At 43.0% G+C, this 67606-nt stretch overlaps 3 protein-coding genes across 4 annotated transcripts; 1 reads left to right on the top strand and 2 right to left on the bottom strand.

Moving 5' to 3' along the window:
* Positions 1 to 11735: 11735 nt before the first annotated feature.
* On the top strand, positions 11736 to 19550 carry LOC133024035 (reticulon-4-interacting protein 1 homolog, mitochondrial-like). The gene is made up of 9 exons (XM_061090984.1): positions 11736 to 12333; positions 12427 to 12578; positions 13647 to 13715; positions 14116 to 14240; positions 14582 to 14630; positions 14733 to 14869; positions 15814 to 15997; positions 17390 to 17485; positions 18668 to 19550. Exons 1-9 carry the CDS (start codon positions 12057 to 12059, stop codon positions 18869 to 18871), a joined length of 1293 nt encoding a protein of 430 aa, XP_060946967.1. The 5' UTR covers positions 11736 to 12056; the 3' UTR covers positions 18872 to 19550.
* LOC133024034 (beta/gamma crystallin domain-containing protein 1-like) lies at positions 19224 to 48129 on the bottom strand. 2 transcript variants are annotated; one of them, XM_061090983.1, is made up of 23 exons: positions 47678 to 48129; positions 43837 to 44145; positions 42764 to 43683; positions 38312 to 42368; positions 37874 to 38047; positions 36810 to 36848; positions 36033 to 36151; positions 35080 to 35236; positions 34694 to 34833; positions 32079 to 32205; positions 30942 to 30977; positions 30063 to 30223; positions 29743 to 29866; positions 28099 to 28244; positions 26762 to 26888; positions 25753 to 25782; positions 25477 to 25589; positions 24983 to 25115; positions 23961 to 24100; positions 21997 to 22120; positions 21304 to 21462; positions 20530 to 20692; positions 19224 to 19944 (listed from the first exon to the last, which is right to left on the bottom strand). In XM_061090983.1, exons 1-23 carry the CDS (start codon positions 47678 to 47680, stop codon positions 19856 to 19858), a joined length of 7590 nt encoding a protein of 2529 aa, XP_060946966.1. In that variant the 5' UTR covers positions 47681 to 48129; the 3' UTR covers positions 19224 to 19855. The 2 variants fall into 2 exon arrangements, with proteins under 2 accessions (XP_060946966.1, XP_060946965.1); XM_061090982.1 differs by having other exon boundaries at positions 42764 to 44145.
* A 6267-nt stretch (positions 48130 to 54396) lies between these two features.
* LOC133024948 (melanocortin-2 receptor accessory protein 2A-like) lies at positions 54397 to 56106 on the bottom strand. Its single transcript, XM_061092118.1, has 3 exons — positions 55989 to 56106; positions 55468 to 55567; positions 54397 to 54823 (listed from the first exon to the last, which is right to left on the bottom strand). The coding sequence occupies exons 1-3, from the start codon at positions 56104 to 56106 to the stop codon at positions 54397 to 54399; spliced, it is 645 nt and encodes a 214-aa protein (XP_060948101.1).
* Positions 56107 to 67606: the final 11500 nt, after the last annotated feature.

The following is a 67606-nucleotide window of genomic DNA, read 5'->3' as shown; positions in this document are numbered from 1 at the left end:
GACTAAATAGAATATATTGAGTTTTGCAACAAGGATCTTGCAATCCACACCCTAATTTTCACTTTTTCTGTCCTTTTTCGCAGTTGCTAGTATAAATCTAGTAAGCAGATGAGTAACAGTTGATAAGGAGCATTCGACAAAGGCAAATCCAAAGCTGAGTGAGTGTTGGTACAGCAGGCTGAGTAGCGTGCAACTGGGAAATGCCTCAGCACCAGAAAACCCTGCCTCATGACTCATTAGCCCGGCCTATTGTCTCTCAATCCTCTCTGCACTATTAACCTCCCTCCACACAGCTCCATCTCCCCACCACCTCCCCTCCCTTTTAGCATTCCCCTTTTCCGGATGCATCCATTTACTGTCCTCACCCAGTCTGGTCTGCAGATGTGGACTCTGCAGACCACTAGAAAACTAAAGGAGGATCAACAGCCAGAGTGCACCACCGAAAACTTTCCACAGTTAAATCTAATTAATCCAATGTATATTCCACCGTTAATCCTTCCACATTAAAAAAGACAATCAAGCTTTTTAGTGGACGTACAAATCGTCCCGCGGTACGTACATGACAGCGCCTCAGGTTGCATTTATTTCAGGTGCTGTTTCTAGAGCAATGAGTCTAAAAGCAGCCTTTCCTGCATCAACCTGAGGAATCTGGAGCAGCAGCCATTCCTGAGAGAGAGAGCCCATCAACGTCAGCAACATAAACCACAATTCAAATGTTCTTATAAGATATGGACACCTGTACAATATTTTCATTTGCAATACAATCTAGCAAATATAAAATGTGTTAGTATCCAAATCAAGTTATAGGACAGTTTTTATGATGCAGATTTTATTATTTCCCTGTAATAAAACGTCATCTGTTAAACAACACACAATGTTTACACAGTATAGGAAATGACAAAGGTTTTTTCTTCTTCCACTAACTTCTAATGTTTTGCTGAGGTCACATGTGGACTAATCGGTGAATTAATAACTTGATGTGTTTTATTGATTCACAGAAAAGAGGCCCAATAAACCTCGTGTTTTCCCGTCATCTCGTCTCAGTCCGGTACTCGGCTGAGTCATCTCCGTGCTGATTGGTTTCAAGTTTCTGTAGTTTTCCTCTTATCGCTGCTGCTTCCCTCCCTCCGATTGAGTCTCCGAGCTGAAGTGTGAAGCAAAACATGACACGTAATGCTTTTAGTTTCTGAGGGGATCATTTCAGGGGAGACCTCGATTTCATAGAGTTCATCCTCCAAATTCTTGGTTCGTCAGCTTTGACCACCAGTTGCTGAAACAGTCCCACGAAGCAGCACTCAGAGTTGGTGTATTTCTTTTTTCCACTTGACAAAATTCTGTTGAGCTTGTCTTTGTCTCTTCAGCCAGTTCACTCCAGTCCCACCTGACTATTCTCAATAAGTCACATCACTTCCCCTGTATCATATTTGTTTTCCCTGAAGAAAACCCTCCATTAGACAAACTCTATTACGGTAATTGTGCAAGTGATATTACTAAGTATTACAGAAACTGGCCAGAAAGTCAATAAAGGCGTTTTTCAAAGTGGAATGGTTGGGAAATGTCAGGAGAAATTCACTTATGAAGAACGCAGCAGGAGATCGTCCGGGGTCAGACGTGATCACAACAACAGGAACATGTCTTGAATATTCAGGCAAGGGGCGGAGCCTGGGGACTTCAGTGCATGTCTGACAACAGAGTTAAGTAAATAATCGTATATTTTCAACCCCATATTCTGTGATCAATAGTGTAAAGTGTGAGTCTATTCCTCAGTTTTACTTCCTCTCTCCTCTGCTATATATTACCTGGAAGTTTACCTGACCATACTGTCTTCATACAGCTGCATGACGTACACTCACCTCTCCTCTGATGTGAGGTGTGACACCCAACAGACCTTTAATCATTGATTGGTTTGATAAATTATTCAGATGGCCGCCAGTGTTGCAGGGACAATGTCACACACACACACACACACACACACACATACACACACACACACACACACACACACCCTTCTCTTCTCTTTGTTGTGTAAAAACAAGTGTTGCGATCACATGGTCATAATTACTTTGTTGTGTTGTCAAACAGAAAAGAGGTGTTTGCATGTATTCTCCATCGCTCTATGGAATTCAAGTAAAACGTATATATCTTCCTGTTTGTTTTTGTAATAACTGATACAGTAGTCAAGTGTCACTACAGGCTAAGCCCCGTCTGACTCGTCTCAAGTTTCAGGGATTACTGTATGTTGATATTGAAACAACGAAGAAGCCATTAAGATAATTAATCTGTATGTTTTGAAGATATCTAAATCTGAAATCAAATTTCCCCCTGCACTTATCTGCTCAGCTTTTTTACAGCTACACTTCAGCTGTTCGAGAGAGTTTACTTTCCAGCCTCATCGGGAGTTTGTTTTGGGCTCATGAATAATCCATCTCGCACCTCACTCACATGTGCGGCTCGGTGTCACACCTGTAGAGTCCCCAGCTTGTTGCCTGGTGCACGAAACTCACAGGAAACTGGTTGATTCACGGCGGCTCGAGGTCTCAGGGACAAACAGGCCTCGTTGGTTTCCAAAGACCAACAAAGACCCCGTAGTTTGCTTAGTAGAGACAACAAAGACGACAGGCAGCAGCTGTAGTAAGATGAGTGCATGTTGAGTGAATCAATAGAAGAGTATTATACTGTATATGTCGTCATTGAAGGTTATGTCAATAGTCTATATGCCATCTTTTGTGTGTTTCACAGGTAACTTAATAGGTAAATACATGAAACCAATGAATGCAGAAGCTACGTAAGAGTGTTGCAGCATCGAAAGCAATATCTCAAGAGCTTAGTATTACCAATAAGCTTCAAGTCTGCAGTTATATGTGTTAGTAAGGTGTCAACAATTGCTATTGATATTTTGTTCCATAGAATAAATTCTCTATTTAAAGTGTTTTCTAGAATTGAAAATACAAGTGTCTTCCCAGTGGATAAACACCTGCTAAAAAAGGTATTCTCACTGACTATAAATAACCAAATTATCATTCATAAAAACATTTAAGGGCGTAATAACTCTGCCAGTTACAGCCTCCGGTGTCAGCAGCATAAAAGTTATGGCGGATATAAACTGTAAACGCTGTAAACCTGCTGCCCATGTGACTTTATACACCTGCAACACAATGTGACTTACTTTCAAAATCCATTAGAGCAAGAATGGAACAACAAGAAGGATCCAAGGAGGAGATCTTACCGCAGATGTGACTGAGCAATAATTAAATAAATCTTATTTTGTGATATTTTCTAACTATTAGGTCAACATGTTTAATCATTAACATTTCCCTTCAATAAATTACACTATAATAAAGACATCCGACAAATCAGCAGCATATTAGTAGTTGGACCATTTGAGGATTTAACAGCAGCAGCAGCTCTCATCACTACAGGACACAGAGCTCATGCCGAAGCATAAATGAGTCTCCGGATCTTTTAGTGTTGATTTTATAGGCGTATAAAGCAGCAGAACAAGGCCCCTGGTTGGACTAAACGTCCAGAGTTGGACCAGGCGGAACACAGACTGCTGCTTCCTTCCCCTCGTCTCCAATTTAACTTTTATTGATCGAGCTGTCAAAGGCGACTCCAGCAGAGGGAGACGAACCAGTTTCAGTAGAACTGTATCAAAACAACACAAACACACAACGAAATGATTTGTTTTTAACGTGCAAGTGATAGTGCTACAAAATGTGACTACAGATTACAACAAATCTCAAATCCGCATCGTTTTTTATTTTATGTTGACCCATTCATTCATGCCCAAAAAAATACAAGGAAACACTGAGTACATATCATTTCAACACTTCCCCAAAAGTACGTCTGTGCACACTCTTTCCCCCTCCTTCTGCAACATTTGATCAACTGTAAATGGAATTTTAAAAAAGCCACAGGGACATTTTAGCAGCAGTTTGACTTGAAACAGAGGAAGGAAAAGGGAAATGGTGGACAAAAGCCTGTAAATCAGCTGAAAGGTCCTTTCCTGCCAGATGGTCTGCTCTGCCGTACTTATTCTGCCGTTACAGGAGTCTCTCGCTGCTCGTTCGACGCAACGACCCCCCCCACCCTTTGCTGTATCAACACACAGCTAAAGTGGATCCATTAGCATCGACGGAGGCAGACGTCTCTCTCGAGCCGTTTGTGTTTCTGTCTTTCTCTCTAATCACGTGGAGCTCATCAGTGTCCTGATTCCTGCCCAGTGTCTGTGGTCGCCATGGAAACCCAAACAATGGCAGAGACGTTTGGCACCGATGCTTCATGGGAAAATCTGCCCCAGAGCCTCTGCACATGTAGCGTCCAACCAAACAGGTGTTTTCTGGTTTGACCTCCTCTCAGGACTGTGTGGGCGTGGGCCAATTGTTTGACTGACAGCTCTGTCACTCTTCTGAGTGATTGACAGCTGAGACTGACCCGTGATTGGTCGAGCATGTGTACTGATGAGACCTCAAACCTTGGCTCCATCCCCCAATCGCTACTGCACAGACTCTAGCTCCAAATGCTGAGGATGGCAGTGTTTGTATCGAGGAGTTTGGGGCTTGATTTCTGGACAGTGGGAGGAATCGGAGATGCGTAGTCCATCTTTATTTATTTACAGTCTTTGGTCGTCTCTGTGGAGGAAAAGCAGAAGGAACCTTATATTCAGGTGACTGTACTGTAGTGAAAACATAATTATGAACAATATGTACCATATTCTTTTGATAGATCCCTTCACTGGTCCTTCAACACTTTCCTTCCTGAGTCATACCCTGATAAAGAATATGTGTGGCTATTTCCTCTTTAGCTTGGACACACTGTGGCTTCTATGATATCAGACTTGTGGAGCTTTATCTGATTTGGCAGGCAAATAACATACATTAATATTTGCTCTGCTACCACATAAAGCCTCGTCCCTTTGTATAACAGCGGGAGCCCACAGAGCTAACCTGATTTCATTTGCACATCGGGGCCTCTGTCCCTGCTGTCGGAGGCCAAGCCAAACTCAGAGTGTCCTCGGAGAGCAGCTCCCATCTAACTAACTGCATATCTGGGACAAACCTTCCATTTCTGCTCCCCCTGTCCAACCTTCTGGAAGGACACCTGATGCCACATGATGGCACCTGTTTGCTGGGAGTAGCCTCCCCTCACTGTGGCTACATGAGAAGCCAGAAATGTACAACTGCAATGTACACGAATAAATCCCCAAACACTGGACTGTTGAATACATGGATGCATGAGAGAGGGGGTCTGTGTGTCTCCGCACCATCTGGTCTACGAGGCAGCAGAAAATCAACAGGGCGGGCCTCATTCACCTCAAGAAATATCTTAAACTTGTTCTTGAAAAGTTTCCTAAGAAGTTGTCCGATTTATGACGCATTCTTCAAACTGCAGAATTGTTTGCATCTGTGTTTTTTTATTAATAAATACCACGTGTTTGCAAGTTCAGAGCACGTGGCAGTTTTAGCATCCAGGTAAACGCCTCAGCCCATGCCCATATAAAGACAAGAGACTGCAGTGCTGTGTGCACACTCAGAAACAACAGGAACTGAAAAGAACATTGAAGAAGCCAGGAGTGATTGAACGGAAATCTAAAGACGTGACGGTTATATTAGACCAAATATGTGTTCTCCCCTTCAACCTTTCCATGCAATTACAAAAAGTATAATATGTACTAGAACTTAAAATGATAAAATATTATGGTAATTTCAATATTATTGTACAACTGTAAAATAAAAAAAAATATTACACAAGCATTTCAGTTGTCAAGAGTCTGTTCTAACATAAGAACAAATCCCAGTTGAGAAAACATTGGTTAATGTCAGTGAATCTTAAAACTGCGTAAGTGGGCTTTAAGAAAAAATGTCTTCTTGGCTGGTGAATGAGGCCCAATGCTGTTTTCTTTAAGGTGCACTCGCCTGTCAGAAACATCTGACAAGCTGAAGGCTGAGCACAGACAGTTCAAACACAGCCTCTTGCAAAGCGACTTCCTTCAGTGAAACGCAGACACTTTACTGTTCAGTAATCATAAACAGTAACATACATCTGAGTGTATAGGGAAGAAATCACATCAGATACTGGTTTAGTCGGTTTGAAGTCGATTTTGACCTCTTCAGATGTTTCAAAACCAAATCCCTGTATTTCCTGCAGATATTTAGTATTTAAAAAATGGAATGGACTGTGTTTACATAGTGCTTTATTGTTATTGACCTTTCAAAAAACTTTAGAATAGATCCTATCCACCCATTCATTCACTGGTTAGAGGAGAACCTGCACCACCTACTCAGCCACGAAGGAAATTGGAACATTTTGTTTCAAAGGCTCTGAGTTCAGAACTTTTTATTTCTGTCAAAGTGACAAAATATCAGATACAAAATACAAAGCCAATTAAAAATGTCATGTCCACCAAAACTTTATCGGAAGTCACACCAGTGGATGACTTTTTTGTGTCAAAAAGGATTGTCTCACCTTATACTGTGTTCTTTCTGTCATGTTAAATTGCCTCCAGCTCAGATTCAGCTCAGTAGAAGAGGCACCAGCACTGATCATCTTTAACTTCATTATTCGCCTGGAATGTCCAAAGCAGAGGACACATGGAAACTGTCTCCAACAGAACGGCTGCTTCTGGATGAAGGGATGATTAAAATGTTCTGCATATTGTTTTAGTAAGAAATTGTACAGCTGGATAATCAAGGTTTTTTTCAGCCATTTGTCAGTCAGAGTTCAAATTTTGAAATTATTTCAGGTTTGAGGTTTATCAAGATCCCAAAGGAGAATTCAACAAGACCGTTAACATTTAAATAAGCTTTGAAAAACTGTTTCATGGATTTAAAGGAATAGTTTAAAATCCAAGTTCATTCTTGTGTATTAAATACAAAACTGGAGTCATCTAGTTTAGCCTAGCATATAAGATAGAAATAGCCACTTTAAATAAGCTCTGTATATTGGGCAAAGTTACAGTTTGATGTACGACTTGTGCTTTTAGCAAATGTTTTCAAATCTATTCACCTCTACCTTTTGAGTCACACTTATATATTATATATTATCTCTCAAGTAAGACAAGTGGTGTGAAAACTGTATGGATCTTTGAGATAAGGCCTCAGTTTCTGTTTACAATTGCACATCGCTGCTGCCTGGTAAACAGCTCCTGTGATGAGAGAAGCTGAAAAGCAAACAGAGTGTCAGCAGCAGGGAAAGGAAAATATTGAAACATCGTGGGTGGGTTGTTTGTGTGGAGTTTTCTTCTTTAAATACCCGATCGAGGCGGATGAATATGAAAACCTGGTGAAGACATGTGACGGTTGAGATGAACATATTTAAAACATACAAGATAACACTGTTTAATTCCAGTGCCTCATTATATCACACAGACGACGACCATATTACAAATGTTGCCTCTTAAATGGGCTGAGGAGGCTTTTTTTCCCTTGATGATATCTCATTAGCGGCCTGTCAGCTCTGGACTCACCGCCCCCCCACCACACCTCCTCCCAGCCGTCTCCTCTTCCCACACTCTACCAGAAGGCTCTGACATTTGTATAATGAATGCGGCTCATTTTCAGACGGCTGCCCAATTAGGTGCTGTGGACCAGGGAGAAAGTTTAGTTGTGTTTGTGTAAATGCGATGTTCTCCGGAGAAGGAGCCTTGAGGATTATACTTGATCTCAGCGGGTGTAAAGTAGGAACCGGAGGGATAATTAATTAATTTGTGAACTACACTGAATAAATGTGTCAGGCTTGTTCTCCGCAGTAGGAAGCGTATTAAGGTGAATGCACGGTGGTGTAAGCAGGAGCAGTTTCAGACTCTATAATTAAACACAGTCGACAGTTTTACAGCGCTCACAGTGAAGAGCATTTGCAGAGTGCGAGAGTTCATAAAACTGTTTTAGATACTTCATCTCATTTAAATCTCAACTTCTTGGTTCATGAAGCTGCCGAAAAAGAGGAGCCAAATCCTCTCAGTCGCCACCTGGTGGCTGGCTGCAGTATAGGTCCTACACCAATCTTTACATACAGTCTGTGGTTTTTAAACAAAAAATACTGATTCTGTTTTTATTCTATATATACTATGTCTTATATGTTTACATTTACAGTGTTTCATGTGAGGATTTCCATGGAATGTTAATGATATGTACGTTTTAAAAAGTGATCATTTGTATACATTGAAAGGTTTAGTATAGTATTTCATTTTTAGATTTGCTTAAGGGCAAAGCTAATTGGGCCCCAAACAAATAAAGAAATAAACACACAAACCACTCCCTCACATCTGTTGCTGTGAGTGTTGCAGATTAGATAACAAAAGTTGTTTTTCTTAACAACAACAAACGATTGGGCTACTTAGGCCTGAAATTAGCATTCTTTGGGTGAGGTTTATAAAGAATCAGTCTTTTGTAAATAAATAATTTCTTGATATTTGTGAATGAAAAGACGCTGCTGTTGTTTGCTCTGAGTCGCTTGAGTTATGTAATGTCTTATGCCGGGGAGGAGAGTTTAAACCAAGAGGCCATTATTGGCATTTAAATCGATTGGACAAGTCACATTTTGTTAGCTTAGTTGGAGCAAATACAATCATCTGCACGGCCCTGACATTCTCAAACAGCTTTTTAAGCATTGAGCCTTTTGTCTTTAGGTTTAGGGATCGAATTAAGAATCAAGTTTGTTAAGAGTAGGGCAGAGGTTGTGGTTTAGATTTAATGGGTCTTGACAAGAAATGGTTAATGTCTTAGTTCATGTCTTAACATAAGTTGTGCCAAAGAGTGTGTGTATTCATTAGAAAGACCAGATCCACACTGTCAAACAATAAGATGTCACACTTGAGCAACTTGTTTCTGTGTAAATACTTGATTTGGAGATCCTTCCAGTTACAGTCTGTTTATTCTGCCATGTGGCAAATGAACAGAGAGAGATGAACAAACTGACAAAACAAAAGTTGTGTGGAGGTGGATAAAAACAAACCGACAGGAAGCCCTGTACTGCTGTCACTTTTTCAGATTGTGTGTGTGTTTGCGTGTGTGTGTGTGTGATGTCAGCATGTGGAGTATAGTTAATCTCCAGGATAAACAGAGACAGCTCATGATATGGTTCATTATATTTCCACTGCTGCACTTGCAGTGTGGAGGAAGCCTGTAGATAAGATGCTATCTGTGAGATGAACAGCAGAGAACAATGTGTTTCCTGTGGACTGACCTTGCTGTCTGTGTCTGTGTGTGTGTGTGTGTGTGTGTGTGTATAGACAACCTAGGAATTAACATAGGATATGGGGTCAAGTTAATCCGTTTTTTTATTATGTGTATTCATGACACATAAATGGTGTAAATTTTGTTAAACCTATGGAATTTCATATATTGCATAGTGAATATATGTACATATACAGCATAAATTGTCTAATTAGCAACTTTGTGTAAGTAGAGTATAAAGTGTTATAATGAGTCTGTCATTTCTGTCGTTTAACTCCTGCTGTTCACTGTACAGGCACATTATATTCTCCTGCTGACAGAAAATGAAAATAAAAGGAATCCAACCGCAGTCAAACACATGTAAAACCAGGAGGGATGATTTATTTCTAAATGCACCTATAGCTCGCTCTCCATGACAGCCAGTCTCTGACCTGTTCAAGAAAAAATAGGGCAGTTACCAAGGAGAGAGCCCAATCGTTCATTCTAAAAATATCACCTGAGCCCAGCAAGTGAGTGGTTGTGATGCACTCTCCTCTTTTCTTCCTCTCTGCAGGGACTCAGAGGTAGCTGCTTTGTCACATGATAATCAAAGATCCTTGTCTCTCACGGCTCAGGCAGGATGCCGCAAACATCTGGAGATTGGAGTGCTAATCGTGTTTGTTTGACTCTGGTAAGAAATCAAAGCAGAGGGATGATTGGTGAAAGTAAAAATCAGAAAGCACAGGCATAGAACAACAGGTGAGAAAAATAGAAAAGGAATAACATATTTTACATAATCCTGGTGCAGGAGGGAGAAGTGACTTGAGAGAGTCTGTCTCTGGACAGTACTTTCTAAAATTAGACTAAATCAAATAAGATCAAAACAGTTTTGTAGCAAACACATGTGATTTGGGCCAAGAAAACCTCTACACTATGTTTCAGGGGGAGAATGAGTCCTCTGAAAAACATCAATTTCAGACAAAACGCTGCTCTCATAGTCTGACCTGCTCTTGCCGTGGGGAGCTGCTCAACAAGACATTTTTAATAGCTGTATTTTTGTCCAAGTGCTGACACCTCCTAGTCTGAGTAACACAGACATTTTTTTTTGAGCAGCAGCCAGCTGTATTCTCTTTAGACAGACCCACTGTATAATGTAATGAGCCAGCACAGACAAAGCACCCAATTCCCAGCATGTCCTCTTTCCCCTGGGAGCAAGTGATCGTGATGACGCCGCCGTTAGTTGCTTGGTTTCGTGCTGAATCATGATCACACGCAGCCACACGGCCCCCGCTTCTCTTTCTATCTCCCCCTTTGGTCTCTGGATAAATCCTACTTGCAGATTATGTCATTTGCATGAGACAAGTGTGATGTGATTCACTTTACCGGCCTTTAATTCCAATAACATGAGGTGACTGATGCGCCTCTTATGTTTTAGCCATGATGCTTTTGCAGCAGCCGTTATCCCAGCTATGATTGATAATGGTCAGCAGCAGGGAAGCGGTTTTGCTTTAAAACCCTGTTGTTATTTGCCTGGTAACCAGCTCAAAGTGTTTTTTAGTATTACATGACCACAATGCTAAGTTGTGGGCATCTTGTGAGAAGCTGATGCCAAAGCTATAACTCTAATAATCGCGTAAATATTAAAACAAACCCCATCACCCCTCCATGTATTTCTCAGGCATAAATATATAATGTTTTCTGCCCATTAGCATTCCGTTTTCTTTGCTGATTTGTGCATTAGTCTTTATTACACTGCAGCTGATGGAGCACCCAGCCGTCATTTTACCGTTAAGTAGACCTCTCTCGTCTTGGGTTATAATGTACACTTGCATTTTTATGCTAATAGACTATTATTGCTGCATAATGGGTTTTTGAATTTGAGCTTGAAAGGTTTAGTGAGTAGGATTTATTCAGAGGTATTGTCATAAAATGTTGTTCTATTTAATTAGAATGTGAATCATTTTGTTTTGGAAAACAGAATGAGCTCCTTATATCTACCTCAAGATTGGGTCTGCCATGTCTCTATAGTGGCCCAGAAGGGACAAATTAGAAACTGGATTTTAACTTTATGAAACCTGAATATAAGTGTATAAGAGTTTCAATAGACGCTAGTGAATCAGTTCATTAACTTTAGTTCAGAGTTACAGAAGAACATTTTACGTTAAGTAGTGTATTTGCTCACTTTTTTGGGGGGTACGGTAATTGTCCCTACAAATTTGTATTTCTTTTATTTACTCATAAAAACATTTAAATGAACTTTGCTATTTGGAGTTCTTTAAAATGAATTAGTCTTTTAATATTTGTGATACCTTAATTTGTTGCTGTGCTCATGATTCTATGACTGATTATTATAACTTAGATCATACAATTTTTTTTATTTGGGGCTGAATTACTAAACCTTCCTTTATGACTATGAAATGTATCAATCATATTTATATGGTTAATAATGCAAAGTCTATATTAACATTATTTTTTATTATAGTTATTATAAATACGGAAGTAACGGTTCAGGTGCATTCTCTTTCCCCATTGGTCAGAATATTTGGCTACAGAAATCCTATTGGCTGACGCGGTGTGCTGTAACATTAGCTTGTTATGTAGCCACCTAGCTAGAGAGGGGCGTGTTACCTGCTCGTTTTACTAACAATACTTCATCTTTCAACTATTTTAAACACTCGTTAACACACCTGACGTCAACAGAGAGTGTGTCGCTTGTGTGTTTTACCCGCTGAGCTCATTTCTACGTCTTTTCAGAGCAGGGGACAACCTGGGAATGCTAATGCTAGCCTAGCAGCTAGCTTCGGTAGCTAGTTAGTCGGCCCTGCAGCTAAAGGACAAGTGTTCCCCCAGAGGTGAAGTGGACCTTGCAAGCCACAGACTTCCAGCTGCAGGACGAGTTCCACGATGGCATCCACCTGGCTCCGGTGTCTGTCCCGGGCTCAAGCAGCAGCAGCAGCCGGCTCGACCCGGACATTAGCCTTGGTGTCCTGCAGGAGACATGTCTGCAGTTCACCTCCAGGACGGCAGAGCTGCATGTCAGCCTGGGTCGTGGACCAGTATGGCTCCAACGGGGTTCTGAGGTTCACTGAGGAAGCCCCTGCTCCCACCGTCCGGTCCCCCACTGAGCTGACGATCCAGGTCCACGCAGCCAGTCTGAACCCCCTCGATCTGGCCATGAGGGGTGAGGGACAGACTCTGGACAACTTGGAGAATCAGGGGTTTGCAGCAATCACCCATCAACTCACCTGATCCCTTCCCTTCCTCTCTTCCACAGGTGGTTATGGAGCAAAAATGCTGAAGTTAAGAAGGGATCCGATGTCTGTGATGGACGGGGACAGTGAGTTTCCTGTGATCCTGGGTCGGGATGTGTCTGGTGTGGTGGTGGACTGTGGAGCGGAGGTGACACATTTTGCTCCAGGTGATGAGGTACGAGCTGAAGAGGACAGAGAGACGCATACTTTATTGATCCCGAGGGGAAATGTAGGCATGTAGTTTCACAAAACAGTCAAACACAAGAGCGTGAGAATAATAAAAGGTCAAATAGGTCAGGAACAGGTTCACAGCAGTGAGATGAAAGTCCAGCCACAGGAAATACTACAAAGCCGTCACTGTAAACACATATACGATACAATATCTTAAGTATAAGTGGGGGTGATAGAGATACACAGTCCAATAATCATCCATCCATCCATTATCCACACTGGACAGGATGCTAATATATTTCAGGGCAAACAAACAGGGACAAACATCCATTCATGCTCACATTCACACCTATGGACAATTTAGAGTCTGTGATTAACCAAACCTCAACCTGCATGTCTTTGAGCTGTGGGAGGTCCTACACAAGGACAATATTCAAACTCTTCACAGGAAAACCCAGGCCCCATTAACACAGTCAACTAGGTGTTAGTTTAACTGTGATTGCCGTTATGATTATTGTTATTGCTGAATATTATGCAGCCCAGTACAGCACCACCACTGAATTAACACCTGTTTGACAATATCAACAAAAAACGACTTCAATGTAGAAATTGTGGTAAATGTAAGACTACAGAATATCGTGAACACATCCAAAGCTGTTTAAGAGGCGGTTACCATAGTGAAACACTGAGATAAAATAGATGAGTTTATACAAATGTATAGTTTCACAGCATATCTCCCTCCCCAGGTTCTTTCCGCTTGGTTATCACATGAGTGAGACTCACAAGACATCGTGAACTGTCTCCCTCCTATTGTCTTCCTGCCGAGAGAAATACAATCATGCAAATTCACCTAATGTGATTAAATAAGAGAACAAAACACCTGTTTCTGCATATAGTATCCCAGTAATCTTCCAGTAGTTTAAAAGACATCACCGGAAATGATTTTGATGATAACAACCGACTGGAACACCCGACTAAGCGCTTAATGGACTATTAACCAGATTCAGACATTATGAGGAGGTGGTTAAACGGAGTCCTACTCTGCATGTTAAGTGTCATATTTGTGTTCCAGGTCTGGGCTGCTGTTCCTCCATGGAAACAAGGAAGTCTGGCAGAATTTGTGACTCTCACGGAGTATGAGGTGAGCTGCGCAGTGGTTGAATATTTTCATTTTTTATCTCCGAGACAATCTCCAGGACTGTTCACTTTTTGTCATCTAACGAAAGACTGGCTCTGAATCGAGTTCCCTGTCAGTATGTTGTTATGTAAATTGTAAGAATGTGGTGAAAAGTTTTGACAAAGCACTCCCTGTAATTAGGATTAAGTTTGTTTGCTTGCGGGAGCCACTTTGGCAGCAATTACAGAGAAGGACAAATTGCCCTGTGTGTTCCCTGTACTTCATTAATTCAGCAGCTCCTAGCTAGTCGCCCTCACTGTAGCTCTGATGATTAGACGGAACTTGGTTGTGAATTTAAAAAGACTGCTGACACGTTGGTTTGTTTCTAACTTTTGACAATGTCTGTGTCTCTGTTCTTTTGCAGGTTTCCCTTAAGCCGGAATTAGTGAGTCACACAGAGGCAGCATCAATCCCTTATGTAGCCAGCACCGCTCTGTCCGCGCTGGTCAGTGGAGGTGGTCTCTGCAGAGAAAGCTCTTCAAATAAAAGGCAAGCATCAGCCTGACCTTGGATAACCTCGTACTGAACTCGTCCAAGCACAGAAAATTACTCCTGAATTTGAAGTTCCTGAAAAAATATTATAAACTGTCATCAAGGCTTGAGTCGTTTCTCTCCTGGAGTTTCTTAATGTGCTCTTTTCCTGAAGAGAAATCAGTGCAGTCAAGCAGATCCTTACTTTGATAAGATGCTTTTTATTCACCTCATTTTCTTCGGTGGTGAAATTGCTCCTCAGTTTCATTTTAATTGACATCAAAAGAGTTTTAAAAATCTTTTCTTTAACTTGTGGACTGTGAAAAAATATCACTTGATGTCTAATTTAACTCTCCTAGAGTTTTGATCACTGGAGGATCGGGAGGTGTCGGAACTTTCTCTATTCAAGTAAGACAAAGTGTCCAGCACTCTTTTAAACTCTTTTAAAACCCTGAATGAGTTTAATGTTTTCTCTCTCTCTCTCTGTGTGCATGTCCCTGTTGTTGCCAGTTATTGAAGGCCTGGGGTGCCCACGTCACAGTCACCTGCTCCCAGAACGCAGAAGGCCTTGTTCGAGGGCTGGGAGCTGACGAGGTGGTGGACTACACATCAGGAGATGTTGCTGAACAACTAGAAATGATGGAGAAGTACGTGGTCTAAGTGTCGATAGAGATCAGAGTAGAGTAAAACATTTTTACTAACATTTGTCAATGCCACTTCAACTAGAATGTCACTCAGTAGAGCTTGTACCTCCGCCAAGGCCCAACAGTTCAATAGCTAAGATCATGATTCGACATATGATGGTTTGATAAAAAAATAAACTAGATCAGCGCTGATGAGCCAATGAAGCCACACTTAAATCTACTAGATCCAGGTTTTTATTTTGATCTGCCGCAAATTGCAAACACTCGTAGATATTAGTCGCCTAAATATGACCGATTTTTTAAATCAAGATCCACAAATAATTTTTCTTGGGAAATCTGTTAAAAAGTAAAAAAAAACAACGCTCAATTTCACAATGTTAAAGCTAGTGATTATAAAAAATTGAATCTGCGAGCCACCCTTTTTTTCTGGATCTCTGCCAATATGTAATGGGTTCGACCTTGGCCCTAGTCCCATCCTCCGATGCTGTTTCATGGAAATGTGTTCTGTAGTGTTTGCATAATCCTGCAGACAAACAGACCAACAAACAAATGAACAGGGGTGACAAACATAACGCCCTTGGTGGAGGTAATTAAGGTGCTAATGAAAAGCTATCGTCCAAGACCGCTGAAACTGAATGTGCTTCTCCCCTTTTTAAACACCAAATGTGGTCAACAGCTTCCCTGAATCTCTTTTTTTAGTTTCCATGGATACCAGGACTAAAGGCCTGAGTGGATGCTAGTCCGCCCCCCCCGCCCCTCCCTCCCTGCCCTCAAAATAACCCCCAGCTTTGGCTTGAAGACAAAACAATGATATTTTTCCAACCTATTCTTGAAATCTGCGCTCTGACAGAAGAGTAGTGACCTGATATGATAAACTATTCTTTATACTTCAGCCTTCCTCCACTGTGACTCCTCTAAAGTCTGACTGTCTGTGTTCGCACGCTCAGGTTTGATGTGATTTTGGACAACATCGGTGGAGAGACGGAGCAGTGGGCGATGGGCCTGCTGAAGCCCTGGTCTGGGGCAAAGTACATAACGCTGGTAACACCTTTACTCCGCAACACCGACTCCCTGGGCCTGCTGGACGGGACAGTTAACGCTGGAATCACCTTGTGCACCAAGGCCGTACAGGTAAACATGAAGACCTCAGAATCCTCTACTCTGGCGTTCATTTTGATTTCCTGTTTTGAGCCTGGCACTATTTGTGAGGCCTTTAGCATGGGTGTGGTGCTCGGGTCCTCCCAAACCGAAATGGAATACTCAATCGTCAGTGACATGGAAAGACGTAATTGTGTAATAGGGTGTAATATCTGTACATAGACACACACACACAGACCTGTTCCAGCCAGTAGAAGTTTTTGCAGTGTTTTATTTTCCACTCAGTTGATCAGATTAATCAAGTTCTGTGGAACGTAGGGAGGAGAAACCTGTGTAATAACTTGACTTGGCTTCATATTCTCCCTTTTGTAGAGTTGGTTTATGCTTGATCTGTAGAATCATAACCTACAGGGTGTAATAACTCCACCGTTTGCAGCAGCAGCAGAGTTGTGTGTGTGTGTGTGTGTCCTGTGTCACCAGCTGCTCTGTCAGTGGAGCACACGTGTAATGAGGGTAGTGGGTGAATAGCTGAGGACAGGGTGGAGCTGTTACAGGAACTGAGTCAAGTTGTCCTGAGCGCTGGAGGCACTGATGACAGCATGGCTGGCGCTGTGTGTGTGTGTGTGCAGCAGGAGTTGGGTGGTGTACACTGTGTGTGTGTGAGCGTTAGTGTAAATGTCGCGTGTATGTGTGTTTACTGCTGAACCAGCAGTTTTCAGGTGTTTGTGCAGATTGCGGCCCATCTCCCCCCGTCAAATACCAGTGTTTGTGTGTTTCTTGCCAAGCCTCCGGGCCCTTTGTCCCCGGGAGCGTGCAGCTGGTCAGTTTGGCGGAGTTCATCCGCAGCCGTCCCACCCTCAGTGTCTGGCGCTGGGCAGCATGTCTCTATCATATGGGAGAGCACAGTGCAACTGAGCCCTCTAGTGTTTAACTTCTTGGCAGCAGTGAATGATCAGGGAGAACCTGTTTTCTTTTTTTAAAAGCAGGCAGGGGTAGTTTTCCCAGAAAGTGTGACAAAGCAATGCAACAGATTAATTTATAATGTCACATATTAACGTTTCTAGAGTAATACATGGGAGTTTCTGTCTTTTCCTAGGTGTATTTTAGGTGCTCTATGGTTTAGATGTTTATAGTTTACACTTGTAACATAAATATTGGCTGACTAGTATTCAAATTTAGGATACTGATATTTCAACTTATAAATATATATCTTCAAAAATGATTGCAATGATTCTTAGATCTCTAAATGTAAATTCTGACTAAACACAACATTTTTTGTTTTATATAAAAACGGTGACTTGTATGAAGATGTAGTGCTCAAATAAGAATAACCCAGATAGTGACTGTGTGTGGTCTCTGAACCAGTCAGGAGTCTGAGTCAGGCTTCCTGACTTCTCATTGCCTCTACTGTGTTTTCTTTTCCAGAACATTATATCAAATGGAGTCTTCTACCGGTGGGGGTTATACGCTCCGGACGGACCCTTCCTGGACGAGGTCAGGAAACTGGTGGATGCTGGGAAGGTACTGTTCTGCCTCACATACTTGTCATTCAGAACCACTCACCCTGACAAGAGAGGGGAGATGGAAATCCTCTCATTTGCACAACAGTCACAGCCCTGGGGGACGGGGGACACACTGATGCAGGTATGCAGATCATACAGCAATGAATATGAACATACCATGGATTCCATACATGCCTGTATTCAAGGCTTTGTTAAGGAGCGAGCGTTCCCACTGTGCTGGTTGGTTGATGGGCGGCGTGCACTGTTGGCAGCTGGGCAATCAAGTCAGGCGCCAGGAGACGGTGAATGGATTTTTTAAACAGTGCTGAGCAGCCATTCGCCAAAGCGTGTGCAACCTCTGTCCTTTTGTCCCGGGGCTTTACTACAAGCGGCGCACTCGGACCAGTGGCAGGAAGCCGTGGACACACACACACACACACCAACACACACACACACACACACACACACGCTCCCTCCGCACGTCCCATTCTCAGCCAGAAGTGTGGATAGTTCCCAGTGTGACGCCACCGCGCTCCCCATTCATTGTTAGCGACAAGAGATGCTGACCAGAATAACAAGCCCGGGTGCTGGTGTTGTGGGACGACCGCAGGATTGTTCAGCCTCATCACATTCTGAACCCCTCCCTCACCTTTTCACATTAGCGCCTATCAAAGCAGAGAGGATGTAGCATTCGAAACTTGTGGGTACTTGTTTGTTTGAATCGATTAAATAATGATAGATATACTTCAGTTCCTGCTTCGACATGTGAAACGTCTTGACCTCTTCCTGGTTTCTGGCTCGTTTTGGGGTAGTTATCACAAGTTTTGTTTCAATCAGTTATGAGTTGCTATAAAAACAGAGTAAAGTGTCACGATTGACAGCTGTGACTTTCTCATGACTGTGCAAGCGTGTACCTCAGCTCTATCTCCAGATTGCTACCATGTACACGCAGGCCCCAAATGAGGCCATCGACACAAGATGGCAGCATTACTATCCAAGATGTTTTGGCTTACTTCCTGGATAGTGGAAGGAAGTGGAGGCGTGTCGTCCATCTTTATTCAGTCTTTAAGTGACACCTGTTCCCCCCCAGCCCATTAAAACACACCCCAAGCCAGAACCAAGATATATATTTGATCTCTTGATATGTTTCCCGTTTTTAAACATCCGATTCCTTATGTTTCATTCTGCCGTCCCATCACAGATCCTGCCAGTCGTGGAGGCCCAGTTCCCTTTCTCCCAGGTGCCCCAGGCTTTTCAGAAGCTGGAGCTGGGCCACGCCAGAGGGAAGACGGTCGTCAGGGTGGTGGAGAATGACACCAGACAGGCCGTGGAGTTGGTGCAGGATGACTACGCCGAGTCCGCCGAGTCAGAGCGAGGAGAGCAGGGAACAGCTCAGCAGAACTAATGAGGGGAAGCGGATCACCAAGGGAATAAAGCCTCTGGGAGTCTTCTCACCTTTACAAGACGTTTGCTTGACAGCATCGGATTGTACTGTCCAAACAAATCAGAGGGGCTGCTGTGGAGCCAGACTACGAGCGTGATCGGAGCTGGTAACGGGAGCAGGCCTGAGACTGTTGTTCTTGTTAAAGAGAAGTTTTCTCAAGGTGCTTGAGTTATGCTGTGTTTCTGTCATGCTGAAGCTAATATAAGTATCCAATGCAGACGTTAAGGTCAGCCAGGGGTTTGAAAGCTTTCTGTCTGCTGCATCCCACCAAACAAGGAGTGAGAGAATAGTGAATATCATACAGAGCTGGAGATGTTTGTCAATAGATGCGTTTATGTCCAGTACAAGGTGAAGCAGCACAATAAGGCAGATAACTATTTACATTATTTTACATTTGCACAGTCTCCATATAGCGCTTATATTCCCATGATGCATCTCATGTTATAACTCTGAGCAGAAAAAGCCTCTGAGGGAACAACAAATAATGGAACTTTATCAGCTTTCACACTGTAGTACACCAAGTACCAGCTCATTCTACTGTACAATGTATTTATTGACAAAAATACTTTTATTTTGTTAACAAAAGACAGGTGTGTGTATGGTGTTGATTAAACAACGATAAAAGACATTTCAGAGGAAATCGTTTTGTTTCCGTTCTGTGCGTGCAGCTGGAATACAATGAGGAACATCGAATGCAAATACAGGAAGACGTGTTAACACTGTTTTAAGATAATTGACATCAAGGCAAACAAATTTATTCATCAGAAAGATAAAATACAAATCTTTGGATATATGAAGTATTACGAGTTCAGAGTCCATTTGCATATTCATACATTCTCACGGAGAGTTCCACATCCTCTCCGTGATCTCCGCTCTGCTCCAGCGTACCTCGACCTCCAGCACTCGGGTGATATTAAGATCCTGTTGAGCAGCTTCGGAGGTTTGTCAGATAATCTCCACGTCCCACCTTTGTTGGGGTTTATTTGCGTCGAGGGTGTTCAGAATGACTTGGTTTTTGTCGTAGTTATGGCCACCTGAGAGAGACGGATGTGAAAAAAAAAATATTCTTAATTTCCTGCAGCTTGGTTGTTGTTAAAGATAAGCAACACATTTATTATCACGCATCATGACCCATTGTAAAACCTTATTCTGTTCAGAAATGGGCGGATTATATAGTTCTGTCATTTTAAAAACCATCTTGAATACTACACCTGTACATCTATATGCAGTGAAAGACAGTCTGTACCGTTACAGTGTTTAGTCCACTAGGTGTCACTAATTGACAGCGATATATGTTGACCCCAGGATGTAAATACCCACAAGAGTTGGCACAAGTTGATCCTTCTGATGATAATTCTGCTGATATAGGGTTTGTTTGAACTTAAATTGGTAATTAATAGATATAAGTTGCCTCCTAAGTGAAACTATAATGTTGTGGCTCACAGTAAAAACCTGTGTTGACATTAACATGGTATCTTAGATCATTGTCTGTGCTGCGTAAACATATTTAATAAGCATGAAAGCATGAAATACTTCCTTGACATTCTGAATGCTTTCTGACATTTTCTGAACTGGTCCCACCCAGCAGGAAGTAATACATGTGGATTATAGCTGCTCACCTTTGACTTCCAGGACCAGATTAGAGGAGGGGGTGTAGCGAATAAAGCCGTCGGGGGTGATGCTCCAGAGGTGGACGTGGTCGCCCGGCTCTTGGGTGAGACCCACGCGGCTTCCTGCCATCGTCAGGCTGCCGCTGGGACCCAGGCTGCACTGCTCCAGCAGCTGGAAACACAAGGACAGCAGCTGGTTATATTCTCTGGTGACATTTAGAAGAATACAGTAGAGCTGGTCCAAAGCCCTTTTCATCCTGGAGAGGAAACCCATCCACACCCAGTAACTGAAAGGTCTTCAAAAGGCTCTGCAGTTATCACAGCAAGCTCTGATTGGCAGTGACTGGTACAACTGTAATTATGACAACTGGGTGGACTTCTTTATTGAAGCTGGGATGATTGGTTTGGGTTTGTGAAGAAGAAAGATGGAACACTCGCAGCTCACGTAGCTGTCAGTCACGACTTCAACTAGATATGACATTTGCAATTTCAAAGTGCAAGCAAAAACAAAGAATTTATTTAAAAATACATGAGCGGTTACCTTTAATATGTCAGACTGCTTTGAAAAACCTATACACACCTAAGAATATGTTCGGAAACTTTTTTGAAGTCAGCAAAAGTTAAAAAAGTTCATTAGTCTTGGGACAAGCATGAATTAGACTTTTAGGAGTCTAGATGAGGATGGGTTAATATGCATGAAGGTAAATACACACACGGCTACATCATCACTACTGAGCACAAACTCCTCTGACCCTGGTTATAAGTGGGATGATGGTGCTGTACCTTGCAGTGGAGATGTCCATTCTGATGGATCCAGATCTGCTCGAATCCGCCCGTCTCCTCCGTCTCTTGTATCCGCAGCAGTTTAACTTCGTCTAAATCCCCCGTCACCGACATCATGAGCCCCGACTGTCGGTTCCTCACACGGAAGTGCACCTGCTTCTGCTCGGGGGGGAAATACACGAAAGAAGTCATAATGACAACTTTTTAAAAAATTAGCTCATCTGCCTTCAGTATTCACCGGGATAAAGAATATATAACGCATCAAAGTTTCTCACAACTCTCTTACCTGCAATTACATTTAATAATACTTTAAAAAAAGTCTATATTACATACTGAAAAAGTCTTTACTGCAAGATAGGATAAGATTCAACTGTTACAGCAGCAAAATCGAGGTAAACAACAGAATATGTGAAGGTATGAAATAAAATTAAAATAGGCAATTTAAATAAAATGAAAATACGATAGAAAATGTCAATCTACCCATTTCACTTCAGACCGAAGGAAAAGGTCACTGCACAATGATGTTTACTGCATTAGTGAATATGTAAAAGGAGACGTTGCAGAGAATAAATACATATATATATATATATATATTTATATTCAGTAAGTGGGCTGTTGATGCTGTTCAGATAAATCTAATATCTAACAACAGTGTATTTAATGGCCTTTGTATGCAAGTGGAACGGGACGCACCTGTAACAGAGGGCGGAGGGACCCGATCTTGTTCCAGCTGCTGAGCTTCCGCCAGTCGTGAATCTCATCGGGTTTCAGTAAAATCTGAGCTCCCTGGTAGTTGATTCCCTCGTAAAGAATCCACCTGGTAACAGAGACAGAAAAAACACAGTCAGGTTTTACATATACAATCAAACACAACACAAGATAATGTTGTGTTAGTCAGTGGACGGGCGCAGCAGAGTGGGCAAAGGAGGAACTCCTAAACTTTTGAAACATATTTGATTTAAAGGGGCAAATCGGGACAGAGCAGTTTTGGGACATTTCTGTGAATTTCTCAAGAAATAATGAAGATATCTAGATTTTCCACATTCAGGAGACTGATATGTATGAGGTTGTGTAATTTGGTATATTTTAACAACTCTCGAGGGTATAAAGTTAAGAGAAGATTATGCTGCTAGTTAGGTCTTGAGATTACAGCCTCGGAAAAGTATCCTGCACTAAATAATAAAACAAAAGACTTCCTGAATTAGAAACTAGAACAATTATATACTAATTTAAAATGTTTTTAACATTTCTGAAACAACTCTTATCTTAATTTGAAGTCTTCTGACGCGACGCGACAAAGTCTATCTAATTTAAAAATTCTAGTTTATTTTTGGGTCCTCTCTTCCACGCATTATGTAAACAATCTCTCAAAAGTTGCTGAGCTCCACCACCATCCGATGTCACTGTAAACTTTTTGACTCCATCTCCGTGTCCTCTGGCTGACGGCCCGTGTCTCCTGCATCAGGAATGTGCCACTCCACAGACGGCTCTGGCTCACTGCGAGTCCTTTATTTCCTCAGCATGGGCTCGCACCTACAGCCTGAATCTCACACATCAGCAGCAGGTTTCCATCACTGCTGCATCTGGCAGCCCTGTCATACTGTAATATACTGTAGGCAATAACCTGCGCAAAAACCCTGAGCTCTGCACTGCAGTAAATCTGAATCTGTGGAACATCGTGCCAGTAAAGCCCAAAATGCTTCACGTCTTCACAAGACAAAAAAATAACCTCAAGAAGCTGTTTTGCTAACAGACGTGGATTAAATGCTGCTTTTGCACATGCGAAATATATCGACAGCAAATTCAACACAACACCAAGATGCTAATTTAAACACACATCTCAGATTTTGCCTGTTTTATTATCTTGAAAAATCCTTCACCTTTGAGTTGAGGTGGTTTGCTTTGTCCTTGGAGATCTACCTGCTTTCACACCTGACACAGATTGTAACCATGGTGGTAAACATACACAGGCGTGGTGTTTTTGATGCAAAGAAACCCTGCAACCGGCTGCCAGCGAGAACTAAAAAAAAGTTTTACACGTCGACTTGGCAGCTGCTTTGCATCTGAATTCAAAAGAGATTAAAAGACGCTGCAGCTGCTGGGAAGCAACCGGGGCCACTGAGGGACATATTAGGGAAAACTAAGATATTCTGTTTCATGGGATGCCCTCACATGACTGCAGGTTCAGTCTCACGCACACACGCACACACGCACACACGCACACAAACACACACACAAGCACACGCACGGGGGGGGCCGTTGTGCATGAACCTTTCAAACTCACAACTTGTTTCTTTACGACTTGCTATGTTACGCGGCCGCTTGCGATGCCCTCACATGACTGCAGGTTAAGTCACGCACGCACACACACACACACACACACACACACACACACACACACACACACACACACACACACACACACACACACACACACACACACACACACACACACACACACACACACACACACACACACACACACACACACACACACACACACACACACACACACACACACACACACACACACACACACACGTCGTTGTGCATGAACCTTACAAACTCACAACAACCCCAGACGTCATTCTGGTGCATCTGGGGTTGTTTCTTTACGACTTGCTATGTAACGCGGCTGCTTGCTATGATGTACTCACATGCCTCCTTCCACGAGCACAGACTGAACTCGGCTGCAGCCTCCAGCCAGCTGAAGGTTCACGCAGCCGTCGGTCAGCACCAGCCTCTTCCCCCGCAGACCGCAGCGCTCGAAAAGAGTGATGGACGGCAGCGAGAACTCCTGCCGAGCGAGAGGGAGAGAGAATGTTATTTAGGTGACACAGGTTGAAACTGAGGTCCCTGCGGATTAGTTTTTTTAACTAGGATATAGAAACTTTTTTTTCACTCTATAAAAGTTGGTTTAAACTCTCTGTGTATTGTTGTTTATCTTTCCCATTATGCAAATCTATGAATAGTGCTATGCTATTTATGGATCCTTTAATTAGACCCCTGTTTATCTTTTTAAATCCTTCCTGCACACATTGTGGCACATCCAGCCATTTAAAATTCAAAACTGAAACCTTTATTTAAGCCGCTTATTTTTTAATCTTTACATTGGTGGAAACAAGTGGCAAACAAAGATAATCACTATAAGAGCAGCAGACATAGAGCTTAAAACCATAAAACTGTATATAAAGATGGAAGACACTACTCAAAAATGTTATTAAAATATCCCCGGTGCCAACATCCTGAGCTTTTGACATCATTTGGAGCCAGATTGTGATCTTTGTGTGACCTTTCACCCAGTTTCTATCGCATCAATAACTGATTGAAACTAAACCTACCAAAAAAACGTAATCTTGAACTCCCTCAAATGTCAGAAAATGTTATTCGATGTGGCCTTTACTCATTCAATAACGTGGAGGAGGCCGGTTCTATGACCTGTACTGCAGCCAGCCACCAGGGATCAACTTAAGGATGTGCTGGCTTCACATTTGACTTTATTTGTCAGTCTATGCTACAAACTGTTTCTATGCCCTGCTAATAAACCAGTACGACTGACAACATTTAAGTCGGGGCCGTAAAAAAACCCGAAGCATTGAGCTGAAAGATGGTTTAGTTTGGTCCTAACTTAAGTTGGGGCAGATTTAAATACGCTGCCTTGGAAACTGTGACTACTTACAAAGCCGACAGTCTGCAGCGAGAGGATTGAAGAGCGGCCGTCAGCACAGCCCATCGACCTCAGGTCTGGGTAGCTCCCGATTTCCAACACATACATCCGGCCTGTGAACGCCTCACCCTCAAACGCCACCCAGCTGAAAACACACACACAGAATGAGTCACTAAATACAGTATACACATGTAATTACTGCGAGCACACAATGAGTTATGTATGTATGAATATGAATGATGTATTATATATGCTTGAGGACAAACAGCCCACTGAGAGGAGTAATAAATTAACGTGGATGCTGCATTATGAGAAATGGAAGATGTACACTATATCCCCCGCTGCTGCCACATGTGACGTTTTTATAATCGGAGCAGTTACAGCCTGCGTCATCCTCGAGTACCGCAGATACTGTCGGGACATCACCGCTGGGGGAATTCAAAAAAAGGGGGGGGGCTCTCTGATGCTGTGTTTCAAAGAATATCTTAGATTGAAATCCAACTCACTTGCCAGCCACAACCTTGCAGGAGGCCACAGAGAAGCCGTCTTGCAGGGAGGCGGCGCCGTCCTCCAGAGCCACGACGGAGCCTTGAAAACCGGGATCAGAGTAAAGCTGCACCTGGGGTACACACACACAGACACACACAGAGAGACACACACACACACACACACAGAGAACAATGAGTCATCCACTCTGAGCGTCTGTCACACTCCACTGGATAAGACAGGCAGTATCTCAGCAGGATTAGATGTGTTCTTTAGGTTGTTTTGAAATCGCCTACCTTAAACTTGGCTGTGTTCTCGAAATCATCCTGAAAAAAAACAAAACAAGATAATGATGATGAGACTCATTTACAGCCACTGAACCACAGAAGGTCATTAAATAATGGTTACAAATGGCTTTATTATTTCCATGCTAGGTGTATAACCAGAGCATGGAAATACTCGTCAGACTTTTTAAGACCATAATGAATTAAATTGAAAATCTATGTCAAATGCCACAGATATGAAGAAAGTCCAAGAATTACTTAAGAAAAGTTGAAGTGACTTGATCGAGTTTGTAAATAAAAAACCCACAACCATAAACTATGAACAAAATCAGGCGACAAAACCAAACAAAGGTTTGGTTTGTAGTTTTTTTCATAGTGCCCAATTATCTGTATTGTTGAGAACGAACTACAATACACACAGACATTATAAATTATGCATGCCGCCAAAACAAAAACAAATCTTAAAGCGCAAGGGATTTTATTATTATTCTCCTCAGACTTTCTAAGGCCCCATGGAAACCTTGGTAGGAAAGACGAGGCCAACAATGATCCTTGGAGTTGTATTTTGCTGCAGTTTGCTTGTTAAGTGTGAAACTAAACGCTCGTCAGTAAACCTCCGCAGTGAAGCTGTAACTCTGCAGAACACTTTGCACGACACCTACGTCTGTTTGCCATCATCGTTCATGATGACTCACCTTCCTCATCCGAGATGTTTATAACGTTCCAGTCTCATGACTCAAGTATTTTCCCTCTCTAACCCCGAGCAGATCGATTTATTCCTGTGTGTGTGTTTTTTGTGCCTTTGCCCTGTGCTGCCATAGAGATTTGATTTAGAATGAATGTTGTGCCTGGTCACATGGCTACGTATCTGGGGAAGTGAGAATACAGCTTCAATACTGGAAAATTCTACAGTTACTAATCATGGAAAGCACTAAAGACGATTAATTTAACTTTGTTTCCAACAGGAGAAAGTGACTGGATTTCATGGCTTTCTCTGAGTCACAGTGTTTGTTTTTTTTACCAGAATGACCGGCATTGCTGAGGCAACCCTGGGCTGCAGCCCCCCCCAGTCCTCCGGGCTCCCATACAGGCCTTTCTCCAGGATGTAGGACTCGCCACAAAAGCCTGGTTCTTCAAACACCACCCAGCTGAGAGAGAGAAAACAGAGGAGGAGGAGGAAGAGGAGGATAATTACCCTTCAATTTGCACTGACATTCTTGTTTCTCCATTTTCATTTGCTCATAATTAGAAGACAAACACAGACACAAGACCTTAAAGTGTTTTTTAAATTTTTCATGCACAGACTGTCAACAGTTTTTGGTCGGAGTCCAAGTGGAAAGTCTCCTCCCACGTGAGGCACTCCGCGGTTCTGTTATTCTTTGTGCAATCCTGTCAAATGTGTCATATCTCCGAGTCAGTTATTTCTGCTCCTCGAACCGACAAAGGACCAGTGTTTGCATTTGTGGGTCCGTGTGTATCGTCACATGCGAGACGACAAAACAAGCCTCTTTTGCAAAACCATCGCTAAAAACGACGGGCCGAGCCAATGGGACGCCTGGATGGAGGACGGCACAACATGGGCGAGGCTGTGTGATCTAATAACAGGCTAGCAGCGCGGCAGGAATAGCCCTCGAATGGTGTAAGAGTCCTGCCTCCGAAACGAAGGAGGAAATGTTCCGCTCCATGTTGTTCAGCCTCTCGTTATGTCTCTCCCTTGGGCAGCGGTGATCAGCCTTGCATGTTTTGCCTTTCATTATTCTGATCTGCTTCTGGTTTTGTTTTACTTCTGTTGCTTTTCCAGCTGACGACGTGATTATGAAACAGAGGAGAAACACAGACTGAGCTCTGGATCTGTTCCTCTTGTCGGTTAACAACATCCAAAGATAAATGGTTACTTTTAAAAAGTTGTTCCGGCATCTAGAAACTCCTCCTTCACCTCCACATCCTGCATTGTTATCTCATTAATTCCCACTGTAAAAGGGTGTGACGCTCCAAGAGCCTACTTTCGTTTGCAGGAAGCGAGGTGCGGCAAACTAAACATGAGTGAACTGGGTGATCTGTCTCGACATGTCATCATGGGTGCCGCGCCCTGACTGCTACGCACCTGAGCGGCAAAAAAATAAATAAATTATAAACCGCAAGACAGGTTATTATCTCGCTGACGCATTAAGGGAGTGAATCTTGAAGCGTGTGCTGGGCTGTTGTGGTTTCTCAGCCGTCACTGGAGCGGCTGGGTAAAACACAGGGTGGAATCCCAATGGACTGATTTGATCCAAATGACTGAAATGACACGGTGAACCATCCTGACCCGCTCTTTGCCATTAACGCTCAGTGGAGGTTTAATACTTTGTCACTTACACGCCACCGATGACATCGACGGACTGCGTCTTCAGGCCGTAGCCCGTGTCGTCCATGTTGATAACGGGCACCGTGAGGTCTATGTTCACTCCCAGCTTCCCGAAATCTCTGTCGCTGAACATTTTCAGGTGGGGCGACAAGAAATCCTGCAAGAGGAATGCAATCATCTGATGAGAAACTGAAGACCGAGCTACATTAAATATTTATAATAAAAATCAATACACTCCTCAAGCTGACTGTTATGAAATATGATAAAGTGTCTGGTTTTAACTCAGTTCAAACTAAGAATAACTTTTCACCCTCCTTTTACTTTCGATTATTTTCCTTTTGATCTTAACTCCCTCAATGTTCGACACAAAGTATCACGTCTCATTAGGAAGCAGGAAAACAGTCAAGCACAGTATCCGAATGCAAATCTATTTAATTTAGATCAACCATTAAAACTGGGAAAGTGGCGACACGCCTCATGAAGGTGGGAGGGGCTAAAGGTGGTGATGGAGCAGCTTTGTGTTACTGTAGATAACAAACTCTTGTTTGACCAATGTTCTGATTTCATTTTTAAAAAGGGCCAACAGCATATCTACTGCCTGAGAAAACAATTATATTATCATGTTGATAGCAAAATTCTGATTGAAATCTTGTATTGACAGTATCCTGTGTTACTGCAATAACTCAAGATCCGAAGGCCGTGTGGAGTTTGGAGCAAGATGTCGACGAGGGAAAGTGGAATACAACTTCAAAAACTGATATAGAGTAAAACCATTTTAATTCTTCCCTCTAATTGTCTGATTAACTGTTTATCTGATGTGTTTGCTGTCCTGTGAAACAAATTGCCTCTCGGAGGACTTTGAAGTTTACAGTCTAAGCCTGAAGTTGGATCTCATTACTTTATAATAACATAATCCTCTCACTAATGTTTTTCTTTTGAGCAAATTAAAAATTCTTAACAGCCTGAATCTTATCAACCTTGTCAAAGAACCTGTTTGTTTGTCTTCCCACGAGGCATTTAAATTCTAATATGTGCATATTACCTCTGTTACCTCTCAGGCTGAGAACCACTTGCTCTCGGAGTAGACAATAAATCACTTCAACTAATATATTTAACTAATAACGTGTGGTTTATGAAATACTGGACGACTCAAAGGCCACAACTGTCTGTCTATTTTTCTTACCCTCCAGTAGCAGCTTTTGTCTGCGATAGAAAGACACATAGTTGTCTAGACTTCAGTGAAATGGTTTTACACTGAAGAGGATGAGAAGAAATACTCAAACAATTTAAATAAAAGTAAAAGTATCACTCTTAACTCTTCTACTTGAGCAAAGGTGAGTTCTTGCTTTTTTAAATAAATATAAAGTTCCTGCCAAGTGCAGCCTGTCCCTTAATTCAAGGATCTACTACATCATTGATATGTGAACTGTTTGTTTAATACAATAATAAAACAAACTTGTGCTGCTGAAAACACATTTGTTGTGTCATATTGATTATTTGAAAGGGTCTTGATCTTAATGGGATTAGCCGCCCAGTTTCCTACCTGCTCTGATTGGATCAGTGGATCAATCCCCGCCTTGTTACAGATTACAGAAAATATACATATTAAAAGAAAACTAAAGTGAAGCGTTGTGTAAGTGCGGCGTCATACTCACAGCCAGTATTGGTCTGATTGACAGCAGCTGCTCCGAGCCCCCCCACTCGCTGCAGTCCAGGTACTCTCCTTCCTCCAGGATGAACTGCTGGCCCTCGAACCCCGGCTGGCTGTAGCCCACCCAGCTGGAAACAAGACATACGTGCGGGGGTTGGACGTGTGGTTGCAAACTGTGACTGGATTACATAACCTCCACATTGCCATCTGGCAGGAGGGCTGGCTGTGACTAGAAAATCCTGCTCTAAGCCAGACTGCCAGCCAATTTGATTCTGTGCACATACGGAGAATGAAATAAGATGCGAAGGGAGAGTTCAGACTCACAGTCCTCCGATGATCTTTAACGAACCCACAGCCTTCAGCGGGTTGGTGTGGAGGTTTTCAGCTTCCGAGCCAACGTCTCCATCGTCCTCCGAAAAGCTGAAAACATCGTTGTCGATTTCCAAGAAGGAGCCTTCGAGGCCGGGCTGTTCATACACCACAGCCTGGAGCATAATGAGGACAGGAAGTACATGAAACCTGAGTCATCGTTGACACTTTGTGACAAAATAAACTGCTATGAAATTCAGCTCTGTCCTTGAAACCACTTTGTCAACAAGATTGTACAAAAAAAAAAGGACTCAATCGATTTCCCTTAGACTTGCTGGAAGGATGTTGTACGGCTCAGAAAGAAAACGTTAAATTTTAGTGATGATCCAGAATTTTCCACTATATTAAACACTAGGAGACATTTTCAATCTGGTTTTCTTATAAAAAAATATGTTTTTTAAATCAGGCTTATTTAGGGAACTGATATCTAGTGTGTGTCATTTTGGATGTTAGGCCTTGGTGGAGGCATGTGCTCTCCTTCATCCCATTTGAGTTTAGAATGTTAATTGTTAGCCAGCTGCACCTGATTCTTTCCAAAGAGTTAAATGAAATTGGACTGATGTTTTCTTTCTTGATGAATATGGAGCATTTAGAATCACAACATGTCCTTGGCGAAGATATCTGTGAGCACAACGTTATGAATTTGTGCAATTTAGCTCTTTCTCTTTTATTATGAAAAACACATTGTGGTAAAAGTAAAAAAAAAAGGAAAATTACAGTTTTAAATCTCAATTTCTGTCTTGAAATAAAACAAAATCACAACCGGAGGAAAGATCTTACCCTTCATTTACAGATTAACATACCATTCATACGGATGGAGAGAACTGTACATACCTTGACTTCATTGGGATTCTCCACTTTGAAAGTGCCCTGGAACACACACACATTATTATTAACAATCATTTTTTCTCTAATTAAATGAACACCAGACAGTCAACGATCATAATGTGTGTGAGTGTGTGTGAATGGATAGTCATGAAAAGCTCGACATACGTAATGCATGTGACTATTCTGTTCAACAGTGACAAAAGAAAAAGGAACAGAACCTGTGGGTAACTCATTTCCAACTGCCTCTGAGCAGAGAGCAGGACAGAGACTATAGTCACAAAGGGAACTGCAACTACACAGTGAAGCGGGTTGATTTCATGCAAACCACAAAAGCAACATGAAAGTCAGGAGATCATCACAGGCATTTGTATTTGCCCTCGAGTGATCCTCTGCTGTCGAGATGCTTCACTTAAATATAGAAATATCATCTTCAGAGTGGTGCCAGACAGGAAATCACACTGGTGTCGAGGCTCAGGGGGAAAAGCGGGTGTCTAGTAATTGGCACGTTACTGGTTTGATCACCGGCTCCTTCACACAGGAGTTCTGCAGTTGAGTTGCAAACTTTTAAACAGCAAATCAAATCGTGTTTAAACAAATAGCCGAGTACGAGCGATAGCCAGTCAAATCCCGCCAATGCAAAAAAGGGTCCATGTCAGAATGACTGTTGAGATAGTTGGTGAAGCTTCATCTGCTTGTGGAGGTTATTCGCTGTGTAGCATTGCTTTGACAGCTAGCACGAAAGCTAAGTTATGTGTCTCAAGCAGAAAATTGTGATACTATGACGGGAGTGGATGACTCCCATCGCCGAGCGGAGTCATGATACAACACGTGCCTGTGAGTCCTGAGTAATTGCTCCGGATGCTGCATGAGTCAGTGTGAGAATGTGTGAATGAGACACACATTATAAAATACTTTGAGTGGTCTATAGGTTCGGGAAAGCACTTTATAAATACAGACAATTTACCAAAGTCAGTGGGCTCAATCCTCTGTGAATCATTAATGTCTCTAAAAGAATTCATTGAAATTCAACCGTGCCTGAGATATTAAAGTCACGACCCACCAAACAGTATTCCTATAGTACCAGCGCACAAGCAGAGCTGAAAAGAGCAGATTAACGTGTAGTGTACATTAAATGTCACTCACCATTCTCAGAGGTCTGAGAGATCCCACGAATGGTGAGGGGAAGCCCCAGGCCTCAGGGAAAGGGTACACCCCTGTCTCCAGCACAGCCAGCATACCCTGGAACCCCGGGTCACTGAACAGCAGCCACCTGCAGGACAGAGGAACATGTTGATTAAACATTAGGCCAGAAGGTTTCTCTACTTTGAGCATCCTGGGACTTTCAATGGAGACAAATTGTACTTTTTCATTTTTTTTCCCTCTAATGTTTTAGCTAGTTTTTTTGTGTTGAGTTCCGCACGTTAAAAAAGCCCAAAGTACTAGAAAAAAGAATGTCTTTGCTATCTATGCTCCCGAAACGCCTCATCAGTAGTCCGACAAAAAACGTACGCATCATCTCAATGTCATGTGACAGCAATTCCCACCTCTAACTGCTTGTCTTAAAGAGACAGTAGCTGAAAGTGTTTCAGACAGAGGCTGAAAAGAGGAGCTGCAGCAATGGGCAGTTTGAGCAAAGTGAGGCGTTTTCTGAACATTAGAGCACCACAATCTTTCCAAGTAATATCCCTAATTAATATGATTAACCTTTAAGGTTATTTAAAATAATCTTTTCCAGTCACTGTGAGTCAAAACCTTGCATGACTTGTGAAATGGAGTCAGTGGCTCCTGTGTCCTTAAAACACAGATAAGTATGATTGATGCCTTCTGCTCATCATAAGTAGAGGGAGTGTGTTAATTGGGTATTTTCTCTCTACCTCAAACGTGAGGAACGCAACCAGACCAGAGAACAAAATCTATTTGCTTTAAAATAAAACATCTTGGGAATGGTATGCCTCAGTTCAAAGCATTTTTCTAAACAATTCACTTTTTACTGTGTCTGCAGCCGTTGTTGGAGCTCTGCCCCGACCTCTGGTATTCCGAGCCATTGTGTGGCACAGCACAAAGCTACATACCGATCACCACATGTGAGCCTCTGGGGGGAATAAAATATACACCCAGCTCAGTCTGCCAGAGCGAGGAAACGATACCAAGAACTGATGCCAACCTTATGGCGCTGAAGGACACACACTAAGAGGAGCAAATGAGTCAGTTGCTCAGTGAAGTCAAACACGCTAAGGCCACAGTAAAAGCTACAGTACAATTGTTAGACGCAAAACTACGTACATCTGCTGTACAGTTGCTCCTCCAACTGTCGCAGAGGTAAATCATTAATAACTAAGCAGAGGAATGACAAGGCAAGTTGTAAATTATGTTGAGGTTCTGAGAAATGCTGAACCAATCCCTAAAATGGTAGGATTCTAGCGAAGGTGCGACTGCCAAGGTAAACCTCCGAAAATAGCTGTGGGAAAAAGGTCTGCTGTCATTAACCTCATCAGGGGCAGGGCACAAAACCTCCTGAATGCCTCCACCTCTCACATGGAAAAACATGCTTCCCTCTGCCAAATTCTCTCCGCACCTATGCCTGTTTCTCACTCACCATCTGTCGACTTCTCAGTCTCCACCTCTCCACGTTTTCCAAGTGCGCCCAAACCTACTCTCTCTCTCTCTCACGTTTCTCTGACATGCAACGGCAGGAGAGACATTCCCGAGCAGCCAAATGAGCGCGAGTCCGAGCAAAGACGAAGATAAACACTCAGGAGCTTAGTAATGCTTATCATCACTCAGCCATTTGTCAAAGTCAAACAGAGAGGATCCCATTCAAACAAACGGCTCAGCAGGCTCAACGTATTGTAGAGAAGAAAGTCTCCTCCTCCGTTTTGTCGCTATCAATACAAAAAATCACTGGAGTTGTCTCATTACTTTGTTTTCTGCTGCTGCAAAACAAAGGCACTCCTTCATTTTTCAGCGACTGAATCAATCGAATTTCAAATAGAATCAACCGCTCTTGCTCCCTCTCGTATCAATCACCATAATTAGACCATTTGTCTTGCGATTGACTTGTGGGCCAATTTTGAAGCAACACTCTGTGTGTGACTTTGGAGAGTTGTGTGCGTGATCAGATTTGCAAATGTGCAAAAGAATCTGCAAATTTGCATTCAGAGTCTGTGTCTGCAGGAATCCGATTTGCAAATGTGTAGACGAATCTGCAAACATGTGCATATAGATCTATTAATGTGTAGATAAATATTTAAATGCATACATAGGTACTCATTGCTGAAAAGGTGTGTTGCTCAGAAGTTACAACTCAGACGGGACTCCCAATTAGCTGTAATGATTTTTACTACACCTCTGTGGTGTCTAAGTGGATCTGCAAGTGCGAGTCGAGATTCGTCCGTATCCACCGGTATTCAGAATGTTTTCTTTTTAACCCTGAGGCAAGCACGGAGGCCATTTCCATACATTTTCCTGTGCACTTTGTGAATTAAATAAATAAATATGGTGCCAACCAAACTTGGGCATGGCTGCAAATGTCAGTGAGACTTGGCTCCAGCTCCCTGTAACCCTCGAAAGTTAAACGGTATAGGATAGCAGTTGCATTTGCAGATTCTTTTGCACATTTACAAGTCTGATCAAGCACGCACAGGTTGAGATACAGTTACACAAACCTCCACACACAAACACAGCTCTATTGTTGCTGTAACACAGAGGTCATTCACAAAGATCTTAATGATTGGTTTTGCAGAAGCAGCCACACTTACACCCCAGAGTGCACTTGGATGGAAGCCGTGCTCAGCGGGACGCCAAACGAGCCCGTCTCTATTGTGTCATCGTGGTAAGGTGTTACTCTCCCGTGGCCCTCTGGTTCAGTAAACAGATCAATATGGGGTATGCTGTAATCCTGCAGACGCGTGGAAACAAGCACAGGTATTATTAGCAGTGGCCCACACGGGTCCTTAAATCCTTCTTCACAATAACAACAAGTAAGGTCTTGACGCCTTATTCTTTTCTCTTCTGGAGGATTCAGGACTGAGGATCGATGAAGCAATTAGCTGCTTTTTTCCGAAGGCCATGTGAGTCTGCCACAATGTGGATATTGAGATATCAAAGGCCAGATGAGGTGGAAGCGTTTGATCCGTGCACTCACCCAGACAGCGAGTCGAACAGAGCCAATCAGCATGGGCGGGAGGTTCTGTGGTTCCGTCTCCGAACTTGGCTCGGCCCACATGTTTGTCAGCTCTATTCCCCCCTCCTCCAAGGCGATGGTGCGGCCCTGGAAGTCGGGTTTCTCGTAGAGCACCCAGCTGTGGTGAGAAAAACAAAACATACAACATCATAAGGCAGAAGCACGTGATCACAATACAAGATTAAAAGGTTTTAGCAATTTTTTCTTAAATTTGTTCTCTCTTGCTGAAAGTTGAAAGCGACAGATAGAGAAATAATATCGCTTATCTGTTAGTTTTTAAAAAACTGCAAAAGCATCATCCACACGTCTAATTTGGTTAATCTGTCACAGAACTGAAGTGTAAAAGTCACACTTTGCCCTCATAACACTGACATGTTTTCACTCTTTGTGCTGCAGATCTTTATCTAACAGATTGTTATCAGAGCTGAATAGATGTTCTCCTCTATCTCTCCTCAAGAGAAGGAACAATTGTGTTTCCCAAGAGGCTAAATCCCTTTATACATCCGTCAATTAAACAGTGGCTATATAGACAGTATGACAGGAGTATGATTCCTCCATGCACTAACATGGAGGAGGCAGGGTTCATGACCTATACTGCAGGCAGACACCAGTTGGCAATGTCATCCATCTTTATATACAGTCTACAGTCTATTCAATTATAACAATAAAAGAAAAAAGGGATTGAACTATCCGAGAGAGACCCCTCTGCCTCCTTAGAGGAATATGTGCACAGAATAATTATATTTAGCAAGTGTGGAAATCTCAACGCAGCTATTTAATTAAATTGTGACGCATCCAGCAGCCATAAGAATCACACTTGAATCACAAACAGACACTCACATTAATTCAAACTACACCTCAGTTCACATTTTCGTCCCATTGTCCGTGAGTTCTGGTTGAATCCTGCGACTTACCATCCTCTGACAACCTTCACAGATATGAGGGGCGAGAGCTGCAGAGCTGTGGCATCTGCTACATCCCTGTGAATCTCATACGCTTGGCCACTGAACTCGGGTTTCTCAAATAACACCATCTGTGCAAAGAAGTGAGGGGCAGTGTCAAAAAAATATCAACACATCTGCCACGGAGAGAGAAAAGTAAATGGAACAATGCATGACATGTGTACTGCATTATGATGACTCACTGTGCTGCAGAAGAAGAACTATAGTAAAGCACTTTCCTACAGTTTTTCTCTTGAGTTACAGTAACTGCTACACACACTGATACTGCTAATGTGAGGCAGCACTTTCAAATAAAGTAACCTTTTAGAGCATGAGCTAAAAGTGGCCGCTCTATAGACCTGGTAGTCAACAGCAACAACTTGGACCTTGAAAGCTTTTTCAAGCACTGTGCACTTTTTTTTTTTTTTAATGGCACTCATGACAGAAGATCTCCGGGAGAGAAACTGCGAACACTGCACCGCAGGGGAGTGAATATCTCTCCTTCTACGAATGCAGTTACACAATAATGAAAAACCACAAGTTTTCACTGCGTTGGCAGCGCTGTGTTCTGTGATTGTAATCACATCCAGCTGAGAATCTGCCCCACACTGTTTTTTTTATAATACGTTGTTTACCCCCAAGAACAGCGTATGAAAAGCAGATGTTTCCAGAGAACACAGAGTTTATCTGCCCAGAGTCCTGCCTCCATCTTGTTTCTGCTCTAAGTGGGCAAAGCTGGGTCTACTGTACCTTTCCAGGACGCTTGTGAAATCCCTTGGCGACTCTTATCTGGAATGTAGAAGCACAGAATTACCATGGGGACAAAGTCGGAAGTGCAAGACAAACATCTGTAAAATGCCAGAAATGTTGACCTGCACTTTTCTTTGTGCAGCAGCTCTGTGTCTGTTAACTGTCCTGACCGACCTTTAGTTTACTTCTCGAGACAGAATCAACCCACAGAGGCTGTTTTACACTTGAATTCAAAGCATTGCAAGTAGAAGCAGAGCGAGTAGAGAGAAGGTGTTTCTCAAAACAGCTTTCATGTTGAAAGATTCAAATGTCAGCAAAGAGAAACTGAAAAAACTTAAAAAACAACAAATAAAAAGCTCACAGCATGAACTCAGTAACAATTATTTTCATTTAATTATTTAAGAAAAAGGACAGATCACTTGTTTGCTTTTGTTTTTCGACTGTTGGTCGGACAAAATGTGTCTTCTGGCTCTTCTATCAGTACTAAATAAATGATTGCTGGTGTGAAATGGGGTTTTGTTTATCGTGTTCATGAGATGAATCGACATGAAGCTCAGAGTCCTCGAGTTGTGTCATGTTTGCTGATGTTTTCAGAAACGCTTGAGGCCACTGAATTTCTCTTGCTGTTTGTTGGAAAGTTATATTATATGGAGTCTTTCTTTTAAATTGTATAAAACATCTGAATGAAACAGTCTTTGACTTTGAATCCCCTGCAGCAGGTTACCTGACTGCTCGCTTGCTCCTGCATCATTACCATAAGTTTTATTTGCACAATTTGAAGCAATTTACTCCGGTTTACAGGAGTATATTAATTAGTATGAATTATATACTTTTTCTCATGGAAGTGATGCAGCCCTAAACACATACAGTCATTGTCACTCGTACAGATTCAATCAGAGACAAATGAGACAAAACTCCAGAGGTAGTGTGAACAGAGAAGCTTTGGACAAGCTTTAACAGAAATATCAATAATAATGAATAATGTCTCCACGTGCAGCTTATGCCCATTTACATGTGTTAACTTGTGATATGTACGATTAAACGTGTGTGTGGGGCTCACTGACATGATGAGCAGGTTTCTCATGCGGCGGAGCCAGAGGCTTCTCAGGCAGAGCAGGATGTGTGCTCGGAGGAATCCCAGGGAAACGTGGAGGAACAGCCTTGGGAAGCAGCGGACCTGGTTTTACAGCCACGTCTGCTTCCCCCCCTGGAGCCACAGTCGGCATTTTCTCGATAACCTGACACAAAGAAAAGTTCAATGGGATTCTCTACAGATAAAAATGTCCTCAGATGACTTGCATCGACATTTAGAAACATTCTAAACATTCCAAGAGACAACGATCAAACTCTGAATGTTGCTGTAGCTGCTGTAGCGTGGCTTCACTTCTACTTGTCTGAGCTTGTCAAAGGTATTTTTACCAGGAAAAATCTCAGTTCTGAGGACAAGTACATTTACAACCAGGTCGTCTTTAAGCAGTGAAGCTAATATAAATAAAACAAACCTTTCTATTGACTTCCTCTTGTCCGTGTGTGCTTTGCACTGGTTTTGCTGGTTCCCGCTGGAGGAACTTCTCCAAATAGTCTGGCAGCTTGATGTCGTTAAAGGAAGGAAGTGGAGGACCTGAGTCATTGACCACAGCCTCCGCGGCCTGGGCTTCCTCTCTGCCGCTCAGGGCAGAGCTCTGCTTGGCCAGTGTGTCTTTGACCGGGGTTTGGGCCGTTGGGCTTGGCAGGGGTGGAGGGCTCAGCTGGGGGGGGCTGCTGGGAGAAACATCCCCAGAGCTGCTGGCGTCTGCCTGTGCTTGAGCTCCATTCCTCTTCCCTCTGAAGTTGCTGGAGGTGAGGCTGCTGAGGACACAGCTTCCCTCCAAGCGAGACTTCACCTTGATCCTATTGTCTTTCTCCTCTTTGCCATCATCCTCATCCTTCACCGGGGTTTTCTCCCTGAGCCGAGAGTCGTTGTCCAGGCTGCTGAGCAGCAGGCTTCTATCGGCCAAACTGGCCCTTGCGGGCTTCACAACAGATTTCTCCTCGCTCTTGCGCTTGGCTAACATGCTCGGCAGTTCTATGTTGAAATTATCCTTCTTCCTCAAGCCGAACTTAAACTCATCGGGGTCAAACGTCTTTTCGAAGCGGGCCTCTTTGATCGCCGGCATGGCAAACAGGGGCTGAGGTGGCCTCAGTTGGGTGTGTTTGCGTGGCGGATAGGAGAAGGGGGCGCAAAGCTTCTTGATCTTCTCTACGAAATCAACGTCGTCCAGATCAGTGTCCAGGAGGTTGCTTTCACTCCCAGAGGAGCTCAGTTTGGGCTCGGAGACTTTAAGTCTGCGTTTGGGGAAGTCCACATCCAGCCAGCTGGAGGGAGCGTCTTGTTGGCTCGTAGCATCATCTCTGCTTAGTCCCAGCGGCAAATGGAGCTTCTTCATGGGCAAACGCTGGGGTGACCCAGGGGTCAGTTTCTCTGCCTCTGGGGAAGTGGGGGCTTTTTGACTCGGCTTTCTATCGCCTGCTTCCTTTTTGACTGTGGCTATTCGTGAATGCGATGAGATGTCACCATTAGGAAGTAGAGGACGCTCCTTTGGTAGCGGCCTGGATGTTTCCTCAGCTGTCCTCTGTTTCTCATGAAATGTGGGTTTTAAAGCGTCACTATCAGGACGACGCTGTGCTTTTTCTTCTGTGCTCATGCGAGTAGAGCTCGGGACTAGTTTTGCAGCATCTCCTGAGATTTTCTCCTCTGAGGGCTCTGCTTTAACAGTGTTTTTCCTGTCATCCTGTCCTGCTCTCGGGCTTCTCTTTGGTTTAGAGACAGAAATAGGAGAACGCTCTCCCTCTGCCATATTGCCCGTCTGTACATTTATCAGAGCTGGAGGGTAATTGGAGGCTTTTACGGACACCTCCTCGGCCACTGCTGTAGCTTTGGAATTAGGCTCGGAGCTGGAGAACTCAACATCATTAGCTCTGTCTGCGTGTGAGTCATCGGGCGAATGCTTCGATTTTTCCACTGATACAGAATTAGGCTGTGGTTCGGCTGCAATGACCACAGGACCTACTTCTGTTCCAGAGCTTTCTGTCTGCACTTGTGTTTCTATCGCTCCCTTCAAAGGCCCTTTGTCAGGCTTGGTCAGACTCACCGCCTCATTAGTCTGGACGACGGCACAAATATCACCTTTTTCTGGTTGTGTCGCTGCCGCCCTCTGACCTTTGTGATCTGCTGATGATCCGCTGGTCGTTTCTGATGACTTAGAGGCCGGCTCTGGTTTTTCAGCTTCCTGTTTTGTCCTGTCTTTAATGTGCTCCTCTTTTCTTTCAGCGGTTTTTGTTTCATCGCCCTTCGCAGCCTTTCCCTCCTTCCCCGAGTCACCTTGACCACCCGCTGTCTTGAAATCTGAACGCTGGAGCTGCTGTGTTTTATCTTTGTCTTTCTTCTCAGTCTGATTTGCTTTTTCACTCCCCGACTTTTCTTGCCTCTCGGCATCCTCACTCCCAGTCGGCTTTATCACGTCCGTGTTCTTGTCTTGAGGTTGCGATTTTTGCCCTTTGTCTCTCTGACCGGGCGGCCTCACTTTTTCTTTGCTTCTCGAGTCGTGTTGAACAGAACATTCTTTATCAGATTTGAGGTTTTCAACAGGTGGGGCCTGTTCCGTCGAGGGAGGCTGGTCAGCAGAGGGTGAGGGAGAGGGGGCTGAATTCCCCCCGCTGCCCTTGGAGACCTTTTCTCTCTCCTGTGTGAACACCAGACCCCCGGCCTTTTCCTCCTTTCGGGGTGAAATTACAGGATCCTTGTCAATGGGCTTCCTTGTTCCCCTGTTACGAGCGGGGGCATCAGGTTCGTCTTTGTTGACAGACGGATCAGGGAACCCCTTCTGTGCGTTCGCTGGTTTGTCAACATTCTTCTTTGTAAGTGAGGAGTCAAACCGCTTTTCCAGTTTTTCTGAAACACCCGCTTCCTCTTTAAAAGCTTTTTGTTTGGCATCAGACAGCGACGGTTTTCCTGATGTGTTTCCTTCGTCAGATGAGGATGAAACTTTGGCTGTGAGCTTTTTGGAGGCAGACACCACTGTATTATCCACCTGCTCTCTGACCTCTGTCTTAAGTGTGGGTTTGCTTTCACTTTTCGGGCTGATGGGAGTTGTAGGCTCTCTGGGTGTAGATTTGTTTCTGCTGTTTGAGCTGATGGGATTTGTAGGCTTTATGGGTGTAGATTTATTTTCACCTTTCAGGCTGATGGGACTTCTAGGCTCACTGGGTGTAGATTGGTTTCCACTGTTTGGGCTGGTGGGAGTTGTAGCTTCTCTAGGTGTAGATCTGTTATCGCTGTTTGGGCTGGTGGGAGTTGTAGCTTCTCTAGGTGTAGATCTGTTATCGCTGTTTGGGCTGACTGTGGTTTTAGGCTCTGTGGGTGTAGATTTGTTTTCGCTGCTCTTGCTGATGGGAGTTGTAGTTTCTCTAGGTGTAGATCTGTTTCCACTGTTTGTGGTGGTGGTAGGCTCTTTAGGTGTAGATCTGTTATCGCTGTTAGGGCTGATTGTGGTTGTAGGCTCTTTAGGTGTAGATCTGTTATCGCTGTTAGGGCTGATTGTGGTTGTAGGCTCTTTAGGTGTAGATCTGTTATCGCTGTTTGGACTGAGGGAACTTGTAGGCTCTCTGGGTGTAGATCTGTTATCGCTGTTTGGACTGAGGGAACTTGTAGGCTCTCTGGGTGTAGATCTGTTATCGCTGTTTGGACTGAGGGAACTTGTAGGCTCTCTGGGTGTAGATCTGTTATCGCTGTTTGGACTGAGGGAACTTGTAGGCTCTCTGGGTGGAGATCTGTTTTCGCTGTTTGGGCTGAGGGGGCTTTTAGGATCTCTGCTTTTTCTTCTTTTAGAGCGCGAGCCCGTTCTGCTCGGACCTTTTGGCAGCTGACTTATGTCACCAGCGGTTTCTGAAGAATCAGCCGCTACTTTAGCCGATATGTCTGATTCAATGCTCTTAGGTTTCACACCCTGATCTCCTGCTCTACCGGTCACTGCGTCTGTTTTCTTAGAGTCGGTCGGTTGATCCTTTGGAATGGAAATATTTACCCCTACAGTAGTGGTATCTCGTCCATCAGGTTTTATTGTTATCTCTGACTTTGCTGTTTTCGCATCCAGTCTACCCTGACTGTCCTGTTCTGGCAACTCTACGGCAGCGGCTGCCACAGAGGATGTGGATTGTTTAGACATTCCTGTCATGGTTTGCTTCTGAGGCACAGCGGGCTTAGCATCTGACTTAGATGCCTCCGTTAAGTTCCTCACTCGTTCCTTGATTGACATTGGTTTCTCCCCAGGCAGTGGCCGGGCGTTGGAATTGACCGTGGCCTGGCGCTCGGCCGATCTTGACCTCGGGGATGACAACTCTGGAATTGCATTCAGCCTGTCTGTGGCTGTCCTGACCGGGGAGACGTCGGCGCTTCTCGGTGTTTGGAAGGTCTTCTTGAAGCCCTCCAGCCCCTGCTGGCGCTCAAAGAGGCTGATTTTATCTGTGATCCGACCGCCAACCGGTTTGGGCTCCTCTGCGGTTTTCTTCGGGTCTTGTAGTCTGTGTATGCAAAGAGGTGAATGTCTTAAGTCAAACATATTTTCACACTTTTTAGAATTTTAAACATTCAAAGTAGATTTTTGACCTATTTTTATACACGAGCCTCATTATTCACCCTGCCCAAAGTGCTTATCTTTAAGCATTGTGCTGTACTGTATGCTGTGACTCACACCACTGATTCTTTGTGATTACACCTGTCATTTTCCACCCACTGCACACACATTCCCTGCTTTGACAGTGATGTTCTGCCAGACAAAAGCCTGACAGGTAGGTTGGCTAATGTTGGGAGGTGCATAAGCAGAACAATAGAACATCTATTCAAATATAGTGACATTATATTCTCAGTTTCATTCATTCACATATCAAACAGTGGTCTCTATCTAACTTTAACTCACCTTGCAATAGTCTCCGGTTTGGGTTTTTCCTTTTCCTCGCCTCGGTCATTCTTTATCTTTGATTTATAATCCTGGACGTCTCCCGCAGGACTCTGCGCGGGTTCCAGCGGCACATGTTTTCTAAAGAGCTTCACCTCACTCCGGGAAACCTTCATACTCCTGCGTTTAGACTCCGGCGTCTCCGTCTTCCTCTCCACTTTGTAAAGGCTGCTGTCGTCCTCCATGTCTGCGTCCCCATCAACCGCCCACACCAGAGTGTCTGCAAAGACTGAGTTTGAATCCTGGAAGTCGTCCAACTGCTTGTCGCTATCAGAGCAGGAAGTCTTGTTTTCCCCTCCCTTAGGCAAGTCCTTAGAGGTGAGGTTTGAACTGGGGGAGGAGTTTTCAGACGGCTCTGCCATGTGAGTGCTTGGACTTTTGCCCAGAGCACTGGTCACTGATTTATCTGATGAGAGGGAACCCTCTGGGACAGGCTCTGCACTGGGAGGCATTTTCTCCTGGGGGGTGCTCACCCCATCTCCCTGAGAGTTCTTCCCCTGTCTCCTCTTGGCTGCATTTTTACGCCCCATGCTGTCTGCCTCTGTTTGCTCTTGATCAAGTTCAGGCTCTAACTCTGGGTCTTTGTGTGATTTCAGTGGCACTCCCACTGGATCGCTGTAATAACTCTGTGCCTCAGCTGCAGGCCTCACTCTTGTCCTCCTGCTCTCTGCACTTGTTGAGGTTGTGCTGTTTGTTAAATCAAAACTAGGGGATGATTTTGTCTTTTGGAGGATCTGGAGACTTTTTGTGACTTTGGTGCGGACGACTTCCTGTGTGGCGTCCTGGCCGTGGTTAAACACGCTGGTCTCCTCCAGGTACACATGGAGCCTCCGGCCTGCCTGGGCCTGTGCTTGTCTCTGGGTGTGGGCCCGGTCAGCACCCTGTTCAGAGGAGGAAAAGAGATGTGTCAGATGACTGGCATTCCTCTCAGGATTCCCACTCGCTGAAGCACGGTGGCTGCTCTCCTCCCTCCCCTCCCTTTCCACAAACTCCTCCTCCTTTGGACCTCCCTCTCCTGTCTCAGTGCTACTCACAGCAGAGTCGTGTCTGCGGGCAGACTGCGTGGCGTCCCTCCTCTCACAAAGGAAACTGTCTCTGGAGAGTCCCAGCGGATTGGGACCAGAGCTGTGGTCCTTCTCCTCCTCCTCCTGCCACTGTTGATCCCCCGCCCAGGGTCTCACAGACTCCTCACTCGCCTCGCCTTCCCCTGACCAACGAGCCTGATCACCGATCGGGGGGTCATCTTCTGTTGGACTCTTCTGACCCTTTGCCTTCCATGGAGATAACCAGCTCCCAATACGGCCCAGGACCCCGGTGCTCGGCTGCTCCTCGGGGCTCTCAGACTAAACCAAAGCGGAGAAATGACTCAGATTAATTCCTTCTTACACGTGTGCATCTGCAGTCAATTAACATGCATATTTCAATATAAACATGTGCAAACTATCACGAGTAGTTGCACATGATTATGCAAATATCATTAACTGTCAATGAACAAAGGGAGGGAGTGCAGGCTTGGCATCAAGAGTAAATAAAGGTCGGGATTATTTGTTCACAGACATTTTTTTTTTTTTAGTACGGCCATGCATCTCTCAGCACAGCAAATACATGCAGGAGAGCTTATAACCTGTGAGCTTACCGTGGAAAATACCATATCATTCAGACTCTTTATGTAGGTGTTGAACATGATTTTGGTTTAGAACAAAAACTCCTACAGAGCATAAAACAAAAACAAAATCATTCCACCAGGATATTCAATATAGCAGAGAGAAAGAGAAGAAGTTCACCATTAATTCTGCCTCAGCAAAGTGAAAGATCCGATCATAATTCTGTACTAAGGAGCAATAGTAGCTGTTATAAAAAAAATAAATCGACTCACCCTTAATTAGACATTGAAGAAAACTTTCCTCCCCCCCTGCAGCAGGTAAAGGTCTGTCAGTTTGTACAGTTTGAAATCTGCATCATGGTGTTTGTTAATCAGAAGTTCAGTTTAATCCTCCCAGCATCCAGTGAAGCAAACACTGCACGAGTGTGTTAGACTGAGGAATTGGAGATATGAGTGGAGCTGAAGTTCTGCCCCTCCACACAGCCAAGTGGTTAAACTGATGCGTTTAAGTGCACCTCGGAAACCCCATGTGCCACTGCCTGGATCGGTTGTATAGCTGAGTTAAAAAGTGATTTTCATCAGCCACCTGACCACAGTATTTTTTACAGTATTTTTAATGGATAGAGTATTTTAAATTGTATCCTATGAGCCACGTCAGAGTGGTTGTTGTCACCTTCTGAGTCAAAATGTGGTTCTGGATACACAGAGTCCAGTGGGAATTACCACTTAGGAGGTATTGACACTATTGACTGGATTTTCGTCTACACTGCCAAAGACAAATCACCTCCTAGCTCTCACTGATTGGGAGTGAATGGAAAGTGAAGCCTCAGAGATATTCAGGTGTGTGACCGTCTGCATTTGACTGCAGGTCTCCTCCCCTCTATTTCCTGACTTTTATAATATTTTTAAAATACCCTTCACTATGGAGAACAACAACAAACCTTGACATTTTTCGCTGTGACAAGGAAATGTCGTATCTTTGAATTTGCATCACTCTGATCAACATTTCTCCTCTTTGTTCCAGAGAGAGGACTCCTCTGATAGAACAGAGATATTGTTTGTTACACATGAGATTACTCGGATTCCTCATTGTCTGATTTATCTCTCTCCGTCTCTCACATGCAGATCTATAAACACATGTATATGTGTGTCTGAGACCGTGGGTCCCTGTGAGTCACTGTACATTTGCTAATACACGGATATCTTGTTAAAAAGATAAATTATATGTGACGTAACTATGTTTGATTATATATGCATTGTATAAAAATCTACGTGTGCATAATCTGTACACATATTACTGCAATCTATTTGTTGTTCTGCTCTGGAAACCAAGCAACGCAGACAGACAGTTATACCATTCCATTCCATTTGTCAGCCGAACAACAAACCCTGAAGCAGGATTATGAAACGATGAATGTAAACAGAGAATGACAAGGACATGTTTGAGATATCCAGGCGTTAACCCATCACAACTTGGCACAGGAATCAGATCATCACTGGATTGTCAGATATGTGAGACACTCGCTAGACATCAGGACAAGTGAGTCCAACTTTGCTCTTGTGCTTTACCTCTGTCTGTTAAGTCCGGTTAACAGGAGATTGATCTAATATTACACTCTATATATCCAGAGGAGATCTATTGTGCATAAATGAGCAGCTCGGGACATTTTAATTTGAAATCATATTAAATTAAAGCTACAAATTATAGAGACCCTGCTGGCCTAGAGTTGCTAAATCACCTTGTCTGGGTCTTTTATGGTTGCTGCACTCAAATTTCCCACGTTCATTTGAGCATTTGAAGGCACCGAGGAGGCCATGTCCAAATAAAGTTTTCCAGGGGAAATTACGCAGTGACTGTGGGTTTCTGAGCCTGTGCACTTCACATATTTTTTGGTTTTTCCAGAATCTGCTTGTCCTTGTTTAACTTGGAGCGCAGCTCAAGTCAGTGTTTCCATGCTGCAAAGAGCAAGAAACTTAACCCTTTGTTTGCTCCTGTCTGGGTAAACACTCATTGTTTCAACTTTTAAAATGAAGAAAAAGGAATAGTGATACATTTTAATCAAGGTCTACTGATTCCTTTCCAGACAAAACATGTCATAATATCTGTTTAGAGCGTTTAAACAACACCTTGAACACACTTATTACAATATTTGCATAATAACAAAGAGCTCAGAAAAAGGATTAAGTGAGACAGGCAGATAAATAATTTAAAACTTATGAAGGTTATTCATGAAAATATTTGTATTTGCTAAAAAAGTTTGGTGTCACACTTCATCTATTGATAAAAGTACCACATTTAAATAAAAGCCACCATTTTGTGCTGATTGAAAAATCACATTAATTGGTTTGTACGCGTTGACGTCAATAACTTGGAAACTCATGTACAATCATTTTTGTAGAATTTTCCGCGTGGTTTGGAGATAAATTACGTGATTATTCAGACTACAAAAGAACGCACAATTACTCCATCGTGCCTGTAGGTGCGGTTGTGGCACTCAGTCCGATGTTTGTTTTTTCAAGTGATAAAGCTTTTCTGGTCGGATATTAATTCAGCGGCTTGAACGGTTCAAGGGAGAAGTTTGACCTGAGGTGTTCGCAGATGACATAAAAAACTGTCAAGGAGATAAGAATCTACCTCATTAATCTCGTTTGAAAGGCTTTTATTTTCCTTCCCGCCCAAGTTAAACCGTCGAACCGGTATCTGCACACACACAAAACAGAAGCTCTGAAGCTTCAGCGGAGTCATTATTAAAACCTGTATTGAAAAATTATGTCGACTGCTTTACATGTGACGACGTACAACAACTTGGCAACACGTGTACACAAGTTTTGCAGACTTTTTGAGTGCTTGTTCCGACTTGATGCTACTTTGCATAGTCAGGGACTAATTTTAACGATTATTCCCACGCAGCATGCATGCACAATTACTCCACCTTGCCTGTAGGTGGGGGTGTGGCCCTCATAATCAACGTTTCTGCTTATAACACCTTTTATTGTTGGATATTAGCTCAGAAGCTTGGATGGCTGAGGAGTAGTTTGACCTCAGGTGTTTCCAGATCAAGAACCAGCTGTCACAGTGATTACCATCAACCTCATTCATTTCATTTGAAAAGCTTTCTTTTTCTTGTGCCCGCCCACACACACCATCCAACAGGTTTTCTACACAAAACCAGCAGCAGCCCTGGAGCCTCAGTGCGCTCCTCTATCGAAACCATTAAGCCCCCAGTTCATCCCTTTACGCACGACCCCGGAGGCGCAGAGACGCATCTTACCATGATTTCATAAAGTCCCTCCAGTGTCTCCCCGTCGTCTCGGTTCAGCGCAGCCGCCGCAGGAACACCTCACACGGGTCGAAGTCTCCCAGTGGCTCCCTCCTCCTCCCTGGGGTAATAACCTCCGCACTCCTCGGTGCGTCCTGTGCGCACAGATCCGATGAATATTCACTGCGCACCGAAAGTGGAAAGCACCAGCTGTGCCTGTGGTTCTGCACCACTTGTGTCATGGTGACTTTTTGGAGGAGTTATTGTCTTTCCCACAAGGGCTGACGGGGGTTAGGTGGAATCTGCCCGGGCCAGGTACACACACCCCGAGGCTCGTCAGCGTCGTGACACAGCAGACAGATATGGAGGCTTCATTGTGCAACTGTGTCAGGGCCACATGCGAACACACAGACTGGGACTGCTGCAGGATGATGTCCTATACACTGCCCATGATGTTTGCATTTCACAATTCACACGTAAAAATAGACACTGTAATCAAAACACACCATATACATTCAAATATAAAGAAACAAAACAATAACAACGCAGAAAACCCAACACTTATCGTGATTGTGTAGCTCAATGTTCAGTGCAGTGAAGAGTTCCACAGTCACAAGTCCGATCCCAGACGTGGGCCTCCATCAGCAAACATGCAGAGCTCTCAGCAAGGTGTAATCTGGATGTGAACCTGAAGTGGGCCATGTGGTAAATGCTGGATTTGGATCAATTGGCACAAAACAAAAATAGCTTTGGCTGACATGTGATATGGTTGTGGGAAACAGAGAGATTTAGAATTGTGGCCTTTTAAAGATGTGACAGAGGGGGTTCAGATATTACCGGCTTATTACAGATAACATGAAATGTTTCAATTGCAAATATTTTAAAAAGAGATTTGGGGGATATCGTCTTGCTGACACATCTGATCAAACATAAGGTGTCAATTTTAGGAAAATAACATGCCTGTATATTCTGTATAAAGTTTCAAAGAAAATCAGCATAAGCTGAGGTGAAACACTTTATTTACCCAACACAAAATATCTCGCTGTAAAAGGAAAAGGAGAATAACATTCTATATGTATATATATGGAATGTGAAAGTTGTCCTGATGCTGAAGTCTCATTCTGACCCTCATGTTTTATTTAATAGGTTTTTCTGTTTGCTGCTTGATTTAAAAGACTTGTTTTGAGTTTGGTAGTCGAAGCGGAAAGGAGCATGTTTATCATAAAATGTGAAGACAGGATTTAAAGAAGGACTCGATACGTTCACACTTCATTCGTTCTCCTCTCTGACATTTAAATTCATTCAAATTGACATTAAAGGCCAGAATAAAAATGTCATTAATGCCTTTATTCGTTTCCATAAATGTTTTAACTCAAACTGTTCTTTTCTTTTCTTTTCAACAGAGGGCTTGTATTTGCCTCCAGGCTCTTCTCTTAAAACCAACAGGTAACATCTACACTTACACCTCAAACACTTTTTATTCACACAGTGCACATCACTCCTCCACATCACATTCACTGATATATGCAAACAACACCCCCCCCACACACACACACACTCTGTCTGCAGCTTTCTCATCACTTATTTATGTGCGACAGAAACTGAAACCTGTCTCCTTCTACACCCTATGAAATATTTACAACTTCACCTTTCACATGTGTTAATTCTTACTATTGGCAAAACACTCACAGCGTAATGATAACACATGTATTAATATCTTCAATATGCACAAACAGTGAAGGCAGACGTGTGCTCTCTCTCCAAATAGTTCCGATAAAAGCTTAAACAAATACATTACAGAGCAAAACATATCTCTAAAGTTAGACAATCCACAAAATTAATAATTAATCATAATTAGAGAAAAGTATTGTATGTTAGTGAATAAATTACCAGTGTTTGAGTTACACATTATCTCGGAGGAGCCCTGTTGATTTGCATGTAATAGAATTGCTTGGCAACATGGTCAACGACGCATTACAAAATGAGAAAATATTCCTTTTCTCTGTGGCTGTCCAGTCACTTTAATACAGAACATTATGCAATACAGTGACTGTTTGTATTGTACGCCTGTTTTTCCTTTGACAGTTTAAAACAGTTTACTCTGTTGGTACATGCTCAGCTGTGCTGACTCCACAGCATCTAATCCCCCCCCCAGCGGCGTCGGGCTGGTTTTACTGGTTTGAAACCAATTAAAGACGAAGCGGTGACAAAAATACAGACATGTTAAAAAAGAAGAACACTGAGAAAACCAAAACACGCACAGTGGGATTCTCTCTCTTCTCTAATTGACCTGGATTGTAAAGTTTAACAGGAAAACTGGTTCTACACTAAAAGTGAAATGAGGGGATGAGTCACACATTCTGCTTTACTCTGCAACTCTTTGGCCAATTATAATATTCACTATATGGAGCTGTTATTTCTCACATCTCAGAACGAGTCTTACAGCAGAATCATTTTCACACTCAGACAGATTCAGACCTGCTCAACTGACAGCTGCTGACAACAGCCAGCTCACTTTCTGTCGGGCAAAAGAAACCGTTCCTCGCTCTCTGTTTCCTCCCAGATTCTTCTTTCCTGGCGAGAGCTGTTGGAGTTGGCAGCCTGCTGGGGCAAGGCGCACGATCTTTTGAAGTAAGAATATGATGTTTTTTTTAAGGCTCGTCCCTGACTCTCAGACTGCAGAGAGGCTCTAAGACTGCAGTCTAATTTTAAGGTTTGATGTTCTTTTGTGGAGTTCTCTTTCTCCAAAGTGACTCTAACCACTGCGTTTGGCTTTGACAGCTGCCCAATTTAGAATAACTGTTTTGGTTGGCTACACTTTATTGTATCGTACAAACTAAGCTGGGGAAAAGTCGGAGAAAGAATCAAATCCCCGTCGGACGAGCAACCGAACCCTGCGCTGCATTGCAGAGAGATAAAGAGACTTTTGTATGTGGTCGGTTTGGTGCAGTGACTCATCTGCAGAGCGTTTTTCATGTTGTGCATCTGTTAACTCAGACCTCACCAACGGCGACGCAGCAAGTAGCATGCTCTCACCCTCAGACAACACCTCACCTGCTTCATTTGACCTTTAGTCCAGACAGTGGCTCAGTTTAGCTAGCCTACAAAAACATCAATTTCTTGAATTATATTTAATGGTTTGGTTGAATAGATGTAAACACCAACGCAGGATCAGAACTCAGCAACACCTCAGTGAGTCAGACTGTGGAGGCTTCATCTCCACTTCTGATACTTCAAACTGGTATTCATGTTGTCTGACAGATATCGCACCACGGTGGCCCTCGCTGATCGTTCAGCACGAATGACACAAGATATGTCGCCTCCTTGGCATTTCCTTTTAACGCCCACCGGTTCTCTCGGGATCATGTGCGTCAGAAAAACGCCAATGTTTATTCTACTCTCTCTCTCTCTCTCTCTCTCTCTCTCTCTCTCTCTCTCTCTCTCTCTCTCTCTCTCCCTCTGTCAGTTGCCTCCCCCGCTGCTGCTCAATTGTGGTAGCGCCATTGTAAACTCAACAACTGTCAACCATAAGGCCTGCAGGGACCGCTGAGGGGCATTTGGTGAACCGAGCAAATGGGATGGACTCCCTTCATGGGATGGATGCGACTCCACTGCCCCACCCACTGGTTGCTGATGCTCACTGCACAAAGGCAAACTGCAGGGGCAATGTGGAGCCTGGAGTGGAACATGTTCATTTTCCTTCATGGATTGACCACTTACCAGCTTTGCCAAGGCTGCATTTGAAGAAGCCTACAAAATGGGACAACGGTTTTCCAATGCAGCCCCTGAAGGATGCAGGCCCTGTATTGACAGATTGTAATTGTGTTGCTCTCGTCATATTCCAGAATGTATTTTGGTTTTGAGATCAGATTACTGTAGTACCATCCCTTGCAATCACTGTTGAAGCTTTACTTTTCTGCTCACTATCTGACTTTTGAAACATGAACCATTTTCCTTCGGTCTTCTCCATTAGTAGCATCATGGGCTGTCATATTTCCAAGAAGCTCTGCTGGCACCTGAAAATAAAGCCGTCTTCTTATTTCCAGCTAACTTGGCATGGTTTAATAAGGCATAGCGTCCTCCCACTGGTCTACTTGCATCAATGCCACTAAAGATCCATGAGGGCTCTGCACCGAGAAATCCAGGCCATGGGGCAAATTCATACCCGTGTGCATACTCTCTCCACAATTTATCCACCAGTAGTTCCATGGATGCAGATGTAAAACATATATTCAGTTTCATCATTTGTTTTCCATGCAAACGGTCTCAGCTTTCTCTTCTTTGCGGTTGCACAGTGGACATGTATTTAAACTAATCTAAAAAAAAGATGTGACACACTGCTGCTCTCCTTCTCACCACCCACCAATTGAGCTGTTCATTACCCCCCCAACTAGCTCCACTGATGTGCTAATTACTGTGTTTTTAAGTTCGGCCACCGAGGAAATGAGGGAATGTGGGTAAATCAGTTGTTTTATGTGCTGCATCCTTTGTGCTCTGCTGCTCACAGGTCTCCCCTTCACAGGCCACGTGTTCATTTCTGCTGTTGTTTGATGTTAACATTATATAACCTCAGACATTGACCTGCTGCCCACACATCGTTTTACTGTCTGGGCTCCGGGGCCTGAATTCAGAGATATGTGCACCTGACTGAGCTCGTACCTTTCAGAAGCATATCTTTTTTAATCCTTCACTGGTGTCATGAGAGGTATACACTCAGCTGTGCAGGTAAAATGAAAGTTTAATAATAAATGGTTGGCCGACACTTATATTCTCAGCCCTGTGATGGCAGGCATACAATTATAATTGTGCTGTATGTGGGCTTCTGGGCTCAGTGAGAGGAAACAAAGGAGAAAAGAAATCGATACATTCAACAAACTGAATTTTATTACCAAATTTCTAGAGCTGTTCTCGTGCCAGCTGCTGTGACAGTTCATTGGTCAGAGACTAATTAATCGCTTCTCATGTAAGAATGTGATAATGCCGTGAAATAATTAAAGAATAACAATCCCTGCCGGTGAGCTTACACCAGGAGAAGAACACAATGCACCGACTTAATTGCCAAAGCCTTCCCTGCAAATGGTTCTGGGAAATGGACTAATCGCATCTGTTCAGCTTGGTTGCAACTGCCTGCCCTTTCAAAAAGAACACGAGATACTATATGTTATCACACCGAGTGTCTGAATATTTATTTCCCTGAGGTGTCGGGAAAAGCTTTAAGGGGCTGTTTGTCAGAATCTGAAATAATACTTCAGTCAAGTACGTGTTAATGCTGATTGACTCTTTGGCATTTCCACAACATCCTCACCTCAGCCAAACATATTTTGCATTTGCTGAACTGGGACAGCAATAGCTGGCAATGTTCCTTTGCATAATCACCGCCTGAAAATGCTAAGTAACATAATTTGTTTTGAATGGAAAGCATGGATGAAGACACTGACAGGAGAGTGGTGCTCCTCAGCAAGTGTCTGTATGTGTTGTCAGCTCAAATCTTCCCAAACACTTTTACTATAGCGATTATAATGATAATGGTAATTTGATGTCTTTACCGAGTTTATATGTAAGACTTTATTTAAAAGTGGACGACGCGTCTCCACTTCTTTCTGAAAAAGTGAAGCCCAAATGTGACAAATGAATTTAACATGTTCTTTACCTTTTTTTTTTATTTTTCCATGTCCAATCTGCTAACATGGAGGAGGAAGGATTTATGACCTGCAGAGCTGCCAGCCACTAGGGGGCAATCAAGATAAATTTGCTGCACTTTTGGGAGCTTTGATATCGTCCATCTTTATAAACAGTCTACTCTCAACTAGCATTTAGTTTGAGGGCTACATACCAGCGGTGCAACAACTTGTGAACACAATGCTGACATCATCTTTTTGTAGTTAATTTAGTAATTTAGTTAATTTAACATTATAATAGACAGTGATTAAACATCCTAACATTAGCATTTACTTAAAATAGTTTGTTAGTCCGATATCCAAACTCCTAATTTGGTCTCCTCCGAACACTGAGCAAAGTATTTGGCTGTTGAGATGATAAACATTCTGCTGTGTTTATTAGCTGGTTGCGAACTGGTAACAAATGCTGCAACCCACCAAGGACCAGTCGATTTCCAAAATCATATCAGCTTTATTTGTCAACTACATTCAGCAGAATAAAAAAAACATTAAATCACATCATCACCCATGGCCTCAGGTTGCCTATACCCTGTAAAGGAACCACGATATGTTTGATTCAGTGCTACTCGTCACACAGTAAAAATACACTTCACCTGTTACTAGAGCAACAACAATCCTGTGTTTTTAATCTTCTTGGTTTGACCGGGTGGCGTTTGAGCTTCGGCACAGAGAGAAAAACATCCAGGATTGCACAAGGAAACAATTCAACAACACATCACTCTGCAGTGACCATTTTTCAATCTGTGTCGTAATTCATCTTTCCCAGAAGCCACTCTCAACCCCGGAGGAGCTGAAGTGAAAGCTTCTATTTTCCAGGCAATTTTCTCTTCGGACTGAAATGCCTTTTTAAAACTGAGCTGCACGTATTGAGGAATTGTCGGGCAGCATTTATGCAGATTACTTGCCGATCTGAAAGTACACTTGTTGAAGAGCCTTAAAACACTCTTGAGCTTAATAAGAATGAAAAAGGTAGATGGTGTGTGGCAGGTGAGTGTCTTTCTGAGACTGAACGGTCTATGAAGGGGGGGGCTCCAGTTTGATGAACGGCTCGCTCTACAAATCGTCCTCCCCAAGCGTTGAGCTGTTATCCAAATTCACAAAATTGGGGATGTTGAAGTGGGACAGGGAGGCACACTCTCTGTCCCTCCTACTCTCCTCCATTAGTCCCTTCAGAGGTTGGTGGTGTCCCCCAGCTTCCTCAACATCCTCCTCCATATCCTCCATCCCCGAGGAGCTGCCTCCCCTGGGCCGGTCGCAGGTGTCCTGCTGGGCTCGAGCTGCCGTGTGCCTCCCAAACTTCTTGTCTTCTTGTTTTTGTTTCCCCTCACCCTGATCCTCCTCGTGGATAAAGAAATGAAAATAGGAGCGGGACCCCTCTAGCAGCGGACGAGAGAAGGCCTTCTCATTTTCATCCTGGACACCGCCGAGGTCGACCAGACATCTGCCTGGTTGGTGCCGCTTCTCAGCAGCATCTGGATTTCTGTTTAGGGAAGGAGGAAAGAGCTAGATTGTGATTGTTGCAGGGAAAGGCGTTGAAAACACAACTGGCTTTAATTAAACATTTGTCCTGAATGTAGCTGTCGACAAACCTATTTTATATTTCCAAAAACCTCTCTCTGTCTGTATTTGACTCAAGAACCTTTCATTTTTGTTCAGCGTTAAACCTTGAACTGTTGAATTTGGTGCAATTTGGACACATGATTTCTCACCGTTTTGGATTCTGCGTCTTGAAAATAAACACTAAAAGTCGTTCCAGAGCCTTTTTCTTACAAAAAAAAAGGAGAGGAAAGTCAATAAATTCCTTTTTTATTTTAGCTGAAACCGGTCTCGGTCTGACCTTAACAGAGCAACTCCTCTGCAGTTTCCTTTATACCTCCGAGCGCAATATCAGCTTATCAACGACGGGAACATCCACAACCACACAGCCTTACAATCTTGTGTCAGAATAGCAAACGCACCAGTGGAACTCATTACAGCTCTGCCACTCTGAGCTTCGGTACACATGGCGTGTTTATCCTCCTGCCTCCTGTGTCTGAGACTGGAAGTGTGTGAGCTGAGTTGCCCGGCACTCCCCAGGCTGCTGGAACAGGGGAAATAAGTGGCAAACCTGGTTTTCATACTCACTCCTGATGTGGAGCTCCTGTCTTTGTGAGCAGCGTGAGCACAAAGAACATGAAGATGACAAACACAGCGAGTCCGACCCAGAAGCCGATGACGATGGAGTCTGAAATGTCAAAGGGGAAAGAATCTTATTACAGCAAATAGTTTTTAATGATTGACCACTTCATCCGCATGTGGCCCCCACAAGAGCAGAAATCATCAATTACCGTTTAAAAGCAGGCATTCAGGATTTCTAAAATCGAATTAGAAGACCACTCCAGCATCCTGCTTGTCTGCTGGGGCAATTTGTCTTTTTTTCATTAAGTGGCTTGATCATTACAAGTGGAGTGCAGAGCACCAGCCAGTCCAGGGGCTGCAGGATCATGTGGAGAAGCATGTAAAGCACTGCTGAGGCAATATGGAATCAAAAAATACTGTAATGCACAGGAGCCTTGTTTGCTGACTCACAAAACACTGAACATGCACTCAGAGGCTCGCCCACACGCAGCAGAGGCAAAGGCAGGTGAAGCTTTTATCCATCTTACATCTGTGCGCCTTGAGTCCCTCGAAGGAAACCGGCTCCTCGTCGTCATAGTACTCGTACTGCCACACGTAGTCCCCGCGGCGGGCGCTGGGCTGGCTCCGGTTGTGGAGGTTGGACATCTCAACCCCGGGTTGTAACGAACCTTAACACAAGATAAAACACACGCAATCAACCCAGAGACGAAGATGCTGACATGCATCGAACTTTACCAACCACAATCTCCCCCCCTGGTGTTGGAAACAACTCCACAGCCTTTGCGCAACAATCAAAAAAAACAAATACAAATAACACAACTCCTTGTGTGCTACGTTCTTGTTACGGGTTTTTTAAAAACGTACCCAAGATGTGGAGATGAGAATCCATGGTGTCCCTGTCACGCAAAGACTCCCTCCATCCCTGCGAGCGTCCTGGAGGAGAAGCAGCAGCTCAGTGCGCATCCGCCTCATCCAGCCTCCTCTCTCTCCGACATCCACAGGGAGACTGGGACTGTTCTTCAAGTATCATGTCAACCACTGGCCGAGGCTGGTGCTGTCAATAATATTGATCACATGAATTCTCTCAGGAGGTGTGTCCACTGCAGCAGCTGATTCGTCTCCAATTCTCTTTGTATTGAAACCTCCTGGATTATTAATCCGTTTAATAAAGATTCAAGACCCTTGGCTGAATATATAGGCAGGGGGTGGGTTCTATGTGAGATGGAAATATTAACACTTCACATATTCAACGGTCTGGGAGATGTAAGAACATTTTTAGAAAGCAAAAGAAAGTTTAACTTAATTCTCGGCATCATGAACCATCATATTCATCATTATCAATATAACCATAAAGATATAGAACTTGTACATTGTGAGGAGGATTATCTACCTCAGAATATAATAGTAGTAATTTGTGCCTTTCTTTCCAACCTTGATACTGAGAAAGGGATGTGGGTTTCCTTCTTTTTTTCACAGAAATAATTGTCTTGAAAGGCAGATGAGCTGGGAACTGCAATGTCTTGTTAATGCGACCAGCCAATCATAGCTCTTCTGAAGTGGTTCCCCTCCTCTGTTATCCCTCCATTCTTACACCCACTCTCAACACACTAATTAATAATACTATACAATATGCATGATAACACTTGATAGACTGAGACACCACTTTATTAGATGAGGAAAGAAATACACAATTATGACAAAAGGATCATCTGGAATGACTCAGTAAAGATCAGTGGGAAAACTCAAAAAGGAACAAATCCCACATTTAGATTTTATACATAAGGTGTTCATGTCAACATTATGTAAAAATACTGATAAAGCACGATTTCAATGCTAACACAGAATAATTACATGTAAAATATGTGAGTATATAGCACAGACCTCACAAAGCATCTTTACAAAATATCCGTTCTTTGACTTTTTGGTCAATGTTCAATACAATAGTTTATGACCTATACTGCAGACAGCCACCAGGGGGTCAAGATGATTTGGCTTCACTTTTGGGGAGCTGTCATATCATCCATCTTTTTATATAGTCTGGTTTGTGTCCAATCTGCTTTCATAGAGGAGGGGGAGTTTATGACCGACACTGCAGACAGTCACCAGGGGGCGATCCAGATGGTTTGGCTTCACGTTTGGTGAGCTGTCCTGTCAACCATCTTCATACACAGTCCAATGCCAATGGACAAGGCTAGTGCCGTGTTGGAGCAGTGCTGCCACTTTAAAATGTGTTGTCGCATTTCCATCGGCACCAGACTCACAGGTTCATTTTTCACAACTTTCAGTAAGTGTCAGTAGGTGGCGCTGTTGGGAACAAAATCAGAGTATCTTTCATAATGTGTATATATTGCATGTTATTGACCTGCTGCTGAGGGAAAACCCAAATATGTTTTGAGCGCTCAGTGGCGTCACCTAAATTCTGTCGTGATCGATTGATGAAACCCCCCCCGAGGACATTTTTATAACCTTCCAGCCACCATCTGCTGTAGTGAAGAGAGAGGTTCCTGCAAGACTGTAAACAAAATGACCTCAACAGAGGAGAGTTGGAAAATGGGTCGGCTAGAGGCAGGAAACTCTTATTAAAACTACATTTAATATCTTCACTCGAGCTACAGGCTTCCTTAGGAGGCATTCATTCATTGTTGCAAGCATCCATTCATTCACTGCTCCTCCAGCTTAATTACTTTTTCCATGAATAAAAATAATTTTTTTCGCTCAGTATCACTGACCAAAATCTATCATATATCCTGACACTGCAGCTTCTAGGTGCTTTAATCACAACCCTGTGATCAGAATCCAAATTAAACCAACTGTGGGATTTTAATATTCAGTGTCTTGCTCCCAAATACGACAAAGACTAAACCTATTGACAGAGTGGAGGACGATATTTGTCGATTCTACGAAACCCTGGTCTGTGTTCAGTTGCTCTTTAATGTTACTTCACAACAGCAACAACAAAGGTCGGGTTAGTAAGTTGTTTTCTGAAAAACATACCGATAACCAGCGATAAATAAAGTTGTCTGGAAAAAAAGAAAAAAGCCTGTGTCTGTGGCTCTGGAAAGTAAAAAAGTACGACTAATCATTACATTTGGACTGAATGAAGTGATTGGCTGTCGAACGTCTGCACGATCAGAGCCGCTGAAGAAGAGACGATAGGCAGATGTTAGCAAGCGGGTCACGGTCTTCTTCCAGCAGTTGTCAGGCAGTGGGCGTTCATGTGTCTTGGGGGTGTAGCTTTGACGAGAGCGCTGATTGGAAGGGGGCGGGATGAATCGGTTTCCTGCTCTTTTCCAGGATTACCAACACAAGCTTAAAGGTAAAGTGGAAGGATGGTTAACTTAATACTCGAGAAATCCAACCTTAAACACAAAACTAAAGCGTGGAGACTTTGTGATGTCATTGGGTGATCTGTCTGTTTGTGTGTCAGTGCTGAATGAGAAACTTTCCTGCCTCTCCGTCTCCAGCTGACATCCAAACACCTCCCTCCTGTTTATCTGCTGCTTCAGTGCTGCAGACAAAAAACACATGGATTCCACTCTACAGCTGATACCTTTACAAAATGTCAAACAAAGTTTTATTTCATCCTGACCCATGAATTTATCATCCTTTGCAGTGTCGGGGGCTGAGTGAGGAGGCTGCAGACAGCTCCGCTGCGCCTGTCATCTCATAACAGACTTCTATCTGCAGAGATGTTTTATTCCAGAGGAAGACAGAGGAGTATCCTTCTAAATCATGGTTTACTCAGCTGACTCAGGGAATTCATAAAGATTCGGCAGCTCTTAAAATATATATAAATAGTCCCTGCTTGTGCTTCTATTTGTTCAAACACCATGTCTTTGCACTCAGATATTTTGTTGCTTGGACAGATTTCCTTTGCTTCCAGCCTCCGCTCTTCTCCTCGCGGTCACGTTGCTTCTCTGAGAGCCTGAAACATTTGCTCTCTGACGTCTCCTCTGCTCTCGGATTTTCCAAAAGACATCTCATTTGAAGCATCGAGCGCTTTATGGCTAACATGATTTATTTTTCCAGCTATTGAAGTTACACTGAAAATCAGAGTTCAGAGAAGAACATCGAGGCTGAAGTTGTTTACGTCTTTTTTAATGATTCTCACACAGTTTGTATCTTGCACGATGAACTGATAAACTCTGTTCTTGTCCTGCTGCTCAGTGTGCGACGTCAGGATCGTTTCTTCTCACAGCATCTGGCAAGAAGTCCTCACGGCTAACAGCGTTTGTTGTTTACAGTCTGTGAATAATTTGCTCCCAAAAACAGAAACAGTCAAAGCATGTGTGTTTGGAAGCCATGTTTAATCGTGCAGTTCTTCTAAACAAAAACAGAGAAATGTCAAACGATACTCTATCACGTCATGCAGTAGTTAAAAAGGCTTAAAGCTAAATATTGATTACAGACATCGACTCAATTCATGTTCGTGTCTGCTTCACTCTTCGGTGTAAAGGCGACTTCACAGCTTGCTCTCATCCTGTTCTTCTGTCGTTCATTTGCAGACCTACTCTGCAGAATTAATTTCCAACAGCCAGATATTTAAAGCTGCTCCTCAGGGTTTGCTTCTGTCGGTTCTCCTTTGGTCCGCGCCTTTGTTCTGCTCTAACTGCCGTGGTTGTGGGGAGAAGATATGCTGTGCTGAATATAACGAGGGCTGTGATCAGAAGGAAAGTGCTCGGTGGTCGCTGGGAGCAAAACTGTCAAGGTTCTTGTCAGCGAGGAGTGAAAACTCTTTGTATCACCAGCACGACTGATATGTGCCAAATGCAATAAGACAGATCTGAAGATGACGCCCCCCTCATTTCTTTCTTCTTCTGTCATCATTAGGAATGGGTTTATTATATATCTGTATATTCTTGTTTACATAAGTCTATATACACATATTTATACATGTGTACATGTTATTATTGCTATTATTATATCACCATAATTATTATATATACTGTTGCTGCCATTACCATATACTGCTTTTATATTGGTATAATTACTATCATATATAAATATATATTATGTTATATTATATACTATATATACTGTACTATTCTTATATACTGTCTAACAATACCATTACCATTATATCATCAGTACTTTTACCATCATCTTGCCACTGCACCTTATCTACCTTTTTTATTGTATTTTATCTTGTGCTTCTGTTTTTTTATTCTTTCTACCTCAATATTTTTAATTTTATTCTATTGTATTGTATTGTATTTTATTGTATTCAAATATACCGGCTGCTATGACAACTTAATTTCCCTTCGGGGATGAATAAAGTACTCATAATGACGATAGCTGTATAGCTGCAGCTTCTGGTTAGGCAGGGGGTAACGTATAAAAGCATGTGTTTTTGTTTAGAGCACATCAACACCGGCGTCGGCCCTTTTCACCAAATGCTCTCAAATCTTTTTGTTTTCTCCAAGTTGACATTTTCATCTGCGTCTGACTCCTCTTGTTCATCCTGAGATACTTGTTTTCTTCCGGTTTTGGGTCCGATGCATGTTTGAATAGTCCTCAACACGCTCTGTGATTCACTTGTGAACATGTTCTTGCTGAGTTCTCACATGTGTTCACTCTGACATTTTTAGTAGAGGCTTGGCAGGAAACACCGAAACGTCTGGAGCAACTTTTGTGCTTTCAAAGACATTCAGAACAATGTCAAGAGCTCAGTGCATGACTGAGAGTTTGATATGGAAATATAGGAATCACTAAATCGACTAAATCATGAAGGGTTTAAAGAACATTTGCATGCAAGTCCTATGTAGAACACTGTTGCAGAAATAGTGGGTTGAAGGCAACAGTAATACAGGCATTTCATTAGCATAACCGTTGGCAGGCTATGTTAGCAGCCTAGTGTCGTATATATATAATCAATCCCTTTATCCTAGATATAAACCAGAATCACATGTTTAAGCATGCTGCCCTCATGATTGGATTCTCAGAGATTCCTCCATGTATTTCTCATCCTTTCTCTCCCCTAGGGAATGATCTGACCTGTTAATGGATGAGTATAGAAAATAGGTCTTCGTCTATTAAGCACAAAGCATGTCTTTATGAATACACCATTGCTTTTACATTATATGCTTAGACACATGCCTTCATGTCCTGCTGAACCACAGGATTTGGGACGTTGTTTTGCCTTGGGTCGCAACCTCTCTCTATAATGTGGGCTCGACTCCTGCAAATTCAGGCTTCACTATTGGCGTGTGAGTGTCTCCGGACTTCGAGAGTCCGTCCTGATCTGTGAACTTCTTTGTAACAAACTTTAACTATACAAGCTAGTTCTGGGTCCGCTGAATCCTTCCTTCAACTTCACCATCATCGACATCTCGGCTGCTCAGAATATAGGATGTTAGCATTAGTGTATTAGCATTCGTCTCAGGATGAAAACATTCATGCTCAAACTTATTTAAACCTCCGTTTCCCCCTGGTCCATTTGTTTGTCTGTGGGATTAATCAAAAACTACTGAGCAAATTTCCACTAAACTTGATGGAGGGATGGGATACGGGCCAAGAAAATCTGCAAAAGATATATTTTACAGATTTCCCAGCGGAATAATTCACAGAACTTGTTGAAAAAAAAAGAAGCATATTTATGGGACTGATATTTATGAGTGTGAGAAGAAAAGTTGCCGTGGATCCAAACAAACATCTGAATCTAGCAGATTTAAATGAGGAGGTATATCCATCGGTTATTATCTTTCAGTTAAACTGGTGAACTTATTTTTTCCTACACATCCAGCAACAGCGGGGCAACGATATCATCTGTATCGAGGGTCTGTTTGTGATTGCCGTTTATTCTTAGTGAACCAATTTCCAAATTTTGAGGAAGAATGCGGTATGAACCAAAAAAGAAAGTAATTGCATTTTGGAGCAGATGTGGCTAAATGGTTGAATCCTGTCTTTTCTTGTTCCTGTCTTCAATATGCCGAGGTGGATGTTAGCCTTGGCCGAGGTATTCACTCTCCAGGAGCCCATCTAGTTTAGCTCAGCTCCTGAGGGAAATCACTGGCTCTTCACCCACTAAATGCTCCACAGTATTCACCAGCTAGATGCTAACTGGTGTTTAGTGCGTACGATGTAGGGACAGTGGGTGTTTAGAGGCTTGTGAAGCAGAACAGTGACGTTGTGGAGCAGAGCTGAAAATATATACGAATCCTTGGAGGAGCTGCACATTGAGATTGTCATCAAAACTCTGCTTTAAATGACATTCTTGATGACAGGTTTCAACACACAGTTGCAGTAAGCACTGAGGATTCCAATAAGCCTGGAAGTGGTAAAACTGTTTTGCAATGCTTTCTCTGTGTCATCAATATATGTTGTTCAGCATACCGCCTGCCTTTGTTGAAACACAGAGTTCACACTGATTGTAAGGTAAGACTCCAGCCTCCTCTGAAGAGCCCGGACCCCCCCGTGCTGCATGTCAATGACCCTGACCACTGGGGGCTGCGCTCGCTGACTCACCACGGCTGCGGCCGTGTGGTGAGGGGAGGCTGGAACTTGAGATTCAGTGCGGTTACACATGACAGTGTATCTGACAGTTACCCCAGGAAAAATAATCTAATTAATTCACACACACACACACACACACACACACACACACACACACACACACACACACGGAAATACTTTAAAGAGTAGGATATAGGCTTTTGATATTTTATCCACACTCTGCTTCACACTCATTCATGAATAATGTGTGAGTGACCAGTATTTATACGAGCAAATGAAGCTCTGTCTGTAAAGCTGCCGGAGCTCGGCTGGTTTTTGATAGAGACAGACTATTCATCGGTTCTGCATTGTTGCAACAAGAAAGGTGTCGTTCAAGGGCAAGGATGTCTTGTACTTGAAACTTCACAATACCGCCATACAATTGATTTTTCATATTTACCGACTAATTTATTGTCTCCACTGAGGATGTTGTGTTTTCATCTGCATTCTTTTGATTTGCGCAAACACTGTGTGACGAATGACCATGAATATATATATAAAATGTTTATATGATTATTTTCACTCATTTAATTTAAATAAACCTTCACTAGTGCCATTGTAGCTCCATCATATTTCCCATTTGTTCCTTGGTCCGTGCTCATTTTAAGTTGAACCTCTTTTTTTTTTAAATCTCTCACACTTCTCAAACAGATCAGCTTCTTTCACGCCGCAAAATCACCCTCAGTGATCCTCTGCCTCGCCTCTGTTATCTAAATTAACTCCCACCAGGGGGTGTTTGTAACTCGATCATTGCAGCAGGAGACTTCCCACTCGATTTTCTGTCATCGTGAACTCAAAACCCAGGCTGCGTAACATTGAGCAGCCCTGAGAGTCAGTCAGGATCAGACTGTACTGTCATCTTGACCTTTTTGCTTTGGGATTTAAGTCTGTCAGTGCCGGAAGGTCTGTGACTGAAATAAAGCTGATCATTAAGATAAGTGTAAATTAAGGAATTAGATATGAGTTAATGAAAGAGGTAGGACACCACATTAGAATGAGGCATATTCCATAATAAATTCATTACGAGAACAAGCTACAGGTTGTCATAGGTACAGATGCTGGAATTAAATATTTAATTTCTCTGCAATCGAATTGTTTCTTTGTGTTTTCCTCTCATGTTTTTCTCCGAGTCCTTTTTCTTTCTAATTACAGTGCATTGTTAATTTTTTTTTTCCTTGGCGGATGGTTTCCAAGGGAACACTCTGGAGTTGAAGTGTCATTTGGTTCAGTCTGACCTTCTGCACATCCATTTCTCAGTACCTCGCTCAAAGTTCAGAGGAAAACCACCAAAAACAGGTCCTGCCGTGGGCACACATGACTTCACCAGGGCAACACGTTCAAATCAACTGCAACATTTTTGTATCTGAGGCGCATTTTGAATGATTTTGTACCGTGAGCTTATTGAATTTTCGCTCCTGGCCGTTGAGGAGTTGAATAAAAATTGAGTTTGTTAAAACGGCCTGACATCACCTGAATGGATGAGCACGCTCCATCAATTAGGTTTTGTTTTTATATCGGTTCGTTTGTCTGTTAGTCAGCAGGATGACGCAAAAAACTAAAAAAAATTGGAAGGCTGTGATGTGGATCAGGAAAGTATACGTTCAACTTCGGATCCAGGAATTTATCATCACTCTCTTTCATATTGTGAGATTTAGGGCAGTCTTCAACATTCTATGTTTTTCTAGAGTTCGTGGATCTTTGTGAAAAACCTGTTTAAAGGACTGATGGGCTTGGTGGACGTACCCACTCTACTGTGAGCCATTCAAGTTCCAGATTCAATTCACTCTTTATTATACAGCACCAAATCATAATATGCATCTCAAGGCTCTTTACATAGAAGGCCAGAATCTTAAAATGATAGAGAAACCCAACAGTTCCCAGGATGAGTAAGCAGCTATTCATAATCAGTATAATGTGGTGGTTTTATTCGTTACCTTCCCCAAGGACGTTATGTTTTCATCAGGGTTTGTACAATTGTTTGCAGGATTACGCAAACATTGTTGAACATATTAACCTGAAACCTGGTGCAGTCGGAATTAAGGCTCTTATATACTTCTACGTATCCGTTTCTCGGAGAGGTCTCAGCGGGGGACAAAGAGTCTTTTTGATTTATACTTCTCCGACGACTATCCGTCTAAAAACAATTCCCCACCAAACCCATAGGTGGCGCAACGGAAGACGAGCTCAGAGAAGCCTACCCCATTTGGGAAGAAGAAGTCCACGTGTCTCTGTTGACATGTTAGCTTGCCTGCCACACACTGAACCATGGCAACTAACAGAACTAAATAAAGTGACACCCAGCGGGTCAAGATGCTGATGTAATCGTTTCTTAGCGCAGCGGTTCCCCGGTCTTGTTTCCGAACTGTGTTGCTGATTCCACAGCTTGAATCTGCTTGAGGCTACATGTAGCTAGAAGCTACCCGGACCTAGCTCCCCCCCAGCTTCCACACACAGTCAGCAGGGACTCCCGGCACAAACAACTACTATCCAGTGTTTGCTTCTAACCTGATGGTATTATAGAAACAGTGTCATGATAGAAGTGGAATTAAAGTCGTGACGGCGGGTTCTTGCACTGTTACCACCGCAGTTAGCATGGTGGCTAGCCTAGCCTGCTAGCGCCGTTTTGAAAGCTCGTTATAACCGTATGTGACCGTGCACACATGCCCTCAGTGCTCTAACGAGCCACCGTCAGCCGGACAACTCCGCTGGCTTAACACACACGTCACATTAATCGTAGAATCATAGTTGTGTTCGTGTTTGTTGCTACAAGTAAACAGAAAGTTTGAGGTTCGGAAATACGGAAATGACGTCATACGGAAATGATGTCGTTCGCGGACCAATCACAGCCAAGAGCGGTCCGTCGGGTCTCCAACATGAAGACGGATAGTTAGAAAAATCCGACGTGTACGAAAAGCTGTCGGAGGCGCTCGGAGAGGGCGTTTCACGACGGATAGGGCGGTCTTATCTGTCCGTAATAGAAATAACGGAGAGGCATAAATTGGCCTTTAGAAAAGAACCAGCTCAGTGTCGGTGCTGATCAAGGATTTTTTCCCCTAACTTTCTTTAATATTGTGAGGCTGTTTTTTTATATATATTTTTATTTCTCAGAGAATGATTTAAGGATCTTGATGATAAATTAGTTGGAGGTGAAGTATATTTATTTATATACATTTTTTGTACTGTTAAAGCGTGTTCGTTTATCCTTTAAGAGAAGATGAGCCGAACTCAGTGGTTCAATCAAAGTATTTATTTAGGACGCAGCGAACAAGTTACACCAAAGCAATGGGCTTCCAGTACGTTAGTCGTATTAGAGCGCCACCAACATCCGGCGCCTGTCTATTTTATAGCAGTAGATCTTCGTTTCTCCCTCCTCGGAAGTGCGCAGGCGTAATCCATCCTCCTGGCTTTTGGAATACGGAAGTAGACAGGGCGACACTCCCAATGACGTTCCTACTACTCTGATAGTTGCTCGGCAACCTGTTAACTTCATGAAAGACCTTGACTCAGCAGATGCCATGACGGACAAAAGGTGTTTAAAATTAGAGAAAAGATTATTATGTTTTCTGCTTCATCAAAACAATCCTGACTGTGTTAACATTAGGAACAACTGAACCCAAACAATGTCACAAAATTAAGTCCACAAAGTCACTGTGTTCGACCTTCAGAATTTATCAGACAGCTCCTGGAACTCTGTCTGATGTCGAATGCAGCTAAGGAAATGATGCTTTAATATCAAAAGTTAAGTATGAGAACAAGTAAAAGATTCATTCTTAATTTGTAGATTAAACCCTAGGAAGGAAAAGGTTATAATTAAATCATTTGTACCAAGGCCTTATATCTAGCTAAAACTACTTTTATCTTCATTTGTTTAGAATTCTTTCAGCAAAGACTATAGTTAAAAATTTGAAATCATAACAGTACCTCAGTGGAAGCTGATGTTTGTATAAACTGATGTCTTAGGTTCATTCTATATTCGTTCCCTCTGGTGAGGGTCCACAAGTGGAGATCACGACCCAGGTCACAGCAGGAATCACGTGAAATGGCTTTTGTCCTCAACTCGAACACAAACAGCTTGATTAGTTGGTGCACAAACTAAAGAGCATCGCTGTTTGCACCTTCAAATCTTCTTCTTCTCTTGAAAAAAAATGAACGAATAAATAAAGTCGAGCTGGAGCCAAGAAGGTGGCATGAGATTGTCCTGAAGATGCTGCATCTTGTTTTTCAGTTAACGGATGAAGACTCTTCTTCCTCCTGTGGTTGATGACAAATCTTGTTAGTAGACCATGTGTCTTTGGGAATCTGAGGCATTACTCACGACATTAAGGGGGGCAAAGGTCAATGCCACTGTGCCCTGGACTACATTTAATCAACAGTCTTGCATGACCAGAATGCAAAGACTATAATAATGATAACTACCCTGAGTTTACCCCACAGGCCGCTTGGTAAAATGATTTATTCTCTCCATTACTTTTCAGCTGCTGTATTTTGCTCTGTTGCTTTTTTCTATTCGTAAGCATGATTACTGTGTTCAGGAGCTCTCTGACTACCTACATACTGAATATCAAACAATTTTACTGAAAGGATTTGGAGATTTCTTAAAGTAAAGTCCAACATTTTCACTGTGGAATAGATAATTTCAGGATATTCACTGTAG

The sequence above is a fragment of the Limanda limanda genome, chromosome 18 (assembly GCF_963576545.1).
Source record: "Limanda limanda chromosome 18, fLimLim1.1, whole genome shotgun sequence".
Taxonomy (NCBI): domain Eukaryota; kingdom Metazoa; phylum Chordata; class Actinopteri; order Pleuronectiformes; family Pleuronectidae; genus Limanda; species Limanda limanda.
The sequence above is the reverse complement of the archived record's forward strand: the minus strand, read 5'-3'. Positions and strand labels throughout refer to the sequence as shown.

Excerpts from the sequence above, each read along its gene's own strand:
- LOC133024035 (XM_061090984.1), top strand. The coding sequence starts at position 12,057 with ATGGCATCCACCTGGCTCCGGTGTCTGTCCCGGGCTCAAGCAGCAGCA. Across the intron at positions 12,334-12,426 it reads CCTCGATCTGGCCATGAGGG|GTGGTTATGGAGCAAAAATG; the intron begins GTGAGGGACAGA and ends TCTCTTCCACAG. Across the intron at positions 14,631-14,732 it reads TCGGAACTTTCTCTATTCAA|TTATTGAAGGCCTGGGGTGC; the intron begins GTAAGACAAAGT and ends TGTTGTTGCCAG.
- LOC133024034 (XM_061090982.1), bottom strand. Across the intron at positions 36,152-36,809 it reads TTCACAAGCGTCCTGGAAAG|ATGGTGTTATTTGAGAAACC; the intron begins GTACAGTAGACC and ends TTCTTTGCACAG. Across the intron at positions 25,590-25,752 it reads AGAACACAGCCAAGTTTAAG|GTGCAGCTTTACTCTGATCC; the intron begins GTAGGCGATTTC and ends TGTGTACCCCAG.
- LOC133024948 (XM_061092118.1), bottom strand. The coding sequence starts at position 56,106 with ATGTCCAACCTCCACAACCGGAGCCAGCCCAGCGCCCGCCGCGGGGAC. Across the intron at positions 55,568-55,988 it reads GGGACTCAAGGCGCACAGAT|ACTCCATCGTCATCGGCTTC; the intron begins GTAAGATGGATA and ends TTGACATTTCAG. Across the intron at positions 54,824-55,467 it reads ACAGGAGCTCCACATCAGGA|AAATCCAGATGCTGCTGAGA; the intron begins GTGAGTATGAAA and ends TTCCCTAAACAG.